Source organism: Balaenoptera acutorostrata, chromosome 2 (assembly GCF_949987535.1).
Source record: "Balaenoptera acutorostrata chromosome 2, mBalAcu1.1, whole genome shotgun sequence".
NCBI lineage: Eukaryota > Metazoa > Chordata > Mammalia > Artiodactyla > Balaenopteridae > Balaenoptera > Balaenoptera acutorostrata.
Genome location: NC_080065.1, coordinates 73,810,683 through 73,882,771, shown reverse-complemented (window position 1 = coordinate 73,882,771; position 72,089 = coordinate 73,810,683). Strand labels below are relative to the sequence as shown.

The window sequence follows — 72,089 nt, the reverse complement described above, 5'->3', positions numbered from 1 at the left end:
TTATTAATATATGCATTTTACTTTCATAATCTTTAACTCCATATTTCATAAACTAAATTTCTTGTAATTCTTAATTGCGTATGCTCTGCTTTACCTTCTCTTTGTTTCTTTTACAACGGATTTTAGTGCTGGCCCAGATTTCTCCACGCCTGAGGTAACCCATGATTGTAGGCCATGCCCCTCTGGCAACCACATTAGTTCTTTCAGGGCTCTGGATTCTCTTCAAGGCCAACTAAACCCGAGGCTTGCTGGAATCTTTGGGTATTCTCTACTCTAGGCTCAGACAGCTCCAAAGGCAGCACACATAAGTTTACCATGTTAGAAGTATATTCTTTTTCTTAGCAGGTTTTAAAATATAATGCCACTACTGCTATTACTTCTACTAGTATAGTACTATTACTGTTATCAAGTGAGGCCAAACAGACCAAAATGTTGGATGGAGTTTGGGGCAGAGGAAGGTTTATTGCAGGGCCATGCAAGGAGAATGGGTGGCTCATGCCCCCCTAAAACCCTGAACTCCGTTAAGCATTTCAGCAAAGCATTTTTAAAGGCAAGGTGAGAGAGGGGTGTCCCAGGGTTATGTGATCAGCTCATGCACAATTCTCTGGTTGATGTTGAGGTAACAGGGCGGTTAACATTATTAATCCTTATGCGCTAGCAGGTCTGGGGGCTACAGGCTCAAGATCATCAAGTCGTTAATTTCTTCCATTTGGTGGTGGTTCTTAGCAACTGAAAAACTCAGGAAATATGCATGCGATACTATTATCTAGGTACTTCAGAGAGGAGCCAAAGCAGAGGATATGCGGGAGAGGTCTGTCCCAGGAAGGCCCCAAAGGGTCCTGCTGGATTAAATTACTAGCCAGTAATAGTTTACTCAGTTATCCCTCTGTGCTGGCGTTCTGCTAGGTGCTTTATGTGAATCCTTTAATCTTTACAAACAACTCTTATGGAGCAGGTGTTATTACTAATCCCACTGCATCAGTTAGAAATGCTTACAGCTGCAAGTAACTGAGAGCTCAACTTATAAGTTAAATATTGGTGTTTATTTTTCTTACATTACAAAAAAGTTCGGTGGGCGGCAGTTATGGATGATTATTCTGTGGCTCGTTGATGTCAAGGCCAGTGTCTCTAGGATTCTCCAGGCCTTTCCCTCTAGTTCCAAGACGGTTGCCACAATTTAAGACATCTGTGTTCAAAGCAAGACAATAGAGGAAAGGGTGGAGCCAGCTATCACCATCCCTTTTACAGGAAAGTAAATGCTTCCCTAGTAACACCCATCAGACTCATTATCTCTCTCTAGCCAAAATGACATCATATATATGATCAGCTCTGGCTGTTCAGGAGTCCGGTAACCAAGTCATTAGCTATTTGACCTACCATAGATGAGGGAGAAAGGTGTCAGGAATGGAATTGGGTTAGGCAGACTAAGTGCTGCTCCCACTTAGAGATCAGGAAAGCTAGGGCACAGAGGGGCTTAGTGGATTTTAAAGGAGCTCATAAGTGGCAGAGCCAGGGAGGGTATGAACTCAGTCTGTTCCAGGGCCCATATTCTTAATCATGAGGCTGCATTGTTTCCATTTCTTTTTCATTCAGTTTTTTTCGCCTATGGGGTCTGGATGACCAGCTGAGATGCTTAAATAAAATAGTTCCCATCAAATTTGAATCTAAGACAGCAAGACTGTTCCAATATTTTAATTTATACAGTCCTTACTTGCCACCATATTGCTAAAGATGGAAATCTCTGAAGCATATTATCTAACTATTTAAACAGGCTATCATCTTGTCCCTTTCATGTGTTGTTGAAGAATCTTACCACTTATGGACAAATACTGTTATTTTAAGAGCTTTAGTTCCTTTTACTTTTTTCCTGAAAACTGAGCATGCCCAAGTATGCATTGTAACATATAATTAAGATAGAGGCTGTCTTATTGCCAAGCAATTTTTTCTTTGCACCACAAACCCAGTAATAGTTTTCTATTACAACTAATTGTCAGAGACATTAATATATTTTCTACTAATAAAAAATAGCATCAGAGCTTCCTCTCACTTTTAAGGTCCTATGGTTATAAATTTAATGGTTAGCTTTGTTATCTGACCAGAAGTTAGTTGTAATCAGACATTTTGGGGATATATCTGCATATCTTGCCAGAATATAAGGAAGATAGAAGATACACAAGGGTTAATTAATTAAAAATTAAAGCAACAGGGAATGGCTTTTTTCAGTTCTCACTGCCACTCTCTCCCCTTGCAGTTGCTTGTGAATAATGCAAGTATAATACCTAGCAATACCACATATATTATACACTGGTTTTATTTGGTTCATAATAAAGGTGATGCATTCCAATTCCAAAATGGATGAGACTTACATAAAGTTTAAAAAAAAATCCAACGACTTTACACCGTGAAGGTCCTAGAATATGTAAACATAAAATATGTAATCTATCTTTGATTTGCGCCATAATGCTCCTTTGCTTTGAAATCATGGCTGTATTACCAAACTGACAGTTTTAATGGAAAAAGTGGCTTTCAAAAGCTGCTGTTGAAAACACACTGCATAATTCTCTAAGTCGTGAATATTTTACTACCAACATATGCAGGGAAGCAGTGAAAACACACTGGCATTTTATTCACTGCAAACTGGGATGGAGGAAATTCACTGGTGGTAAAACTGCATATTTGTAGTATGATGCAGATTCATAAATACCTGTGAATGTCCACTGTTACGGAGGGCAACCACACTTTGTAGGGTCATTTGGAAGATGATAAACAGCTATGCTTCCCTTTGTAATTTGCTCATTCAGCAAACATCTATCAAAGGCCCACTATATTTCGGGCACTGTGCTAGGCTCAATACAAAGATGAACAGGGAAAAAACTTCAACCGTTTAAAAATGTCTCACAGGGGTGTTTTCATGCAGAAGGCTCTGGGTGACTACCGCATACTCACTTGGTCAGACTACAACTCCTGGGCACCAGGTCATCAAGTGCATATTTCCTTGAGTCTCTTGAATTCTTTTTTTTTTTTTTAAATTAATTAATTAATTTATTTTTGGCTGTGTTGGGTCTTTGTTTCTGTACGAGGGCTTTCTCTAGTTGTGGCGAGCGGGGGCCACTCTTCATCGCGGTGCGCAGGCCTCTCACTATCGCGGCCTCTCTTGTTGCGGAGCACAGGCTCCAGACGCGCAGGCTCAGTAGTTGTGGCTCACGGGCCTAGTTGCTCCGCGGCATGTGGGATTTTCCCAGACCAGGGCTCAAACCCGTGTCCCCTGCATTGGCAGGCAGACTCCCAACCACTGCGCCACCAGGGAAGCCCGAGTCTCTTACATTCTGTGGAGGGTGTATTTGGGCCAGGGCACAGTTGATATCACCCTGTTTGATTGTGCACCAGGAGATGGACCGTGTTGTTCTGAGGCTATTCCTTTTTGTGAGGTGAACGTGAGAGTGGCCTGTGGGGTGATGGTTGGGGGACTGGGAGGGAAGTATTTTCGGCTCAAGTACTGAGGAGTCTGAGCATTGGCGCTAGCTGTTTGGGGGAGTGATGAGAAATGCCAGCTTCCTACAGCTGGGGATTTGGGCCTCCTGGTTCTTTGGGAAGTGAAGTTGGGGTATGACTCTTCTTTCTGAAGGGAGGGATTGTTCCTGCTTCTTGCTAGGTCACTGCTAGGCCACTTAGGATGAACCTTGGTTGGATCCTGGTTAAAAGAGAAAAAAATATATGTGATAATTTAAACATAATTCAGGATATTTGAATATGGGCTGTATATTAGTTGACACTGATTTAATTTTAAATTTCTCAGGCGTGATAAATTTCATAGGAGAGCGTTAAAATACTTAGGGGTAAGACATCATGATACAGGTAACTGATTTTCCCATTTTGGAGTATGTGTGTGTGCACATGGACTTATGTGGAGAGACAGAGAGAATCATCCTGCAAAAGTGGCAAACATAACAATTAGTGAACTTAAGTGAAATAAATAGGAATGCTTATTGTACTTTTCTTAAAACTTTATAGCTTTGAACATTTTCAAATTAAAAAGAAGTTGGAAATAAAAGAAATGTAGAAACAGCACCAGGTTGTGACCTTTATCCCATTTCCCTTGCCTGGCTGAACATTGCTTAGGAATCCTTCCCTGACCTCTCAAATCCAGGGGAGGCACCCCTGCATGCCCCCATGAGTTCTTATCATCCAGTGTGGTAATTGCTTGTCAATTTGTCTGCACATCTCTCCAGATTATAAGCTTTCTGAGAGCAAGGACTGTCAGGGGCTGTGAAGGTCTCATTTACATGTTGTAGCTACAGTTTCTGGTACATAAACATCATTCAATAAATATTTGTTAAGTAAAGGAATCCATGAAATCCATTAATGATGACAGTATATATGCCCTAATTAGGGAAATTTGCACAGAAATTGGCTAAGCTTGGCTCACTCTTGCAAAGGACAGAGTTGTGAAATTCAAATGAGAGTTTAATTTCATAAACACACGTACCATTATGTTATAATTACAATCGCTTAGCTAAATGAAAATTTAGTTATTTTGACAAAGTATGTGATGAAGGTAATTAATACATTTTCTAAATATTCTCTCAGGCTAGGCACATTGGTCAGATTTCTGATATTTGATATTTAGAAATAGATGTAGAAATAGATATACTTAAGAGAAAAAGATGGTACAGTTGGGTTTGGCGAAAATCTGCCTTTCACTATTTCCCCAACCCCTCTCACTACTTTTTGGGACTGCCTCTTGTTTTGTTATACAAACTACATCAATACTTTGGATTTTTCCATCCTACTTATTTCCTGCTGTCTATTTCAGTGTCCATCCACTTTTTGACAACAGAGCAGGTGTGAAAAGAATGAAGAGTGTTATGAACTGAATTTACCCCCTGCCCTGCAATTTGTATGTTGAAGTCCTAACCTCTAGTGCCTTAGACTATGACTGTATTTGGAGATAGGACCTTTTAAAGAATTTAAATGAGGTCATAAGGGTGGGGCCCTAATCCAATATGACTGGTGTCCTTATAAGAAGAGGAAGTGACACCAGGGATGTGCATGCACAGAGCAAAGACCAGGTGAGGATACAGTAGGAAGGCAAGAACCTGAAAGCCAAGAGGGGCCTCAAGAGAAACCAAACCTGCTGGCACTTTGATCTTGAACATCCAGCCTCCAGAACCATAAGAAAATAAATTTCCGTTGTTTAAGCCACCTTGTCTAATTTGTTATGGCAGTCCTAACAAATTAATACAAGGGGAAAAGACTGAAATGAGTTAACATGCTTGTTAATATGTAAATTTTTATAAAATCTAGGCTGGGGAATGGATATAAATCCAATGGTTTATTCAGTGGTTTATAGTTCTGTCTTACCTGTAGTTTAATGTCTTCTGGTTTACTAGAATCTTGGAAGTGACCTAGCCCAAACCTTTAAAGATGCTTAGATTCCATTTTGGCATTTTTGGCAAGTGACCATTTAGCTTTTGCTGAGAATAGCTCTAGTGTTGGGTAAGATTTAACTTCCCAAGAAACTATCATTCTAGAGCTATTCATCAGAAAACATTTTCTATATTGATTTGACACCCATGTGGCAGAGACCACTGGTTGTCTGACAATATCTGTTCTTTTCCTTCTTAAGTGGTAGAATTCTGATTATTAGCCAGATGCCTGGACTAAATATATATTTCCTAGCCTCTCTTGCAGTTGAGTATAGACATTACTCTGGTTAGTGGAATATAAATGGGAGTCGTACATACATTTCAGGAAATATTCTTAAATAGAGAGGAGCTGTAACCCTTTCTCACCCCCTTTTTTTTTCTTTCCTGCTGGCTGGACATCATGCAGACTTGATGGCTAGAACTTGAATGACCATCTTAGACTTTGAGTTAGAGCCACATGTTGAAGATGTCAAGAGCCTGGGTTTCTAATTGTGGAGTCTTCCAAAGACCTGAATGGTTTATTTCCTGATTTTTGTTTACTTGAGAGGAACAAAATTCTCTCTTCTCTAAGATAGGTTATATTTTTGGTTTTATGCCGTTTATAGCTAAACCTACGTCTAAGTATTTAGCTAACTGCTCCTGTGTAACTTTCAAATGTCCTTGATCTACTCTTCTGAATTACATAGTACATAACAAGTCTAATTCTATTTCCATGTGATGAATATAATACTTGAAGAATGTTATCCCATCCTCCCTAGGTCTGTAGATTCAACATAACTGATTCATCGACTGTTCCTCATAAGACAAGATTTCAAATTCTTTGATCATCTTGATTACTCTCCTGGGGCCCTGATTTACTCAGACTTCTTTATTTCCATGAATCAAGAGTTAGCTGCATTGTACATATTTCATAGAACTAGGAATGATACAAATCAGAAAATAATACCAGTGCTGAGTGCAATAAAGGAGATACTTGGTAGTGAATGACCTGAAACTGCCTTAGGAATAATTTCCATAACAGAACAGATGTTTCAATTTATTTTTAGTCTTTAAATCACAGATCTCAGTTGTACTAATAGATGAATCAGTTTGTATAGTTTCTTACCCAATAATGTTTATCAATATCTGACAATTAGAATCACCAAAGAGGAGAGGGAATCTTCCATTCTTGCTGGGTAGAAGTAGATGTGTTAACAGGTAATTTGTTTCTGACAGTTCTGCAGCTGGTCTTCTAGTTAACATGGTGAAAGGTAAGCTGCATGGCCAACTTGAGCAATTTGCTACAATCTGTAATGTGGAGAACATTTTTCAAAAGCTATCTTTTACCTTTGCATAAATGAGTTCTCATAGACTCGAACAAAAATGCCTTTGAAATGTGCACATCCTGAGTCTGGGTCAACTACCCAAGAGAATTTATAGAGGATTTAAGTTGTATACATAATACACTCCATTGGATTTAAAGGAAGGAGAAGATGGAATTCTTGTCCTTGAGACATTCATGTGCAATTACAGACTTTTTGATAATTGTCTTGGAAGATTTAACAGAAACCCAAAGAACTGAATAATCTCAGCGGTAAAATATAAACTATATTAGGACAGGGACGAGGTCTGTTTCGCCTGATACTACTTCATCCTGGTACCAAGCATAGTCTCTCTCACACTTTATATGCTCACAGTTTATTTTGTTACTTTTCTATTTTATTTTACTTTATTTTAGTTTAATTTCTTGTGCTTGAATGGTATAGGGATTTTAATGATATAGGGATCATATTCTCCTGATTCAATGCCAAGGACACTAGACACTGGTAAAACTAAGTATGTATTTTGATCAGTGTCTATATAATGTAATGAACAAATGGACATTTAGCATTATTTAGTTGACCCAACTAAACTGGCAAGCTAGAACAAATTTCTATTGATGTATTTGATAGTCTGAAAAGATATAAATAAATATATATTAAAACTCCACCTGTTTGAACTGGGTGTATATAAAGCCATAGACATGCTCTAAACTACTTTAGTGGGGTCTACTACAAAATGGAATTAATTAGGAGATGTGTTTTTTTTTAAATTTTTATTTATTAGTTATTTTTGGCTGTGTTGGGTCTTCGTTTCTGTGTGAGGGCTTTCTCCAGTTGTGGCGAGCGGAGGCCACTCTTCATCGCGGTGCGCGGGCCTCTCACTGTCGCGGCCTCTCCCGTTGCGGAGCACAGGCTCCAGACGCGCAGGCTCAGTAGTTGTGGCTCACGGGCTTAGTTGCTCCGCGGCACGTGGGATCTTCCCAGACCAGGGCTCGAACCCGTGTCCCCTGCATTGACAGGCAGATTCTTAACTACTGCGCCACCAGGGAAGCCCAGGAGATGTGTTTTTAAACCTCTTATTTTGAGCTAATTTTAGACTTATGGAAGAGTTGCAAAAATAATATAAAGTTTCCATATACCCATCACCCACCTTTCCCCTGGTGTTGAAATACCAGAGCACAGTTGGAGAAATGAAGAAATTAACATTTATACAATACTCTTCACTAAATAAGAGAGTTGGTTTGGATTTCATTGGTTTTCCTACTAATGTTCTTTTTCTTCTGCAATCTAATCCAGAATCCCACATTGAATTTAGTTGTCTTATCACATTAGTCTTCTCCAGTCTGTGATAGTTCCTCAGTTTTTCCTGGACGCTCATGACCTTGAGACTTTTGAAAAGTACTGGCCAGGTATTTTGGAGAATGTCCCTTAACTTCGGTTTGTGTGATTTTTTTTTTTTCATGATTATACTGAGGTTACACATTATTACCAGAAAGGTGATATATATCCTTTTCAGTGCATTATATGAGGGTACATTATGTAGATATGTTTTGTTACTGGTAATATTAATCTTGGTCACTTGGTTAAGGAGGTGTCTACCATGTTTCTCCACTGTAAAGTTATAATTTTTCTCTTTGTAATGAACAAATATTTAGTTTTTTGGAGGGGTGGAACTTTGAAATTTTGCAAATATTCTGTTTTTCCTGAACTTTTACCCACTAATTTTAGCATTCATCAGTGGATCTTGCCGGCGGCAATTATCACTGTTGTGTTCTAATGGTTATTATCCAGTCCCCTCATTCCTTGTACACTTATTAATTGTAAGTAAAGAGGAATTGTTCCTCCAGCTCCATTTATTTATAAATAAATATTTTTAGGTAAATAAATATCTTAAATCAAGGGTACTTATTTTATTCTTTGGATTTGTAAGCCAATATTTATTTTGTTCAATGTGTGGATTTGGCCATTTGGGATGCTTTAATTTCGGTGCTTGTATCCTTTCCATATCCTCCCATCCTTTCGTTTAGTTATTTTTCAGTACCCCGAGATGCCTCAGGCTCATCTTGTATTTTATGTGCCTTTAGCCTTGGAATCAACTACTTTTCCAAGGAACCCTGGTTCTTTTTATTAGAAATGGTCCTTAGAAACCAAGATCTGGATACTAAGTGTGTTAATTCCTACTGGGATGTCACTGTTTCTTAGTGACTTCTTTCTGCTGAGGCTTTCTCAAAAGACAGAGCTAGGAAATGTATGTATAGTTACTCATGCATACACACATCTATGTTTTTGTATCTCTTTATCTGTATACATTTTAAAAAAAAGACAAATTAATATTGATATGATAGTCATACTGATGAGTTCATACTGAACAAAACAGTTCATTTTAATCTTTCCCCTTTATTTATACCTTATTTCTCTGACAGTGAGAAACTTAGCTCTTAACACTACAAATACATTTACTTACTTGCTCAACCTTATTATTTATATAAAGTAGTTTTAGGATTACTAATCCATATCCCTGTGAGAAAAAACGTATCATCTAGAGTACAGAAGTACAATATTTGTGGCAGTTCTTTTAAAAATTTCACCGTATCAGTCAAAACGCTGTTTTCCAGAGTTACTCAGGTCAGCCCCTTTATTCTCTCCACCTCCTTCAGTGTGATTATGGGATTGATTTGTTATACTACTAGACTGGTTCTCTCATATCTTAGTTGATTTAAAAAAAAATTATACACAAAAATTCACTGTGGTATACAGTGTTAAGAGCTTTGACAAATAGTTATGTGTGTAACACTGCGGTTCTTAGTTTTATCACTCCTAAAATTCCTTTGTGCTACTCCTTTTGTAGTCACTCCCCAAATGTCTGTTTTTACTTACCAGAAAACTAAATTTTTGAGAGTATCCCTTTCTGCCCTAATTTTTTCATTCTAAGTACTTACAGTGATAAGTTGATGTTCAGTGAATGCTTGTTGAATAGTCTGTGCCCTAACAGCTAGTATAGAATTGGCACTGAAAAAAATTCTAAGTGAATGGCTCGATGGGCATTTATATAACAAAGGTGACATGAAATGACACTTTTGTTTGGAGACTGAACCACTTAACTATTGTTAACACACCACATCAAAACTCAGTGGCTTAAAACAGTAAACATTTATTTGGCTTCAGACTCTGTGTGGATTGACTGGATAGTTCTTCTGTTCTGAGCCAAGCCTGACTGATCTTGGTTGGGCTCATACATGTACTGTAGTTAGTTAGTTGGTCAGCTGGAGTCTGGCTGGTTTAGGTTGGCCATACTCACCTATCTGGCTAGACGTGGCTGGGCTTGTTTCATATGTAGTGGCAGGGTTCCAAAAGAGTGAGTGAGCATGTGCAAGACTTCTTGAGCCATAGGCTCAGAACTCTACAGCCTCACTGCTCCTGGACTCTAGTGGCTAAGGCAAGGCACAAGGCAAACGCAGATTCAAGAGGTGGGACATAACGTCTGCTTCTAGATTGGAGGAGCTTAAGTGTCAGATTGTCAAAGGCATGGATATAGGGAGGAGTGTTGAATTGCAGCCACTTTTGCAATCTGTCACAGAATCTATGCAAATACATTTGTACACCTCTAAAATATTCTTGATGTAAATATTAAAGCCATCCTGCCCCCTACTGGTCACAATCTTGCATGTTAACTTTTTTTTTTTTGATACTTCCTACCACAGCATGCCTTTTAAAAAAAATCTGATGCAGAAAAGCTGATGTGAGACTCAGAGCCCAGAAATTGGCTTTTTTGAGGGATTCCTCAAGATAAGGAAAAGAATTCCCATTTGTTAGTCACTTTCTCTTTGCTTACTCCATTATTTCTACCCCTTTTTTTGGTCCACAGTTCTTTAAATTCATTAAACTCATTGAAGAGAGCCAATGAAATGATCACTGCACATTCATTTGTGATAAAAGGAAACTTTCAGAAAATTAGGATCCTAGACTTGAACTATATGCTGAGAATTTAAAGATTTGATCTTATATCCTCCTTGGTCGGATGTTTTCTTCTTTATTAATAGGCTTAGCTACTTGTACACAATCAGTTTATAAAGATTATATTATGTTATGCATGATAGTTATTTCTGGTGTTCCTTGTAGTCTGTTTTCCTCCGTCACTCCATTCCAATCAAAGTTTTCCACAATATTTCCTGCGTTGTTTTCTCTTCATGGCCTTTACACCACTCCCGATGACAGTTTTCATTAGAGTGCAGTCAGTTTTGCTTTAATAGTTATTCTAAGCATTGAACAATGATGGTGGATGTATCAGGGCTGACATGTTCCATCAATCTAGGATACTTGAAAAGGAATGGTTAAATTGATACCCTAAAGTTTGATTTTTCTTCAATACTTTTTGTTGATTTAAGCAAACTGCTGGGTACAGATGTCTCAAAGTCCCCAGACAGCCTCTGGGAAAACTCAGCACATCTTGAATAAAAATGTGTTGGAGAAAAGAAAATGATACCCAGGGTCCAAACAGGTGCATCAGGCAATGCATTTAATGAAGTTGCTAAATTTTGATTGTGCAAAACGGGGCTTCAGTAGGAGAAAAGAAAAAAACCCCAAACCAGGAAAGATAACTACATATGTGATTACAACAATTGCAATATATGCGTATTGCTGTCTTTAGGGAACAATGAATTATTCTAATAAATCCTACATCTATTGTGGAGAAAGAAATTCTCTCTAACTATATTTAATAGTGTCAGTTTAGAGGCAAGTGATATTAAAATGGCTGAACATTTGGGAATAAAAACAAAAATACCCTACACTTAAAATCCTGAGACTTCCTTGGGGGCTCAGTGCTTAAGAATCTGCCTGCCAATGCAGGGGACACGGGTTCAATCCCTGGTCCGGGAAGATTCCACATGCCACGGAGCAACTAAGCCCATGCGCCACAACTACTGAAGCCCGCGCACCTAGAGCCCACACTCTGCAACAAGAGACGTCACTGCAGGGAGAAGCCTGCGCACTGCAAGGAAGAGTAGCCCCCGCTCACCGCAGCTAGAGAAAGCCCACAGGCAGCAATGAAGACCCAACGCAGCCAAAAATAAATAAATAAATAAATTTATTAAAAAAAAAATCTTTTAGTCATTTGCTGAAAAGATAATTCTTTCTTGTGATAAAACCACCCAGAAATTGTACCTTTAGGAAATGAAGGGGAAGAAGCAACTGAGGCAGTATGGTAGTTAGCCAGACCAGAGCAGGGAGTTTTCAGACTGGGCTCTAGGATCCCTAGGGTGTCAAGTCACAGGGGCTGGCAAGTGGGGCTCACCCTGGTGAGGCCCCATCCCCCATGACTCTCCCCATTCCTATCTACCATCACCATCCTCAACCTAGGAGGGTAATTATAATTAAATCTGTTTTGCATATTAGGTTTGTTTGAAAAAGTTCTTTAAAAAAGAGAGAAAGAAAACTGCTATTTTGGAATATCTAAAAAAAAAGGAGCCGAAGTTATAATAGGCCCTTAACCTACTGTGCCTAATTATTCTATATGATAAAGGTGGATAAGGCCAGAAACATGGGACAATGTCAGGCAAATGTAAATCAGAACGACAGAAATGTGCATGGGTTTATAACACCTTTCATTCACATGTTTGAGTTGCCCCATCATTCAAAATAAGGGTGCATATATAAATGTGCACCATAAATCAATGTGCATATCTTTCATTTCTACGTGATTCATTTGGTTCTTTAGAAAATATACTGGATCTTAGTTCAATGCTATCCTGTTCCCTGTCATATTTTTGATTCCATGATGTGTTTATTATTTTATATCCTGTGTAAGTTATGTATCCAATCATAATAATTATCTGGGAATTCCCTGGAGGTCCAGTGGTTAGGACTCCGTACTTTCATTGCTAAGGGCACAGGTTCGATCCCTGATTGGGAAAGTAAGATCCCTCATGCTGCGCATTGTGGCCAAAAAAAAAAAAAAAAAAAAAAAAAAAATTAACATTCATAGGAGTCTAATTGTATTCTTTGGTGTTTCTGCTGATTCTTTCTTGTGGTAAATTATTTCATCATGTGCAGTTTTGGATTGTGAGATTATGTTTGTCTAGGCTTTCTCTGGGAATCCAGTAAGGCCTGGTTAATGTTGCACTTGCTTTAAGTGTCCCAGTGCGCCAAGTCCACTGTAGACTAATTTTCAGTCTGGAGTTTCTGGACCACACAGTAAGTATAAATTTGAACCTCAAATCTATGTGAAGGAAGGTATGTAGCTACAAATCCTCAGAGATTTTTTTTTTTTTCTCATTCACAGCCTAGGCTGAAATAGACAATTTCCTTCACTTTCTTTGTGGAAAGACTTTTCTCTGTGGGTCCCCATTTTCACTAAGGGTGTAACCCTGCCAATGTCCAAATCTTATGCTAAGGTTCGCAATTCTCTCAACTTTGTAGGTCAAGGTCACACCTCCTATCCCTGGTGTATCTCTTATAGTACAAGAGCAGCAAACACTCTCAGAACTGTTGTAAATTCTGGTTTCCAACTTCTATGTTTTGAGCCCCTGAGGACTTCTTTTTTTGTGTGTGTGTGAATTCGGCTAAGCATTTAGAAGGATATTTGTTATCATGTGTTTTGTACTGGAAAGCTTTTAGGATGTCTTGTGCCTAATATTTCCTTCAAGTGGAAGTCAATCAAAATCCAGTAGCACTATTTTAAAGATATTTAGAGAAGGCAGACATAGTATTGCACATTTAAAACTATATATCTTAGAATCATAAAAAAATTGGACAACCATAAAGAAATCTTCAATTATTACTTCTTCTACACAGGAGCAATTTGAGTTGTCTATCTTTATACAGTCAATAGTTCATAGCTCCCAGGGCGTTGAAATTAATACTGAAATTTAAAAAAATTATGAGGAACAACATAACAAAATATAACTAACTTTACATTTTTGAGGACATTCAACAACAAAAACAACTATATCTACTGACATCATCATTTCATAAAAGGAAGAATATTTTAATAGCAAAACTCAAGGAAGGAGGAAATCTCACACAGAGGCAAGAATATACAATGGAGAAAATACAGCCTCTTCAATAAGTGGTGCTGGGAAAACTGGACGGCTACATGTAAAAGAATGAAATTAGAGCACTCCCTAACACCATACACAAAAATAAACTCAAAATGGATTAGAGACCTAAATGTAAAGCCAGACACTATAAAACTCTTAGAGGAAAACATAGGCAGAACACTCTATGACATAATAAATCACAGCAAGATCCTTTTTGACCCACCTCCTAGAATAATGGAAATAAAAACAAAAATAAACAAATGGGACCTAATGAAATGTAAAAGCTTTTGCATAGCAAAGGAAACCATAAACAAGATGAAAAGACAACCCTCAGAATGGGAGAAAATATTTGCAAATGAAACAACTGACAAAGGATTAATCTCCAAAATATACAAGCAGCTCATGCTGAGCTCAATATCGAAAAAACAACCTGATGCAAAAATGGGCAGAAGATCTAAATAGACATTTCTCCAGAGACATACAGATTGCCAACAGACACATTAAAAGATGCTCAACATCACTAATCATTAGAGAAATGCAAATCAAAACCACAATGTGGTACGATCTCACACTGATCAGAATGGCCATTATCTACAAACAATAAATGCTGGGTAGGGTGTGGAGAAAAGGGAACCTTCTTGCACTGTTGGTGGGAATGTAAATTGATACAGCCACGATGGAGAACAGTATGGAGGTTCCTTAAAAAACTAAAAATAGAACTACCATACGACCCAGCAATCCCACTACTGGGCATATACCCTGAGAAAACCATAACTCAAAAAGAGTCATGTACTGCAATGTTCATTGCAGCACTATTTACAATAGCCAGGCCATGGAAGCAGCCTAAATGCCCATCGACAAATGAATGGATAAAGAAGATGTGGCACATATATACAATGGAATATTACTCAGCCATAAAAAGGAACGAAATTGAATTATTTGTAGTGAGGTGGATGGACCTAGAGTCTGTCATACAGAGTGAAGTAAGAAAGAGAAGAACAAATACCCTATGGTAACACATGTATATGGAATCTAGAGAGATGGTACTGATCAGCCTAGTGGCAAGGCAGGAATAAAGACTCAGATGTAGAGAACAGACTTGAGGACACAGGGGGTAAGGAGATGTTGGGACGTAGTGAGAGAGTAGCATTGACATATATACACTACCCAGTGTAAAATAGCTAGTGGGAAGCAGCCGCATAGCGCAAGGAGATCAGCTTGGTGCTTTGTGACCACCTAGAGTGGTGGGATAGGGAGGGTGGGAGGGAGACGCAAGAGGGAGCAGATATGGGGATATATGTATACATATAGCTGATTCACTTTGTTGTACAGCAGAAACTAACGCACCATTGTAAAGCAATTATACTCCAATAAAGATGTATTAAAAAAATCTCATGTATATAGTAGCATGCCATCTGTCTCTGTCTTTCTGTCTCTCTTTCTCAAACGGATTAGTCCAAACAGTTTTCTCTATTTTCCAATGGTGCAGTGGTGATGGGGATCCAAGTTGTTCATAGTCTTTTCTGCTGATGATATAGTAGAACCTGTTCCAAACATTCTGACAAGGTAGTTCACTCAGGCACAAAATGTATTGTGGCTGCCTGGAAATGCAGATCATGCTGATCAGTTTCATTTGGCATCAGAGAAGGCGATAGCTAGAAAGGAGCCCTAGAATTTATTGTCGGCTCCCAAGATTTATCTAGGTTTCTATGACTTGACCCAGATATTTATGCTTAGGTGATTTTGTCAAAAACACAAAGTGACCTTGTCACACATCAGATAGCAGATCTTTTAACATTCTATTAGAGGCTCTGTGAAGTAGGGAAATTTGAGTTAACCTTTATTGAATATTTCATATGTTTCAAATAGGATAGTAAGATTTCTACATGTATATGCCATTTAATCCTCAAATAACCTTTTTGGTGCATGAGTCTACTGAGTGGTAACACGGCAGGGTTTAAAACTTACTGTGCTAAGGAGTAGATGAAAGTGGGTGCTGGCTCTTGGCCACTCTCAAACGTTCACTCAGTCCTTCCCCAGTGGACGTTGTCAGGCAGAGGAAGTGCTATACCCAGGGGTGTGTGAGCTCACAAGTGAAAGTAACTGGATGCCTGCAGAGTACAACTCCCAAAAAGAAAGACAATAGTGGTGTCCACTGTTAGCTTTCTACAGAATTAATTTGCCCTTCTTGCTAAAGTTAGACAACATTTCCAAGCCTCCCACTTAGTTAGGTATGGCCGTGTGATTAGGTTTTCATCACTGGGACATAAACAGAAACGATGTGTGTTATTTCTGTTCTTGAGTCTTAAGGTGCTAGGCATGCCTCCTGCAGGCTTTCTTGCCCCTTCCATTGCCTGAGACCCTGACTTGGTGGCAACCCATCTTCAGCTATGCAGATGGTTCCAGTGATCTGGGGATGGCTGGGTAGCACAGTGGGAGGAATCCAGTGTTCCGAATGATCATGTGGGGCAGAGCTGCCCCACTGACCATTGCTTTCCCAGATCTGTTAAATGACAAAAATGTGTCCGTATTCCTTAAGCCTTTTTGTGTCTTTCTGTAGTGGTAATGTAGACTCATCCTAAACTAATGTAAAAACAAACTGTACAATAGGTATCTTATATGATCTAAAGCAGATTATTGAAGCAGAATTATCATGAATTTAAAAGAAGCATGATACCTGAGGAGATTAGTGAAGAGAGTAACAAAATGAAATAATAAGAAGAAATGGTAACAAAGTGGAGATGTAGGTATCAAAGTGACTTGCTTTTTCACCTTTCTGCTTTCTCCAGAAGTCACATGTACCTTTTGAGTCATGAGTATCTCTCGTCCATCCTCTTTCCTCCTTTCCCAACTTTTTGCCATCTCATCTGCTGTCATTTTCCTCTCCTGTTTGTCCTTGTGAGTTCTTTTCTTTTATATTCCTCTGATGTCATTTTAGGAGGAAATATGGATAAGGCAAATGTGCTTACATTCCATGTTTGATTGGAAGGCTCAGGTTCCTCTTATAGATCTTGTTTTTTGGATCATAAATGCATTTTACATGTTTGCATTTTCCATAGTGTAAACTGCTTTTATGAAACAGAAAATTTATAAATATCTGTTGGAAATTAGAGAAGGGTTAAGTAAACTATGGTATCCACATGTTGGAATATTACATGGTCATTAGAAATTGTTTATTAAGGGTTTTTAATGACAAGAAAATATTCATGTTAATTTTAAAAACTTGTACAAAATTGTATATACATTATGTATCTCTAGTATGTATAACATAAAACATGCACAGGATAAAGATCAGTAGAAGGTCTGGCAAACTACTTTGTTAAATCTAGGAGCTGGGGTTACCTTTCTTTAGTATTTTCTGATTTTTTTTCCCTTAAATGTTTACTGCTCTGCTAAACAAGCAAATATGAAGCAATTGTTCATTGAATTTACTCCCAACTTTTAAAAGGCCTTCTTAGATGATTTGCCTCTATTAAAAGTTTGTGGTTAAATCATATATTTCTGCTTGACCTGTACACTATCTGAAGCTCTATGATATAGAGCAGAGGTTGGTAGGTTACAGCCTGCAGGCCAAATGTGGCTTTTTCCTGTTTTTTGTAAATAAAGTTTCATTGGAACCCAGCCACACACGTTCACTTATGTGTTGTCCATGGCTGCTTTCATGCTATAATGGCAGAGTTGAGTAGTTGTGACAGAGATTATATGGCCTGCAAGACCTAAAATATTTATTCTCTGACTCTTTACAAAAAAACTTTGCTGATCCCTAGTGTAGTGGAAGAATTGCTTTGTCATGTCTTACACATAATGTATGCACCTGTTCCAAAGTAACTTGCTAGAGGTCTTCTAAGATGAGCTGATCTTTCTCTCACAATGCTGCAATGGATTATTCTTAATAACTTGAAAAGCATTCAAATTATTATTCAGTTCTTAATAATTGGAAAGCATGTCAATTTAAATCAATTCAGCAAATATTTAGAGAGGCCCCACTGTGAACTGAGATGTCATACTAACCATAATGGTGGGTGGGATAATAGTGAAATAAAACAAAAATGAAAATTTCCTGGCCATAAAGTTTTCACAGTCTCTAGTTCTGGGAGAAGTGAAGTTCTGACTTTGTCATTTAGGTTCCCAAAGAATTGACTCCTGGGTGATTTGTATTCTTTTAAAAATGGAAAGAATGGATTTAAATGCTGGACACAAACTTTTGTGCTGATAGAACTTTTACTTGTGCATGTAGGCAGTTGTGTGCATATTGTCATCGACTGAACACTTTCTGAACGCTCTGTCCCACTCTCTCCAAATAGTCCTCCTAATGACCTTTTAGGGGTATCTCCTTTCCGGCTGAAAGTTCCCACCAGTAGAAACCTAATGAGATATTACTGCTACAATGCTCCAGGAGGGCAGAGACCCACCTGCCTTGCTCACAATTTTATTCCTTGTATCTAGTAATGTGACTTCTAAGAATAGATGGTGATTCAGTAATACTTCACTAACAAATAAATACATAAATGAGTGAAAGGATCTGGCTAGTCTTTTTCTTTTAGCATGTTACCACAATTTAGATGTAATTAAGGAGCTGATACTGGGCTGGCATATAGGCCTTGCTTAAAAAAAAAAAAAGAGTCAATTTGGAGACAAATTTTCATATTTCATATTTTTTTCCAAAGTGAATCTCTGTATAAAAACTGCTATGGTGGGGCTTCCCTGGTGGCGCAGTGGTTGAGAATCTGCCTGCTAATGCAGGGGACACGGGTTCGAGCCCTGGTCTGGGAAGATCCCACATGCCACGGAGCAGCTGGGCCCGTGAGCCACAACTACTGAGCCTGCGCGTCTGGAGCCTGTGCCCCGCAACGGGAGGGGCCGCGATAGTGAGAGGCCCGCGCACCACGATGAAGAGCGGTCCCTGCACCGCGATGAAGAGTGGCCCCCACTTGCCGTAACTAGAGAAAGCCCTCGCACGAACTGAAGACCCAACACAGCCAAAAATAAAGAAATAAATAAATAAAGTAGCTATAAAAAAAAAAAAAAAAGATTAAAAAAAAAAAAAAACTGCTATGGTCAGCTTAATGTAATAATAATGATCGTTAATTCTACTAATACTGGTATTTATATGGTGCTTAATGTTTCCCAACATGACAACTTAATTTGCTTTTATATTTTAATAAAAGACAAATAAATTGAACTCAATTTATTTAACAGACATCTTAAAATATCTATCACATGAAATTCACCCTGATTTGCCATGCTCAGAAATGCAAATTTGGAAAAGATCTCAGAGACTTCTAATATCTTGGCTTATTTCCGCTAGGGAAAAGTCTGAGGCATCACTTTCCAGAATAAGCAAAAATTGTGGCTTTTTGAAGCAATCCCAACTTGTCTTTTAGCGGGACTGCAAACACAGTCACCACATTAGGAGATAGTTTGTTTTACCCTGATTTCAAAGGATATTGGTTTACTTTGTATTCCCAACTTGCAGTGTGGTCTAGAGCTACTACTGTTGAAACTCTGCTGAAATTCTTTTAACTAACCTCAGACTGTGGTTTAACCACTTTTCCACATTGCAGCTTGATTTGTACAACTGGCTGACTAGATATGATGCTTGTCTATTTCTGCAAGATCCCTGTGTCAACACATATCTTAAAAAATAAACAATTTCTTCTGCTAGATAATAAAGACTTTTAGAACTGGAAGAGATCTCAGAAATTAGCTCATTCAAGTCATTCCTAGTAATAGTGCCCTGATAGGGAATCACCTAGGTTGAGTATGATTTAAGTTTACAAATACTTGTGAACATACTGTCTGCCAGATTCTTTGATGTACCTTCATTCCATTTATAAATCTAGTGATAGAAAATTCCTAACATCATAAGAGAGAGTGTTTAATACTCTGGCGGATCTAATTGTTAAAAACTTATACTCTAGGTTGTATATTAATATATTCTTCTTGCAAATCTCAATCATTGACCTAGTTCCAGTAAGCTGAATTCTTCTGCTAAATGGCAGACATTCATATAAATGAAGACAGCTGTTATGTCACCTGTGAATCTTGAATAATCCCAAACTCTGGGACTCCCTAGAACAATTTGAAGACCAGTATGGAATGGGCATATTGAATTGCACATTTTCATTTTTTTCTTTGACACATTAAATGAATGTCTTTTTAGAAAAAGCCTTGATGATTTAAATGAAAAAAATTTGATATTCTGAAAGCAGTAATGCTCTTATCAAATATTCAGCCATTTTAAGCATCAATAAGCAGGTTTAGTAACATGTAAACTAGAGATTATATCATTTATGTCGAATTCTACTTTATGATACTGTTTTATGATTGTTCCTCTGTGAAATCTAAGATAGGCCTTGAATTGTCCCTGACCCAAATGCTGTTCTCCTTTTCTTTTTTCTTTTAATTAAAAAAATATGTTGGAAACCAGAGAAACCAAGTTTTCCATCATCATGCATACAGCGAATGATAAAATCTGATCACACTTAACTCCGGGGAAGACAGGTAGGGTATTTAAATAGGGCAGGCAATTCCTCTTGCTCTTGCACAGTGAGTTTGTGTCAGGTGTGAGTTAGCTGCCCTCCCAGGGGCCACAGTGATCCCGTAGCTCTCATAGTGGGAGCCTCTCACTGCCCTGATTGTAATTTTAGTATTTAGATAGACATATTTTCCCAACGACATGACTCCTAAACACAAACCAACTCCATCATCTGGTCCTTAACTGAGGAAAAAACATTGGAGTCAATGCAAGGAAAGGAAGCACCAACGTTGCATTTAGATGTCACCGGACTCTACTTTTTCGTTAATTTGTGGGATTTTTTTCTCCCTAATTCTGACTGTATTTCCTCTTTGTTTTGACTTTAAAACTTATCCACAATAAGATAAGCTTTAGACTAAAGGCTAATAATTTTTTCTTCTTAAATGAATAGTTAGGGAAGCATTTTCGTAGAACACTTTATTGGGGGAAGAAACACTTTTAATAGAGATCCCAGAAAAGGATGTGACAAGCACTGTATTAGCTGTTGAGTAATTGTCAGCTAGACTGAGAAGTGGAAATTCAAGTATTAAAAGCCCATTCAAATCAGAGGAAGAGTTTTGACTTTAAGCTTAACATACATATAAGGATAACTGGACGTTTGGGCTTTTTCTACAAAGATGCAGAAATATATGTATCAGTGGAAATCTCAGCATGTTTTTCAGGAAGTTACTCTCCACCGGACTGGTCCTGGCAGATAGAGACTTCAAGCAGCAATATGCCAAAGTGCTTGCTCCAGGGAAGTTAGAAGGAAAATAATAAAAAGCAGACCCCTTTAATCTTTTAATGTCATTGCCTTTTGGGATTTGTGTGTTTCCTAGAAACTCTGAGTGCTTCTCTGAGTGGGAAATGGAGAGATGCAGTAGACACTTTCCTTGTCATTTACAATTTTTTGCTTATAGGAATTTGAGACATGTGAGTGACAAGGTGAATATATAGGCTAGAGAAGAGAAGTGTTGTTGAGTGATGAGAACCAAATTGAGTGAATGTTAACTGTTCAACTTCAGGTATGTTAACCTAGTGAATTTAAGTAAAAACACTTGGTTCTTTTTAATCCTCTAGCTACACAATAAGCACCAGATTTTAAAGCAAAATGGAATTTCTTTGTCTTAAATATATACATTAATGCAATAGAAAACTGACATTTTCTTCTATGTTTTCATTTTTATGTAACAAATACTTAAACAGTGTTTACTAAATGCCAGACACTGTTCTAATCACTTGACAGATATTATTTCATTTAAGTCTTAAAGCAACATTATGAGGTAGGTACTGTTATGCCCATTTTACAGATGGGGAAACTGATATGTGGAGAAGTTAAGTATCTTGCCCAAGGTCATTTGTCTGGTAAGTGGCAAAGCCAGCCTTAGCCTCTTCCATTTAACCCCAGAGTACCAAATAAATAATATTTTAAAATGTGTACTCTGATAAATGGTTGAAGTACTGTTTTAGAGAAGAAAACAAAACACAAAAATCCTACCACTACAGACAACCAAAAAATAACTAACACATATTTAAGTGCGTGGCTGATTTCCCAGAATCACTAGGTTCTAGAAATGAGGCTTAGTGGTGAGCCCAATAGCTGATACTGTAGCTACAGGTATGGGGTGGGAGATAAATTGGGTGGTAGAGATTATTAGTTATGGTAATCTAAGGACTTCATTTCTGATGCTCAGATGAAGACAGCAGATTAGGATTTGGGCCTAAACAAAGAGGTGAGTTAATCTCCACATAATGTTAGTATTCTCAAAAGTTTACAACTTCAGTGAAAATGGAAATAGAAAAAAAATCTACCACTTTCTTTTGTCCTGGATTCTGGGTGGACTAAAAGAGCTCTTTTTAGAATGTGTAAACATGGCCTGTGCTTCATGCAAATGTGATGGTTAAACCCCCAAGATGAGAAATTAACAGGTCTAAATTATTCAAAATGCAGCAAAGAGAGTTACAGTTTAGAGGTTATAAAAGAAGAATGGATGGTAAAATTAGAAGATTCAACAGATGCCTAATAGGACTTCCTGAAGGAAAGAATGGAGACAATGGGGGAGAGCTTTCCAGTATTACAGTGAGTCCCAAGGGTGATAAATAAAACTTTTCTCATACCTAGATATATCACAGTAAAGCTGCAAAACACCAAAGACCAAGAGAGAAATCTTAAAAGCAACAATAGAGAAAAGAGGGATTATCTGTAAAATAATTTAAACTAATCTAAAATGTAGACTTCTCAATAGTAATAAGAAGCTAGAAGGTAATGGAAAGTGTTCAAAGGGTGAAAGAAATTAACCATCAACCTAGAAATACATATCCAGCCAAACTCCTAACTACTCAGGAGTTAGGGGAAAATATACTTTCAAACAAACAAAAAGAGCATCTAGTACAGCAAGAAGGAAAATTTAACCTAGGAGAGAGAACTAAGATGTAAGAAAGTTGAGAAAATAAATTTGTAAACTTGTCTATAAATCTAAACAGATATTTACTATAAGTTAATAAATACTGAATAATTTGAGGAAGTTAGTTCACATAAAGTAGAAACAGAATGCTTGCACAATTAATTTATAAAGGGAAGAAAGAGTAGAATTGAAGCATTTTACATTCTGTATTTATTTGCTTTTCATATATCCTCTTTGGCTAAGTGTCTGCTCAAGTCTTTAGCACATTTAAAAATGTGTTCGAGTTTTCACGGTTCTTTATACATTCTTAGTACAAGTCCCTTTTCAGATATGTGGTTTACAAATACATTCTCACAGTCAGTAGTTTATCTTATAACAGTATTTTTGCACAGCAAAATTTTAAATTTTGATGAAGTCCAATTTATCAATTTTTTCTTCTGTGGATTGAGCTTTTGGTGTCATATCTAATAACTCTTTTCCTAATGCCAGATCACTAGGATTTTCTCCTATTTTTTCTTCTAAAAATTTTATAATTTTGAATTTGACATTTAGATCTGTGATTAATTTTGAATTAATTTTTGTATAAGATGCGTCATTTAGGTTGAGATTCATATTTTGGCATATAGCTGTCCAATTATTACAACACCACTTGTTTAAAGACTATCGTTTCTCCCTTGAATTGCCCTTAAACTTTTTGTCAAAAATCAATGGGAAAAATTTTTGTGGGTCTATTTCCATATTCTCTGTTCTATTTCATTGACCTGTTCTATTTCTATTTCATTGATCACCAGTACCAAACTGTCTTAATTACTATAGTTTTATGGTAAGTCATAAAATTGGGTACTGTGAGTCCAATTTCGTTTTTTTCAAAAATTGTTTTGACTGTTCTAGTTCTCTTGCCTTTTCATATATCTTTTACTATGTACTTGTCTATATATACTCAAAAAATGGAGAGAATTGACGTATTTACTATGTTGAGTCTTCCAGTCAATGAATACTGTATGCCTTTATATTTATGTAGATTTCTTTCATCCATGCTTTGTAGTTTTCAGCATTGTTACAGATCCTCCTCCTAATTCATATGTTGAAGTTCTAGTCCCCAGTACCTCAGAATATGACCTTATTTGGAGATAGGCAATTTAGAGAGGTAATCAGGTTAAAATGAGGTCATTAGGATGGGCCTTAATCCAATATGACTGGTATCCTTATAAGAAGGAAAAATTTGGAGACAGCACACAGAGAGAATGCCATATAAGATGAAAGCAGAGATCAGGGTGATGCAGAAATCAAGGAATGCCAGTGCTTCCAGGAAACCACTGGAAGCTAGAAGAGAGGCATGGAACAGATTTCCCCCTCACAGTCCTCACAAGGACTCAATCCTGCCCACACCTTGATTCTGGACTTCTAGCTCCAGAATTGTGAAACAATAAATTTCTGTTAAGCCACTTGGTTTGTGGTACTTTGTTATGTTAGCCCTAGAAAACTAATGCAAACACAAAATGTACATATTTTATTAGATTTATACCTATGTATTTCATTTTTTGAACTTTAAATTTCTAAAGTTCTAATTATTTCCCTGGTAAACTCAGAATATTGCATTTGCATCATATTAAGACAGGAATTTCTCAAATATATTAGTGTTTGTGATATCTCAACTAAAGATGCTATTATTTAAAGAGAAACTACAAAATTCGAGTCAGTTCTCTGGGCCCTTATCACTACTTAATTTTTTCACTTTTGTTATCTCTTTAATTTGCCAGATTAAATATCATTGCATGCTATTTGGCAGCATCATTGCATATTTGTGAAGAAATACTTTGAATCAGATTGTATCCTGACATTCCATGATTTATACTCCATGTATTTCTTGAAAGTAGAATTAAAGCAAATACTCACTGAATTCTCCCACACAGGCCACCAGTCCTCAGAAAAATAATTTACATACTTTGTAAAATTAAGTCAGTTACATTTTCACTAAACCCATTTATTTTTCAAAAAGAAGGCATTTTAATGCCATGCCCATGAGGTCTCAGAGTTTTTCTTTAACTTCTCCTTTTCTCTCCAGTGTCCTCACAACTACCACAATATGAAGCTAAAACTGGCCTCATATTACATTTAAAAATCAAATGCATTTTCCAAATATTTCTCTAATCCATGCACATCTCTTCTTTTTTTTTTTTTTTAACTTTTTTTTTTTTTTTTTTTTTTATGGCTGTGTTGGTTCCTCGCCTCTGTGCGAGGGCCCTCTCCAGCTGCGGCAAGTGGGGGTCACTCTTCATCGCGGTGCGTGGACCCCTCACCACCGCGGTCCCTCCTGTTGCGGAGCACAGGCTCCAGACGCGCAGGCTCAGCAATTGTGGCTCACGGACCCAGCCGCTCCGCGGCATGTGGGATCTTCCCAGACCAGGGCTCGAACCCGTGCCCCCTGCACCGGCAGGCAGACCCCCAACCACTGTGCCACCAGGGAAGCCCACATCTCTTCTTTTTCACCAAGATGTCTTCCTTGTTTGTTGTCTGGCCCTCCCTGATGGATTAGGTTGCCTCCAGGGTATACCCCAGTGATAGCACCCTAGATTCCTGTGTATCATGGCCTGCTTGAATGTGCTTGGTGGTTCTCCTCTCCCAACCTGTAAGTTCCATGCTGGCAGGGATAAAGTCCATCTGTGGGTGTCCTCAGCCCTAGCACAGTGCCTACTCAGCGTACACTTAGCCCTAGTGTATAGCAGCAGGTGTGCCACATATATCTATGCACTTAATGAATGAATGAAGAAAAACACCAACTGAATTGAAGAATTTTCTTTAAAAATTCAAATTTTATAATCATCTAATATAGACAATCATCTTTTTTTGGCATTCTCCATTTTGCTGGAAGGTTAAGAAGTCCAATGTATTCAACTTTATAGACATAACCTAAATCAATAATACCTTACCAGCCAAATTTGCTTTTGAGACTTCATTCCAGTCACATAATACTGGCCTCATTATATTAACATCCAGTGTTCAAATAAAATGTAAGCAGCCTGAACTTCCTTAGTGAATTTAAACTTGAACATGCCAGGAGGTGCAAGGTCAAGGACTCTCCTTCCTTTACTGCAGGAAGCCTGCCTGACAGCCTGAACTACTAGTAAATAACCTGAGGCATGAGAAAGAGGTCTGTGCTTTTTTTAGTTGCAACTCTGCGAGATTGTCCCTGGGTGTTTTCACATATTGGTGGGAGCCTACCAAGCAGATAGTGTTCACCTAGATAAGTGGTCACAGTGATGATTCTAACATGTACAAGCAGAGTATTCCTGTAAGTAGTTTGGTACAAAAGACAGTTTCGCATAGTAGATGAAGTGCTGCCCTAAGGATCCAGCAAGTAGTTTTCGAATCTCAGCTTCTTCACTTGGGCAAATCATTCTAAGGTCTCTTCTTGCTTTCATTTTTCCTCTTTGCAATGGGTCGAATGAGTCGAATACAGTAGGAATTAACTGCAGAGAGTTCCAGGACTCCTTAGATAGGAATAATGTACTCTCCCAGAAAATGATGTTTGTACAGAAACAGTAGTCCAGGTCAACTTTACTTAATGCTTATCTCCTAGGACATTAGCAGCTGGAAGGTTTGGACTCAACTTGGTGAAGTATTGAGCATAGTGGGCTTGTGTCCACCCACCTGTGGCTTGACAACTAAGTTTTTCTGTCTTATCTGGATCTTTAGAATTGCCTATACATAATCTGAGAGTGCTCAGGAAATGCTGATTTAAAATATTTCATGAGTGAGTCATTCATCATCACATGTTCCTGCGGGGTAGGTAAGATACTGTTACCCTCACCTGCCTGTTCTTATTTGATAAATGCTAATTGATATTATATGACTTTCAAATGAATTATAAGAAGGTGGATTTGTTACATCCCTTCTTATTAATTTCGGTTGAATAGTTCTGACTTTCACTCAACCCTGATGAATTGCTTGTATCTGATTGCCTTGTGTTTGCTTCACACCTCAACACTGTTGGGAATAATAGAAAGAAAAGCTGCCTTCCCTAAACAGGAAGAGCAAAGAAAAACCTAAGGGAGTCAGTATAAAAAAAGATGAAAGAAGATTGAATATAATGGTAATACAGAGGCCCATAGGTCCTTTGATATCATAATAGCCCCCTAGAAATAAAAGTCTTCCTAAGGAGGAGTCTGAGTTATTATATATTTTCCATTAAAATATAGATTGATGAAAAATTTGGAGTTAGTATTTAATTTTAATTATCATCATTTAAAAATGAATGTGCACAAACATATACGGTGAAGCAATCTATCTTTGTACCTGTGTGGATTGCTTTAATGATTAATAGACAATGTTTTAGGAAAAAAAGTCTTCTCACCTTCCAAATTTTTCCAGTATGTCAATCATTTAACTCAAAACATTATTGGATTTAACAATTTAAAAATGTGATTTGTAGAGTAAATAACTTCATTCTCATTATGGTCATATGGCTTTAGTCTTTCAGGCTTTTTCCTGTTTTAGCAGTGACTCCATTGAAAATATGGTAAGAGTTGACAGTATAGAACAAATTCACCAGAATTTGTGATGAAGAAATTAATTGCAAGCTAGGCTACACTCTCTTTTGCTTGTGACTTGTGTTCAGGGACACCGATCGTAGAAGGAAATGGAATTAACTTTTGTCTAATATTTCATGGTTGTACTGTGGTGTTGGCCTTGTTAATGATTCTGCTCCCTAAACTGTTTTAAAAGAAAAGGAATAGTCATGTGACCAATGGGGACAGTTTTAGAGCACCTAGAGCTCTCTATATAGAATAACTTGGGAATTCAGATGGCCGGAAGTCTTGACATGAAATTTAGTTTGGAAGGCACTCTGAAAATCACTCTCAAAAAGCACTCTGTCAATCATTCCTTTCCACTGAGTCCACAACATTGTCTTACAGGAGCAGTGGAGGTACCTCTTAAATTTCTACTAAAAGACAGGTCAGTGACTTAAAAGTTCACACCAACAACATCACTAACAACAAATTGTCCTTTAGAGGATGGTAAAAAAGTGAAAGCTGTTAGGAATGGAAGCAACATAGAACAAGTCATCACACCACCATTTTCTACAGCATCCTAAATTGTGGTAAAGACTTGATCATAGCTGTGTCTCACTGTCTAGCCTCTGAGTCAAGTTAGTACCATCTGGTGGGATTTGAAATGACTCCAAAAGAGCTGGTGATGCCTCATGTTAAATTGTGAAAGACATCCTATTTAGCAGATATTATGTTTCTCTAAGTCAAGAAGGTTATTTTTTTTTTCCGTTCATTTTGTCCTCTTCATTTCTTTCTTTTTTTTTTTTTTATGTCCTCTTCATTTCTGACATTAACTCAGAACATCTTTGTTCATCAGAGGATCTGCTTTAGTCATTCCAGCTTGCACTTTTAGCTTGGGATATAACAATCAAGCTCTATTCTCACAAAGGAGATTAGGCCAATATTATTATGGATTATTCAGTCCATTGCTTTTTCAGGTGGAAGGGGTATTGCAGAAACACTGGAATTCTATTTCTAAGACTTTTATTTTATTCCTGCCCATAAGTTCCATTTCCAATCCTGTTCCTGGATTTTCAATGAACAAGCAAAGGGAAGTAAAGAGCAGAGAGGGCAGATTATTGGTATAAGTTTCTATCAGCACTTCTTCCTAAGTCCTATCCACCCAAGGGTAATGTATTAATAATTTCAAGAGACACTAAAAGACACAGAACACCATTTTGTTCTAAGGGCCGGTCTTGCTGATGATAATGTGCTGATTGGGTCTAGTCCAGAAAGGTGCCTTCATTAGCCCTGTCCAACTCCAGGCAAGTCCAAGGGTACAGGTTGCTACTAGAGAACTCCAATCCAAAACTTTAGGGAAGCATCAGGGGAATTGGTTTAAGTCTCTAGTGGCTTTGTCTCTGGGCTCAGCAGTCTGGCTTTAGGAGTGCACAATAGCATTAGAAAGGACAATATTTAAAAAGGCAGTGGTGATATGTCCAGGAGTCCAGTGGGGACACTGCATCTGAAGGGACCTAAAAAAAAGTTCCTAATTCAACTAAGACCTAAAGAACAAGAACCTAAGAAGATGAAATAATTTGGTTTCTCCAGGGCACCACTGAGATTGGGAAATGATACAGGGTTTTAGGGGGAGACCAAGAGTCTTTCCTGTTCACTTCAGTCTGGTTCCAAGTCTGTGGTGACTTTTTATGATGCCCCCTATACTTTATAGGAATTTTAGTTGAGGAAAAAGAAATGTGCGAACTCTTTTTCTACCTACATGTAGAGGGGTACATTGAGGCTCTGCCATTTCTTTTTCCTTTTTAGCTAAAGCTTCTATGTGTGTGTTGACTACGGGGGAAGTTGGGCACCACCTGGGATTGTCCAGGTCGCATTAGGAGAAAACGGATGAGAGAATGAAGAGAAATGAAGAGTAGCCAGAAATTAAGAAACGTTGACTTCTTATCCCGAATCTACCATTTCATAAAACAGTCTAAGCCATTTCCCAGGTCAATTTTCTCATCTCTCATAGGGATATGCCACTTCCTATTCATGATTCTTTATGAGAACAGTGTGATATTTAATCAGTTGCTTACGAGGAAACATAGTGAAGAATATGATGTAAAACAACACTGTTATTTTATTTATGTATCTTTAAGTGGAGAGTAGTATGTTACTTAAAAGGTGGTTGTATAGGGTCCAGACCAGCTGCCAGAGTAGGCTGAGACCAGGTAATTTATCTCAGAATGTCCTGTCGCTTTGTTATGGCATATTAACGGAAAAAAGTTCTGACATTCATTTTGATGAATAATTAGTTTAGGGGGAATCTCCTGGACAGATTGTAGTCTTGTATCGCAGAGTTGAAATTTAATAATTTCAACACATTTGTCTTCAATGACAACATAAATCAGAGATGAATTACATCTAATCAGTAAAATGGGTTTAATACATGGCCTATAGGTTGTGGGAACCAATTAATATGTGTAAGCGTATTATCTAGGTTCTAAAGTGGAGGGGCATTATAGAAGTTGTATTATAGTAGATTGGGTTCAAGTTAAAAAGCAGTTCTAACTTGTATAGTGCCTAGAGGAAGAGGAGAGTAGAAAGACAAAAGACATTTTCAGTTGGCTAATACTTTCATCTTAAAATGTAACTTGAATATTATAAAGAAGAATAAAACACTTAGAAAACAATTAATCGGGGCTTCCCTGGTGGCGCAGTGGTTGAGAGTCTGCCTGCCAATGCAGGGGACACGGGTTCAAGCCCTGGTCTGGGAAGATCCCACATGCCACGGAGCAACTGGGCCCGTGAGCCACAACTACTGAGCCTGCGCGTCTGGAGCCTGTGCTCCGCAACAAGAGAGGCCGCGATAGTGAGAGGCCTGCGGACCGCAATGAAGAGTGGCCCCCGCTCGCTGCAGCTAGAGAAAGCCCTCGCATGGAAACGAAGACCCAACACAGCTAAAAATAAAATAATAAATAAATAAATTTATTAAAAAAAAAAAAAAAGACAGCTGAGGTCATTAAAAAAAACAATTAATAAAACTAGCGTAGAAAAGACTTACAAAGATGTTTTTTGTTTTTTTTTGTTTTTATTCCCCCCTCCCTCTTCCAAAGGCTAACCTCCAAATAAAATTCTAGGCTGAAGTTTTACACTGTCTGCTGCAGACAATTGCCACTTTCCAAGTACGGACTGCCAAGAACACAAAGAGCAAAGTTTAGTCAAAGTTCATTTTCAGGTCATCTGCCCTGGACCCATCAATCTGGAAAACCTCTGGGTAACCTCTTCCAAGTTTGTGGACTGGAGCGGGATCCTTTGCAACCTCATTAGAGCATGCAATAATTAATTTGTCTTAAATAGGAAATTAAACAGTCATGTACAGTGTAGAGAGGAGGTCAGAAAGTGGATCTTGAGGTGCATTCACAACCTCTATTTGGGAGTCCTCCCAGGACTGCAGGGAGGTGGGGCAGACTCAGAAGAGAAATACTTGTATAGGACAAATGGTTACAAAACCTCCGTGACAAAAAGCATCCATAATAGGAGAGAAATTTGACCTGAGAACAAATCGCCAGTGTGTTTAATGTTGCTCAGGCATGCCTGTCTTTCAGAAGACTTAGGGTGAGAACTTAGGCGAAGTTGACTTCACAAATTCAGTGTGTATTAACCCAGAAAACTCACTGTTGTCCTTGAACTTACTATGAATTGCATCCTAGGCTTGTGTACATGAACTAGAGATTCTGTCATGAGAAAATGGGAAGAAAAGGTCTAATGTGGAGTTCTAATGAGTCAATGTTATTTGTGAATTCATAGTGAATCAAACTATTGTCTTCCAAGATAGCATTTTGACATAATTAGAGAAGTCGAATGGAGAACATTAGCAACACACACAGGCAATTTTGAAAAATAGATAAAATGCTATTTATTTCTTAGCAATAGAAGAATGCAAGGTTTTTCCAATTACTGTTTCATCGAAAACCTGTGATATCTGTCTATGTATCTATCTAGAATTTTACTATAATAAATTTCATTAGCTGAAAATTAATTTTTACATAATAAAATAGGAATTAAAAAACCATGACACTATATATTATAAGTGAGGATGTGATCAGATTTATAAAATCTTTTGGTCTCTTTATATTTTTTGATGAACTTAGTACAATTAAGTCTATAATGGCAAATTACAGAGTTATTAAGTAAAACAGTTTGTCGTGTGTGGTAAAGAATAAAATGTAAATTATGAAATAAAGGTAAATACAGATAGTTGAAAGAGGAATTGTTCAAGGTTACAAGAGCTGGAAAGCAAAAGATTCTGAAAAATTAAAGTGTATTAGTCAAGGAAATCTATGGTTACACAGCATCATGAGAAAAAAATCAAATTATCTCCAAGTCCATTGAACATGTTGCCACAGATGTAAAAAAACACATCTTTGAATATTAAAAATTCTGAGCGTTACATTACTGTTTGATTTTAGCTCTCTAGTTCTTCCACATCGTGCTCATTTTTAATGCTGGCACCTTAATCCCTTAAGTCTATCATTTAAATTTTTTCCCTGAAAATAAGCAATGGTCTTGTGATTTGGGGCTTTTTTTTTTTTTTTTTTGAAGTATAGCTGACCTACATCGCTATGTTATTTCCAAGTGCATAACATAATGATTCAGTATTTCTATGCATTACAAAATGATCATCATCATAAGTCTAGTTACCATCTGTCACCGTACAAATTTATTACAATATTATTGACTGTTGACTATATTCCCTCATGCTGTACATTTCATCCCCATGACTATTATTTTGTAACTCTGTTTTGTGTTTGTTCATTTGTTTTGTAGGTTTCACATGTTAATGAAATCATTTGGTATTTGTCTTTTGTCTGACTTATTTCACTTAGTATAATACTCTCTAGGTCCATCTATGTTCTTGCAAATGGCAAGATTTCATTATTTTTTTTTTTTTTTTAAATTATTATTTATTTATTTATTTATTTATTTATTGAGCTGTGGTGGGTCTTCGTTTCTGTGCGAGGGCTTTCTCTAGTTGCAGCGAGCGGGGGCCAGTCTTCATTGCGGTGCGCAGGCCTCTCACTATCGTGGCCTCTCTTGTTGCGGAGCACAGGCTCCAGACGCGCAGGCTCAGCAGTTGTGGCTCACGGGCCTAGTTGCTCCACGGCATGTGGGATCTTCCCAGACCAGGGCTCAAACCCGTGTCCCCTGCATTAGCAGGCAGATTCTCAACCACTGCGCCACCAGGGAAGCCCAGATTTCATTATTTTTATGGCTGAGTAATATTCCATTGTGTGTGTGTGTCTATACACACACACATACACCACAACTTCTTTATCCATTTGTCTATCGATGGGCACTTAGGTTGCTTTCATATCTTGATTATTGTGAATAACACTACAGTGAACATGGGGGTGCATATATCTTTTCAGATTAGTGTTTTGTTTTCTTTGGAAAAATAGATCTGGGTTTTTTTTTAAACATCAGGTTCACTGAAGAAAAATTTACATAGAGTAAAATTCACTCTTTTAGGTATACAGCCCCATGAATTTTGAGAAATATATATAAATATATAACTGGCTTCACAATCAGGATATTGAACATTTCCACCATCCTGTAAAATTCCCTTATGCCTCTTTGAGGGAATCCCTTTTCCCCATCTCATGGCTACCACTGATATGATTATAGTTCTTTTAGTTTTGCCTTTCCAGAATATCATATTTTTTTTTGTCTTCTTTCACTTAGCATAATAAAAGCTTTCATTTTGGGGGGTAAATACTATAAGTGGGATTCCTGAGTCATGTGGTAAATGTATGTTTAACTTTATAAGACTTTATATTAAACTGCTAATCTATTTCCCAAAGCGGCTTTCCAATTTAACATTCCCACCAGCAGTGTTTGAAAGTTCCAATTGATCTGTATCTTTGTCCACACTTGGTAGTCAGTTTTAGAATTTTAGCAATTCTAATATATGCTACTAGTAGCTCATCATGGTTTTAATTTGAATTTACCTAGTGACATGGGTAAATTCATATCATATATATGGGACATGATGTTAAACTTTTCATTTATTTGCCATTTGTATTTCTTCTTTGGTGAAGCCAAAATCTTACCAATTGCTGAACAAGTGCCAGTAGCTGCTCACCTCCAAACTTCTTGTTTAATGAGGAAAATAAAACCTTATTTGTGTTGAGCCACTGGTAGACATATTCTTTGTTGCATGAAGCTGAATAAGCATTCCCAAAGTATACAATCTTCTTTCCAAATTAAGATTTTTATGTTCATATTCCTATATTCTCCCTTTTCGTTAATGGCATCACAATTACCCCATCATCTAAGCCAGAAAATTAATCCAGTTTTAATTTTTACTGCTTTCTCATCTCCCAAGGCAACAATTCACATCTCCTGAAGGGAACTACTGCAATAGCCCTTTCACTAGTCTCCATGCCACCAGTTTTCCCTCCATATTGATATTAGCTTTAGCACCTTAAAATACAAATAAGATACTGAACTTCTGATTAAAACCTTTGGTGGTTTATCATTGACTGTAAGAGAAGATCTGAAGGCCTTAGCATAGCATGCACAGGCTTTCACAACCATTCCCCCACCTATCTTCTCAGCTTGATCATATGCCTCTACCCTTCCCTCCCCTCCCTCCCTCCCTCCCTCCCTCATTCACGTGCTGTGCTCCTATGGAACAGAACGGTTCACCCCTCTCTCACAACTCATGATCCTTGATGTGTTTGTTCTGTTGGGAAAGGCCTCTCCCCTTTTTCTCATCTGGACAACCCCTATTCATGTTTCAAGGTCAATGTCATATGTTACTTCTAGAACACACTTCTCAATTCTTCTAATAAGAGTTACACACTTTCTTCCATCTGCTTCCATGAAACTTAATTCCTTCCTTTATTCTTGTACTTCTCATATTATATTTTTATGTGCTGGTTTCTCCTACAGTATGTTTGAAGTAGGTGATGAGTATGAATGCTACTCTGAAACAAGTTCAATGTCATATTAAAAAAATCTGTGATTTAAAAAAAATGTTTACAGAGTGATAGTGACTGTAATATTACCATAGTTTGTTTTATGCTTTCATAATTGAAGAGAATACTGAGTTTGAGGGGTTAGTGGAAATGTTCAAATTCACACCTGCTTTGTTAAGAATCCCTATTATAGAGTGTAAAGAAGGGAATAAGGCAAGGATAGAATCCTTAGGCATTCTAATGTTTAAGAGCTAAGCAGAGGTGATGTAAAGGAGGCTGAGAAGAAGTAGAGAGGTAGAAAGGGAATCAGGAGAGTGATTAATTAGGCCAAGGAGTGGAAGCACACAACTTTAAGGAAAGAAGCCAAGAGAAATTAGTATTAAAAAGTCTATAGGATTTGATCAACAGAAACCTTTGCTTGAATGACTCCTGACTTTTATGGCAGCCATTAGCTTTATATAGGTTTGGGAGGAGTAAGTTATTTTTTTCCCTCCGGCTCATCACACCATCAAGTTTGGATTTGTAGAGCTTAGAGACCAAATTCTATAACACAAAAGATAACCTTGAGGCCTTTTCTGGCCATAAAAATACCAGTCTCATAAAATGATTAAAAGTGATAATGTTCAGTCTATAAATTAATCAGGGGAAATGGGGACATAAATTTTAGCAACTTTGTGTCATTATGAGTTTGTGTAAAGGATTTTGTTGGAAGAAATAAAGACTTAAGACCACATGACACATGAACTATGTTTCCAGATAAGGAGATGGCTGGGCGAATGACTCCTTGTTTAATCACCTGTTCTATTTTTTATGATTTAATATATGAATCTCTTTTACATGATTGCATTTTAGATTTGATTGATTTTGGTTTTTAATTGTTAAATATGGAATTGATTAGACTTAGTTTTATGAGAATATAATTGGATGTAAATTAGGCTTTGGTAAAATTTAAATTGAAAATATATTAGGCAAATTCCTTAATCTTTTTTTTTTTTTTTTTTTGCCTCAGTTTCTTCATTTGTAAAATTAAAGCCTTGGACTCGATGACCTTGAAGGTCCTTATGAGGTCTAATAGTTGAAGACTACAGTTTTATGTAGAGGAAATAACTATGTAGTTAATCAAATCATTCATTTTTCAAGTGATTATTTTGGCTTCTGAGAGCTTATGAGAAATCCCTTCATTTATGACTATTTGTATTCATTATCTAGACATTGTCCTCATATAGATGGGGGGCTAGTAATCACATCAGTCCCAATATGGAAAATGTCTTTCTTTCCAGTACCCAAATTTTAAACATGAAGGATGGCAGCAGGCTTTAAGCAACCAGTGCTGTCTGTCTGACTTACCTATATTGAATTACTGCAAAATCATATTAATTTTTAGAACTGCTTCAAATCTTGAAGAAATTTAATACCGTGGGGCCTACCAGGTTACACAGCCTGTGAAGCCAAGCTGCTTGCCTGCAGCTGATGCAGTGCTCCAGAGTTGTTTGCTGTCCTTGGTCACAGTCAAAACTGGCTACATTCCATGTCATTGAATCAATTGCTCAGAGTTTGGAATATGCTACCTCCAGAACCTGAAGAGGCGTACCTGGTGTCATTCTTCTTTCTTTGTGGTGGGGATGCCAAGATGTAATAATTTGTGTTTTACTTTGGAGGGAATGTTCTGGCATACCCTAGACCACCTGTCCCCTTCAAACTTCACTGCTGTGTGAAGTCCCTGAATCTTTAAGGTTTATCCTCCACTCTCTGGAACATATGTGTCTTACCAAGGCCTCCACTTGCCAATTCTTGCTCATCTGGTCTGATTAACATGATGTCATCAATATAGTGGGCCAATGTGATGTTTTGTGAAATGTCCAGATGATCCAGATGGTTCATTTGGACTATATTGTGACCTACCGTGCAGAGTTAACATAGCCTTGTGCAAGATTAAATGTGTATGATTGTACATCTGACATGAATATGAACTACTTCTGATCCTCTTTCCTGATGGGAATAGAAAAGACCACATTTGCTCGATCAATGGCTGCATAGTTTGTACCTGAGGCTATATTAATCTGCTGTAGTAAATATACCACATCTGGCACAGTAGCTGCAATTGGTTAGGTTTGTGGTAGTCAAATGTCATGTACAGGAGCCATCTGGCTTTGTGGAATTCATTATGGATACCATGAATTTAAGTGGAAAGTGTTGGTGACCACTACCTCTGCATTCTTTAGGTCTATAAGGGTGGTACTAATCTCTGCCACTACCACCAGGATGAAATATTTTTATCTGTGAAAGGGAAGTTTCATAGGTTTTCACTGGGCTTTTTCTACTATGATAGATTTTACCCTACATGCCAAGGACCAAATGTGGAGGTTCTACAGACCACCAAATATTTCCATTCCAATTATACCTCTGGAGACCCAGGGAATGACCACTATGGACCTAGTGGACCTACTGTAAGCCAAACTTGGACCAGGACTTTACTTAATATCTGGCTCCCATACATCTCCACTCCAACAGGGGCCATGATAACTCTTTGGGCCTCTGGTTAGCAATGTTAATTTGGACCTGTGCCTAACAGTCCTCAAAAAATATGAGTGTTCCTCTTTTCCAACTTTATGATAATCTGAGTAAATGGCTATAGGTCCTTTTAATCAGGGACTACCATATATGCTTGCTGTTCTGTTGCAAGGTTATTTCTCCTAGGGACCCAGCATCTCTTTTAGTCATTGGATTTTAGGTCTAAGACTGGCTCAGGTCTACAAACTGGGCTTTTTACTAGGGCAGCTGTCCTAAGCCTCTTGATTATCCATCCTGTTGTTATATATTGTTGTTATATATGTTGTTATCCATCCTTTGTTGTATATATTAAGAAATATATCAAGACTTGTTGGCTGCCCATGACTTTGCCTTAGGAATGCCATGTCCTTTGAACATCTCCATAGCTCCTTGTGAGTAATTACCCACTCATAATGATAATATCCCCCAACTTGCTTCTGATCGTTCAGCATCATCACCACTTGGCCTCTATTATCATCCCTATCATCTCTGCTGGCCTCTGTCATCTCTGTCACTTTCAGGGAGAGAAGTGCTATAGTAGCATCTCTTACCTTAGCCCTGGCCTGCAGACAACAGCCACCACTGATCTTCTCAATGATTCTAGTGCCCCTCTAACCAGCTCGTTTCTTACCATGTTCTCTAAGCTGTCCCTAGAAGGTGGTGGGTTCTCCAGCCTTGTGTTTTCTCTCCACTCCAGAATCCCCATTTCCCTGAATCTGTTGATCCTTTCTTTCACATCTGCCATGGCAATCGCGGCATTTCTACTTCACTTAGTGTGGATTACAGCCTTTTTAGAATCCAAGAGCCATCTAGGAGTATGTTTGCACTGTTACCTGGGTGCTTGCCAGGGTGTTAAATCCTGTATCATAGGAGGATGCTTCCAAATCAACAAACTCTCCTTTGTGAAAACTTACACTCTACACCCTTTTGATCCTGCACCGTCAGGATCTAATCCCACTCTCCTGGCTCCCACTGGCATATGTTTTTTGGCCCTGCAACTCCTTTAGCATATATATCCTTTTCTCTCTCAATAGGCCCAGAACATTCTTGGCCAGGTTATGTCATGACTTGACCCTGACAATTGGTTTGGTAGCCAGAGAAGAAAGTGGGGGTAGATCTTTTTTTTTTTTTTTTTTTTTTTTTAATGAGGATCTTGAATCAGATGCGTATGTTTGATTGATTGATTGATTGATTGATTTTGGCTGTGTTGGGTCTTCGTTTCTGTGCGAGGGCTTTCTCCAGTTGTGGCAAGCGGGGGCCACTCTTCATCGCGATGCGCGGGCCTCTCTCGTTGCGGAGCACAGGCTCCAGACGCGCAGGCTCAGCAGTTGTGGCTCACGGGCCCAGCCGCTCCGCGGCACGTGGGATCTTCCCAGGCCAGGGCTCGAACCCGCGTCCCCTGCATTAGCAGGCAGATTCTCAACCACTGCGCCACCAGGGAAGCCCGGGGGTAGATCTTGAGAAGAGCATGTGTTGTCTTTCAAAGCAGAGTCTCTGCATCATGTGTAAGGAAGGGTGGACACTAGCCTTTAACACAAACGAATGAGCCACTGTGCAGGTCTGGAGGGTTCAGCAAAACCTAAGGATTTAAAATTGAGTGCCTAAATCTTCCCATCCTGTGTTTCATGGTCCTATTCCTTTCTCATCAAGGTCCTGGCCTTGGAATGGCAGACTTGTTTGGGCTGAAAATTCAACATTTTCTGGAAATATACTACTTCATGATTACTGGGTCCAATAGTTAGCATTTCCTGCCCTTTGGCAGCAAAGATTAGAGCCCCTTTTATATGCTTCCAAGAAGGCCCTCTTGCCTTCACACTTTTCCTTAAATTAACAGTTAATTATCCTTACCTTTTCATTATAACCTCTACTACTAAAGCCTCCAGGCTTCTAAAGTACCTGAGATATTGCCCACACCAACGCATTCCCTTCTATGAGTTTGTCATTGGTGAAAGTTATAACATTGGAACAGTTACAGCATGCTAGGAGACATCAGGAATCTGCTTAGCCCCAGTGACAGGGTTCTTATTGCCAGTTGGCCAAAGGATGATCCAACTCAAACATTTTATCTTAGAGTCTGCTTCCTGGGATTATTCTTGGTACTAACTCTCTTAGATCAAATTCCCTGGAAAAAAGACTCAACAGAGATATGTGTTCAGAAAGTTGACTGGATCCAAGTGTTCTTGGATACAGGATATGTAAAGAGGTGTAAAGGAAGCAGGATTGGGCAAAAGGAGAGATTGATTTGTGATGAGTTGGGCTGGCCAAGAAGTGCGTTCGGGTTTTTCTATAAGATGTTATGGAACGAACTTCTTGGCCAACCCAATAGTTGCAAGAAAGGCCTCAGCTGATTATGTGGGGAGCTCTGGAGCTGGGTGGTCATTCAGAGCTGTCCTAATTTGAGGCAGCAAGGCCAAGATTTTAACCAGATGCTAAATTAAGAGTATCTTTTAAAAAAATTTATTTATTTATTTAGTTGCACTGGGTCTTAGTTGCAGCACATGGGCTCCTTAGTTGTGGCACGTGGGCTCCTTAGTTGCAGCTTGTGGGCTCCTTAGTTGTGGCATACATGTGGGATCTAGTTCCCTGAGGAGGGATCAAACCCGGGCCCCCTGCTTTGTGAGCGCAGAGTCTTATTCACTGCGCCACCAAGGAAGTATCTTTAAAGATGAAGTGATATTTGAGCAGGTGGCTTTCTTCTATCAAAGGCAATTTCCAGAAGAAAACTTAATTGCAAACAGTCAGTAGCCAACATCCTGGCTGATAGGGGTATAGATGTCACGGTCCTGGAGGGGGATCTTGGCAGCACACCACAGCATTCACTACAGATGTCATCAGAAGTGGTGCTTTAGCATTCTTGAAATTTTTCTCTGATCTGTGTCATTTTGTTTTAGTACTATTCTTAAAATTGAGTGTCCTCATTTGTGAAAATAAAGCTTCGTCAAAAAAACCAAAGCACATAAGCTTTCCAATTTCTAATTTCTAATCATTTCTGTTTCTCTAATTTTTAAATTAAGTTTTCTCAAGATTTGAGGTAATTAGAGAAATTTATTTGATTTTGGAGTACTTTAAAAGAAGTCAGCAGAAAAGTCAGTGTCAGAAAACACTGGTTGCTTAGAGCCTACTATACTTCTTGTTTAAAATTAAAAATGCTCTGGTAGGCTGCCCAGATTCCTCCCAAGGGAGACGCCTCCCACCCCAAACCAGGACCAAGGCATATGTTGTCCCAACTGTTGAGAGTTTTGGTTGCCATAGCTCAGAGATGAATTCTTTCTACAGGAATTGCCCTTGGCCAAAGGAAGCCACTTTGCCTATGGTTGTGCCCTATCCCCAATTCCATGGCACCCCTCATCCCATGATTGGGTCATGTGGGGGACAGAGGCTTAGTCCCCTTGCCTCAGTTCAGGACAACTTTGAAAGACCATTGCAGCTAGAGTTCACCATAGGAAAAGCTAAGGCCTCTGCTGCAGTTGCCTTTTACTTTAACACTTCCCTCTGTTCAATTCTTCTTTCCCCTTTCCCTTATTGTATTGTGCCTGAAAGCATTCCCCAGTACATTTTCTGCAGGCAAATATCCGTCTCAAATCTGTTTCCTGAAAACCCAACCTAAGAAAACATCCTTTTTGTAACTTGATTATGAGAGAAAGGGAAATAAATCCTCCAAATAATGATGATAAAACAGTAGATACATAATGTATTGTGTTCTAAGATTTAATCTTCTAAGATAGAAGGTATATTTCCTATTAAGCATGTCAACACGAAAATATATTTCAGTTGATTATTCTGACTAAATTTTTAGTGCCTGTTATCCAATTGTAATTAAATTTTTAGTGTCTGTTATCCAATTGTAATTTGTTACTGATAATCAGAAAATTTCAATTCTTTCTTCTTCTTTTCCTCTTTACACATGGCTACAGATCTTTCACTAAAATGAGTTTTGTCAGAAGGTTGGGAAAAGGCATTGCAAAGATTTTGAGGGAAATATACCACTGCCATCCCTAAGAAACAAGACAGAAATAAAAAATAAAAATAGTGTTCTCAGAAACAAAATTAGAGTCACGTTGGCAAAGAAATTTAATGTCTCTGAGCATCACTTGTCCTTTCGATGAAGATGACAAAGATGATTCTGTCTGGTTTTTAGACCACGATTATTTGGAAAACATGTATGGAATGTTTAAGAAGGTCAATGCCAGAGAAATAATAGTTGGGTGGTACCACACAGGTCCTAAACTACACAAGAATGACATCACCATCAATGAACTCATGAAAAGATACTGCCCTAACTCAGTATTGGTCATCATTGACGTGAAACCAAAGGACTTGGGACTGCCCACAGAAGCATATATTTCGGTGGAAGAAGTTCACAATGATGGAACTCCAACCTCAAAAACATTTGAGCACGTGACCAGTGAAATTGGAGCAGAGGAAGCTGAGGAAGTCGGAGTTGAACACTTGTTACGGGACATCAAAGACACTACAGTGGGCACTCTTTCCCAGCAGATCACAAACCAGGTCCATGGTTTGAAGGGACTCAACTCCAAGCTTCTGGATATCAGGAGCTACCTGGAGAAAGTGGCCACAGGCAAGCTGCCCATCAACCATCAGATCATCTACCAGATGCAGGACGTCTTCAACCTGCTGCCGGATGTCAGCCTGCAGGAGTTTGTCAAGGCCTTTTACCTAAAAACCAGTGACCAGATGGTGGTGGTGTATTTGGCCTCGCTGATCCGTTCCGTGGTCGCCTTGCACAACCTCATCAACAACAAGATCACCAACTGGGATGCAGAGAAGAAAGAAGGGAAGGAAAAAGAAGACGGCAAAAAGGATAGAAAAGATAACAAAGAGAAAGAGAAAGATAAGGAAAAGAGTGATGTAAAGAAAGAAGAGAAAAAGGAAAAAAAAGTAGCTTTTTGTAAATTAAAATCTTATAAATTAAAAAAAAAAACAGGGACTGTGTTTACACCTTTAGCATAAACTTTGGTTTAATGCTCATTCAGTCTAGACTCCACTTCAAAGCACTCTGAAACCACATTACAGACTTTTGTTGCAGGCAACTTGACTAAGTAGATAGATGTTCCTAGAACACTTCTTAGGGAAGGACATTTAAAGTACTGGATAAAACATAAAAAACATATTTTCAAATGCATGGCTAATTTATGAAGGAAAATATTTGGAGACCAAAATGAGAAAGCATGTATCTAGAGATGTAAGCAAGCACAGTATTGGGCATGTGCTGGGTGGGGTTGGGTATGTTATCTGCATTGCCCAGTGGCCTACATGGGTTTGTTCAGGCTGCACATGTGTAAAAAAGGCAACAAATCTGCAGGCCTGCATTGGTAGCAAGACTACATCAGAGACCCTGCACAGAGTCTGCTCTGCTGGCAGAAGCCACTAGGGCAAGCTCTTCTCAGCTTGCTCAGGCATGACTCTGACCCAGTCCACTGTGCCTGCTGCCCGCAGAGGATGTGTATTCAGATCGCTGAATGTCACTAAGTGAGGGGCAACTGCCTTCCACCCTTCCCCCTAAGATCTCCCCTCACCGTATGCAAAAATCAATTCCAGACAGCGGGAGCGTTTCATTATGAAAGGCAGGAGTTAAATACTTTTAGAAGTAAATAGGTCAACTCTGCATAGGATTGGATTCTTAATCAATACATCAAAATAATGAAACATGAAGAAACAGTGATAAATATCATATTAATTTATCACAAGATCCCCCCCCCCAAAACGGAGGAAATGTCACCTCACAAACTGGGAGAAAATATTTGCAACACATATAACCAATAAAGGATAATGTCCAGAACATGAAAACATCAAACCAATATGAAAAGACAATCTATTGGAGAAAAAGGTAAAAGACATTAACAGACATTTCACAGATGAGGAAAAATAAGCAGCCAATAAACTTATGAAAAGGTGTTCAACTTTATTAGTAATGAGGGATATGCCAACTTAAACCATAATGAAATACATTTTACACCCATTATATTGGTAAAATTTAAAGGTATTGTAATATCAAGTTTTGGTGAAGATGTGATAAACTGCACAGTCACTTTAGAAAACACTTTGGCATAATCTAATGAAGTTGAGCTACTTCATACACTTCTACAACCTATCAATTTTGAATATATAATTTATAATATTTTATAAGTCCTGGTGTGCTTGGATCAGTCTGATTTATATCACTTTTCCTGGGGTCATTTTTATTAACATCTCTTTGCTCTCCCCAAATTTTTTTAGTTTGATGATAAAATTTATGGTTATTCTATCATCATCCTTAAAAATATAGGTAATGATATAAAAAATATGTGATCTACTTAATGAATGCCTATTATTGGGGATTAGGTTTTGGCAATTTCTTTTGTTCTTGATACCATCTTTTTTTCCTTTTAAAAGTGTGCAGGCACTACAAGGCAATTAAATTCAACTTTAAGATTGGGTATACCATCGGTAGGGTACACATGGTCCTCCCGCAGGGTCTGCTTAAGTCAGGATGACAGTTAGGAACCCCTGACAACAGTACTACCTGATCACTAACACAGGGGAGCAGCTGACCCAACCATTCTATTTCTTATTCATCTCTTGGTGATCACATAAATCTTTTTCTGTTTTTCTCAACATCCTGAAACAATTTTTTTTCCTTGAGAGACAAATTTTTTCCAGATTTCCTTAGAAATATTTTCAAAGAGAATTACCCCTAGAGATCACTATCTCAACCTCTAAATCATTTAAAAACACACTTCAGAATCTCCTGAAATTTTTCTACCTACTTCCTTACAAAAGTAATCCCGTTTTTCATGAAATAAAGCATTCTTGAAACAAGTGAACAAAAAACTGTAGTAATATGGTTACTTCTTATTATGTCTTTACATATTTTTAGTTTTGCAATGTTGTTCCTATATTTTTCACTATGAATGCACGTTTTTCAACCATCACCTGTATAGATTCTGCTCAAATATAACCTAGAGTTATATGAAGAAATGCATTCTGAGTTAGTAAATTGTGGATTGACAATAATTCTAAATAGTGCCACCTTATAGTATTTTAGGGTGATGGCAACCAACCTGTCTTAATAATTCATAACGTGTTCAGCTCATCCAAGTAAACCTCATTTTAGCGTGATGATATTTTACCTTTAGTAAACTCCTTCCATGGCTTCTTCCATCTTTCCATCCCCAAATACTTATTAAGCCTGCAATTTGCTAATAATAGAAAGATACAACATGTGTTAATGATATAAATGCAGTGTTTCTCAAAGTGCTTGATATGCTCTATTATACGTTATCTGTCTTTTAGAAATCACATAATTTTCTCATGTCCTAAGACATTTTAGAAAATAGAAATGGTGGCTTTGGCTATATGACAGCAGTAGAATTGTACACCATACAAACTATGTCAGTATATATTATCCTAGCAGTTTTTTTTTAACATCTTTATTGGAGTATAATTGCTTTACAATGGTGTGTTAATTTCTGCTTTATAACAAAGTGAATCAGTTATACATATACATATGTCCCCATATCTCTTCCCTCTTGCATCTCCCTCCCTCCCACCCTCCCTATCCCACCCCTCTAGGTGGTCACAAAGCCACGAGCTGATCTCCCTGTGCTATGTAGCTGCTTCCCACTAGCTATCTATTTTACGTTTGGTAGTGTATATATGTCCATGCCACTCTCTCACTTTGTCCCAGCTTACCATTCCCCCTCCCGGTATCCTCAAGTCCATTCTCTAGTAGGTCTGCATCTTTATTCCTGTCTTGCCCCTGGGTTCTTCTGACCGTTTTTTTTTTTTTTTTAGATTCCATATATATATGTTAGCATATGGTATTTGTTTTTCTCTTTCTGACTTACTTCACTCTGTATGACAGTCTCTGGGTCCATCCACCTCACTACAAATAACTCAGTTTCGTTCATTTTATGGCTGAGTAATATTCCATTGTATATATGTGCTACATCTTCTTTATCCATTCATCTGTTGATGGACACTTAGGTTGCTTCCATGTCCTGGCTATTGTAAATAGAGCTGCAATGAACATTTCGGTACATAACTCTTTTTGAACTATGGTTTTCTCAGGGTATATGCCCAGTAGTGGGATTGCTGGGTCGTATGGTAGTTCTATTTTTAGTTTTTTAAGGAACCTCCATACTGTTCTCCATAGTGGCTGTATCAATTTACATTCCCACCAACAGTGCAAGAGGGTTCCCTTTTCTCCACACCCTCTCCAGCATTTATTGTTTGTAGATTTTTTGATGATGGCCATTCTGACTGGTGTGAGATGATATCTCATTGTAGTTTTGATTTGTATTTCTCTAATGATTAATTACGTTGAGCATTCTTTCATTTGTCTGTTGGCAATCTGTATGTCTTCTTTAGAGAAATGTCTATTTAGGTCTTCTGCCCATTTTTGGATTGGGCTGTTTGTTTTTTTAATGTTGAACTGCATGAGCTGCTTGTAAATTTTGGAGATTAATCCTTTGTCAGTTACTTCATTTGCAAATATTTTCTCCCATTCTGAGGGTTGTCTTTTCGTCTTGTTTATGGTTTCCTTTGCTGTGCAAAAGCTTTTAAGTTTCATTAGGTCCCATTTGTTTATTTTTGTTTTTATTTCCATTTCTTTAGGAGGTGGGTCAAAAAGGATCTTGCTGTGATTTATGTCATAGAGTGTTCTGCCTATGTCTTCCTCTAAGAGTTTGATGGTGTCTGGCCTTACATTTAGGTCTTTAACCCATTTTGAGTTTATTTTTGTGTATGGTGTTAGGAAGTGTTCTAATTTCATACTTTTACATGTAGCTGTCCAGTTTTCCCAGCACCACTTATTGAAGATGCTGTCTTTTCTCCACTGTATATGCTTGCCTCCTTTATCAAAGATAAGGTGACCATATGTGCGTGGGTTTATCTCTGGGCTTTCTATCCTGTTCCATTGATCTATATTTCTGTTTTTGTGCCAGTACCATACTGTCTTGATTACTGTAGCTCTGTAGTATAGTCTGAAGTCAGGGAGCCTGATTCCTCCAGCTCCGTTTTTCTTTCTCAAGATTGCTTTGGCTATTTGGGATCTTTCATGTTTCCATACAAATTGTGAAATTTTTGTTCTAGTTCTGTGAAAAATGCCAGTGGTAGTTTGATAGGGATTGCATTGAATATGTAGATTGCTTTGGGTGGTAGAGTCATTTTCACAATGTTGATTCTTCCAATCCAAGAACATGGTATATCTCTCCATCTATTTGTATCATCTTTAATTTCTTTCATCAGTGTCTTATAATTTTCTGCATACAGGTCTTTTGTCTCCTTAGGTAGGTTTATTCCTAGATATTTTATTCTTTTTGTTGCAGTGGTAAATGGGAGTGTTTTCTTAACTTCACTTTCAGATTTTTCATCATTAGTGTATAGGAATGCAAGAGATTTCTGTGCATTAATTTTGTATCCTGCTACTTTACCAAATTCATTGATTAGCTCTAGTAGTTTTCTGGTAGCATCTTTAGGATTCTCTATGTATAGTATCATGTCATCTGCAAACAGTGACAGCTTTACTTCTTCTTTTCTGATTTGGATTCCTTTTATTTCTTTTTCTTCTCTGATTGCTGTGGCTAAAACTTCCAAAACTATGTTGAATAATAGTGGTGAGAGTGGGCAACCTTGTCTTTTTCCTGATCTTAGTGGAAATGGTTTCAGATTTTCACCATTGAGGATGATGTTGGCTGTGGGTTTGTCATATATGGCCTTTATTATGTTGAGGAAAGTTCCTTCTATGCCTACCTTCTGCAGGGTTTTTATCATAAATGGGTGTTGAATTTTGTTGAAAGCTTTCTCTGCATCTATTGAGATGATCATATGGTTTTTCTCCTTCAATTTGTTAATACGGTGTATCACATTGATTGATTTGCACATATTGAAGAATCCTTGCATTCCTGGGATAAACCCCACTTGATCATAGTGTATGATCCTTTTAATGTGCTGTTGGATTCTGTTTGCTAGTATTTTGTTGAGGATTTTTGCATCTATGTTCATCAGTGATATTGGCCTGTAGTTTTCTTTCTTTGTGACATCTTTGTCTGGTTTTGGCATCAGAGTGATGGTGGCCTCGTAGAATGAGTTTGGGAGTGTTCCTCCCTCTGCTATATTTTGGAAGAGTTTGAGAAGGATAGGTGTTAGGTCTTCTCTAAATGTTTGATAGAATTCGCCTGTGAAGCCATCTGGTCCTGGGCTTTCTTTGTTGGAAGATTTTAAATCACAGTTTCAGTTTCAGTGCTTGTGATTGGTCTATTTGTATTTTCTATTTCTTCCTGGTTCAGTCTCGGAAGGTTGTGCTTTTCTAAGAATTTGTCCATTTCTTCCAGGTTGTCCATTTTATTGGCATATAATTGCTTGTAGTAATCTCTCATGATCCTTTGTATTTCTGCAGTGTCAGTTGTTACTTCTTTTTCATTTCTAATTCTATTGATTTGCATCTTCTCCTTTTTTTTCTTGATAAGTGTGGCTAATGGTTTATCAATTTTGTTTATCCTCTCAAAGAACCAGCTTTTAGTTTTATTGATCTTTGCTATCATTTCCTTCATTGCTTTTTCATTTATTTCTGATCTGATCTTTATGATTTCTTTCCTTCTGCTAACTTTGGGGTTTTTTGTTCTTCTTTCTCTAATTGCTTTAGATGTAAGGTTAGGTTGTTTATTTGAGATGTTTCTTGTTTCTTAAGGTAGGCTTGTATAGCTATAAACTTCCCTCTTAAAACTGCTTTTGCCACATCCCATAAGTTTTGGTTCGTTGTGTTTTCATTGTCATTTGTTTCTAGGTATTTTTTAATTTCCTCTTTTATTTCTTCAGTGATCTCTTGGTTATTAAGTAGTGTGTTGTTTAGCCTCCATGTGTTTGTATTTCTTACAGATGTTTTCCTGTAATTGATATCTAGTCTCATAGCGTTGTGGTCAGAAAAGATACTTGATATGATTTCAATTTTCTTAAATTTACCAAGGCTTAATTTGTGACCCAAGGTATGATTTATCCTAGAGAATGCTCCATGAGCACTTGAGAAGAACGTGTATTCTGTTGTTTTGGGATGGAATGTCCTATAAATATCAATTAAGTCCATTTGTTTAATGTATCATTTAAAGCTTGTGTTTCCTTATTTATTTTCATTTTGGATGATCTGTCCATTGGTGAAAGTGGGGTGTTAAAGTCCCCTACTATGATTGTGTTACTGTCGATTTCCCCTTTTATGGCTGTTAGTATTTGCCTTATGTATTGAGGTGTTCCTATTTTGGGTGCATAAATATTTACAATTGTTATACCTTCTACTTGGATTGATCATTATGTAGTGTCCTTCTTTGTCTCTTGTAATAGTCTTTGTTTTAAAGTCTATTTTGTCTGATATGAGAATTGCTACTCCAGCTTTCTTTTGATTTCCATTTGCATGGAATATCTTTTTCCATCTCCTCACTTTCAGTCTGTATGTGTCCCTAGGTCTGAAGTGGGTCTCTTGTAGACAGCATATATACAGGTCTTGTTTTTGTATCTATTCAGCCAGTCTATGTCTTTTGGTTGGAGCATTTAATCTATTTACATTTAAGGTAATTATTGATATGTATGTTCCTATTCCCATTTTCTTAATTGTTTTGGGTTTATTATTGTAGGTCTTTTCCTTCTCTTGTGTTTCCTGCCTAGAGAAGTTCCTTTAGCATTTGTTGTAAAGCTGGCTTGGTGGTGTTGAATTCTCTTAGCTTTTGCTTGTCTGTAAAGCTTTTAATTTCTCCATCAAATCTGAATGAGATCCTTGCTGGGTAGAGTAATCTTGGTTGTAGGTTTTTCTCTTTCATCACTTTAAATATGTCCTGCCACTCCCTTCTGCCTTGCAGAGTTTCTGCTGAAAGATCAGCTGTTAACCTTTTGGGGATTCCCTTATGTGTTACTTGTTGGTTTTCCCTTGCTGCTTTTAATATTTGTTTTTGGATTTAATTTTTGATAGTTTAATATGTGTCTTAGCGTGTTTCTCCTTGGATTTATCCTGTATGGACTCTCTGTGCTTCCTGGACTTGATTAACTCTTTCGTTTCCCATATTAGGGAAGTTTTCAACTATAATCTCTTGAAATATTTTCTCAGTCCCTTTCTTTTTCTCTTCTTCTTCTGGGACCCCTGTAATTTGAATGTTGGTGCCTTTAACGTTGTCCCAGAGGTCTCTGAGACTGTCCTCAATTCTTTTCATTCTTTTTTCTTTATTCTACTCTGCAGTAATTATTTCCACTATTTTATCTTCCAGGTCACTTATCCGTTCTTCTGCCGCAGTTATTCTGCTATTGATCCCTTCTAGATAATTTTTAATTTCATTTATTGTGTTGTTTATCATGGTTTGTTTGCTCTTTAGTTCTTCTAGGTCCTTGTTAAACGTTTCTTGTATTTTCTCCATTCTATTTCCAAGATTTTGGATCATCTTTACTATCATTATTCTGAATTCTTTTCAGGTAGACTGCCTATTCCCTCTTCATTTGTTAGGTCTGGTGTGTTTTTACCTTGCTCCTTCATCTGCTGTGTGTTTCTCTGTCTTCTCATTTTGCTTAACTTACTGTGTTTGGGGTGTCCCTTTCACAGGCTGCAGGTTTGTAGTTCCCGTAGTTTTTGGTGTCCATCCCCAGTGGCTAAGGTTGGTTCAGTGGGTTGTGTAGGCTTCCTGGTGGAGGGGACTAGTGCCTGTGTTCTGGTGGATGAGGCTGGATCTTGTCTTTCTGGTGGGCAGGTCCACGTCTGGTGGTGTGTTTTGGAGTGTCTGTGACCTTATTATGATTTTAGGCAGCCTCTGTGCTAATGGATGGGGTTGTGTTCCTGTCTTGCTAGTTGTTTGTCATAGGGTGTCCTGCACTGTAGCTTGCTGGTCATTGAGTGGAGCTGGGTTTTGGCGTTGAAATGGAGATCTCTGGGAGATTTTCACCATTTAATATTACATGGAGCTGGGAGGTCTCTTGTGGACCAGTGTCCTGGACTTGGCTCTCCCACCTCAGAGGCATAGCACTGACTCCTGGCTGGAGCACCAAGAGCCTGTCCTCCACATGGCTCAGAATTAAAGGGAGGAAAAAAAGAAAGAAAGAAAGAAGAAGATAAAATAAAATAAAGTGAAATAAAATAAAATAAAGTTATTAAAATAAAATATAATTATTAAGAAAAAAAAATTTTTTAAGTAATAAGAAAAAAAAATGGACAGACAGAACCCTAGGACAAATGGTAAAAGCGAAGCTATACAGACAAAATCACACACAGAAGTATACACATACACACTCACAAAAAGAGAAAAAGGGAAAAAATATATATATATCATTGCTCCCAAAGTCCACCTCCTCAATTTGGGATGAATTGATGTCTATTCAGATATTCCACAGATGCAGGCACATCAAGTTGACTGTGGAGATTTAATCCGCTGCTCCTGAGGCTGCTGGGAGAGATTTCCCTTTCTCTTCTTTGTTCGCACAGCTCCCGGGGTTCAGCTTTGGATTTGGACCCGCCTCTGTGTGTAGGTCGCCTGAGAGCATCTGTTCTTCGCTCAGACAGGACGGGGTTAAAGGAGCAGCTGCTTCGGGGGCTCTGGCTCACTCAGGCTGGGGAGAGGGAGGGGTACGGAGGAGGCGGGGCGAGGCTTCGGCGGCAGAGGCCGGCGTGACGTTGCAGCAGCCTGAGGCGCGCCGTGCGTTCTCCCGGGGAAGTTGTCCCTGGATCACGGGACCCTGGCAGTGACGGGCTGCACAGGCTCCCGGGAGGGGCGGTGTGGAGAGTGACCTGTGCTCGCACACAGGCTTCTTGGTGGCGGCAGCAGCAGCCTTAGCATCTCATGCCCGTCTCTGTGGTCTGCGCTGATCGCCGCGGCTCGTGCCCATCTCTGGAGCTTGTTTAGGTGGCGCTCTTAATCCCCTCTCCTCGCGCAGCAGGAAATAAAGAGGCAAGAAAAAGTCTCTTGTCTCTTCAGCAGCTCCAGACCTTTTCCCGGACTCCCTCCCGGCTAGCTGTGGCGCACTAGCCCCCTTCAGGCTGTGTTCACGCAGCCAACCCCAGTCCTCTCCCTGCGATCCAACCGAAGCCCGAGCCTCAGCTCCCAGCCCCGCCCGCCCCAGCGGGGGAGCAGACAAGCCTCTCGGGCTGGTGAGTGCTGCTCGGCGCCGAGCCTCTGTGCAGGAATCTCTCCGCTTTGCCCTCCGCACCCCTGTGGCTGCGCTCTCCTCTGAGGCTCTGAAGCTTCCCCCCTCTGCCACCTGCAGTCTCTGCCCGCGAAGGGCCTTCCTAGTATGTGGAAACCTTTCCTCCTTCAGGGCTCCCTCCCACTGGTGCAGGTCCCATCCCTATTCTTTTGTCTCTATTTTCTCTTTTTTCTTTTGCCCTACCCAGGTACGTGGGGAGTTTCTTGCCTTTTGGGAGGTCTGAGGTCTTCTGCCAGCGTTCAGTAGGTGTTCTGCAGGAGTTGTTCCACATGTAGATGTATTTCTGATGTATCTGTGGGGAGGAAGGTGATCTCCGCGTCTTACTCTTCTGCCATCTTGAAGCTCCTCCCCCATCCTATCGGTTTTTAAAGCTCTTTCTAAGAGTGTTAGAACTATTATATCTCTATACCCTTTAATATTATGGTATGAAGATCAACTGAACTAAATCCAACTGACCAAATTGCATAGTTACATACAATTCTACCTTGAAATACCATTTGTGTAAAAATATATTTAAATAAAATATATTTATTTTATATAAAACACTGCAGCTTAAAAAGATTCGTAACCCAATGGCAGAGCCATGCCCAGGGAGGGTCAGAATTGTTCAGTTCAGGAGGTCTTGGAGGCGTTTGTTTTTGTTTGTTGGTTTGTTTTTGTTTTCAATTACCATTTATTTTTAGCTTCTTGGAGAGTTACCTCAAAAACAGAGAGGGAAATGTTAACTGAACAGGTAGGAGGAGTGGGCACGAGAAGGAAATATAGGGTTACCCGGAATGGCAGAAATCTATGTTCCCCAGAGTGGAAAGAGCGAGGAGACAGTCAACAAACAACAAATATTTATTGAGCGCCTATCATATACCAGGCAGTGTTCTAGAACCAACCCCCCACAAAAAGAAAAAACAAGATAGAGGCAGAAAACACAAATTCTGAGGGAGAAGAAAGGGGCAGTTGGGGAGGAAGACTGAGGGGACTGAGAAGCCTGCGGTCATGGGGACTCGGCCTTAGGCCTCCTCTTCAGCCTCCTCACTGAAATCCTCTTCCTCCTCTGCAGTGGCATCCTGGTACTGCTGGTACTCGGAGATAAGGTCGTTCATGTTGCTGTCAGCCTCGGTGAACTCCATCTCGTCCATGCCCTCACCTGTGTACCAGTGGAGGAAGGCCTTCTGGCGGAATATGGCAGTGAACCCCTCTGAGATGCACTTAAACAGCTCCTGGATGGCCGTGCTGTCGCCAGTGAAGGTGACTGCCATTATGAGGCCATGGAGTGGGATGTCGCAGACGGCCGTCTTGACGTTGTTGGGGATCCATTCCATGAAGTAGCTGCTGTTCTTGCTCTGCACGTTGAGTATCTGCGCATGCACCTCCTTCCTGGACATCCATCCACGGAAGACAGCAGCCACAGTGAGTAACTGGCCATGGCGGGGGTCACAGACAGCCATCATGTTCTTGGCATCTAAGACCTGCTGGGTGAGCTCGGGCACAGGGAGGGCCCGATACTGCTGGCTTCTACGGCTGGTTAGAGGGGCAAAGCCAGGCAGGAAGATGTGGAGACGTGGGAAGGGCACCGTGTTGACTGCTAGCTTGTGGAGGTCAGCACTGAGCTGGCCAGGGAAGCAGAGGCAGGTGGTGACACCACTCATGGTGGCCGAGACGAGGTGGTTCAGGTGTCTGTAGGTTGGCGTGGTCAGCTTGAGGGTGCGGAAGCAGATGTCGTAAAGGGCCTTGTTGTCAATGCAGTAAGTGTCATCAGCATTCTCCACCAGCTCATGGACAGAGAGGGTGGCGTTGTAGCGCTCAACCACAGTGTCGGACACTTTGGGTGAGGGCACCACACTGAAGGTGTTCAGGATGTGGTCAGGATATTCTTTACAGGTCTTGCTGATGAGCAAGGTGCCCATTCCAGAGCCCATGCCCCCTCCCAGCGAGTGGGTCAGCTGGAAGTCCTGCAGGCAGTCACAGCTCTTGGCCTCCTTCTGAACCACATCCAGGACCGAGTCAACCAGCTTGGCCCCCTCTGTAGAGTGGCCCTTGGCCCAGTTGTTGCTTGCCCCAGACTGACTAAAAACAAAGTTGTCTGGTTTGAAGATCTGACCTAAAGGACCTGAGCGAACAGAGTCCGTGGTCCCTGGTTCTAGATCCACCAAGATAGCACGAGGAACAAATTTGCCACCTGTGGCTTCACTGTAGTACACGGAGATGCGGTCCAGCTGCAGGTTGCTAGCCCCGTGATAGGTGCTGGTGGGGTCGATGCCATGTTCATCACTGGTCACCTCCCAGAACTTGGCACCGATTTGATTGCCACACTGACCGGCCTGGATGTGCACAATTTCCCTCACTGTTAAAGTTTACTCTAATGTTTTTGCTCCCTTCAAAGTGTGTACGGGGCAAGAAAATGGTATGTAATTAGTTTTTCTCTGCTGCTGGTCGCAGGCTGGAAGGATGGGATGGGCCCTGGAGGCTGGAACAGTGAGGTTCTAATGTGGCGGCAGGAAGGTTCTGAGAGAGCTTGGAGGCTTTTGCATAAAGGCTATGATTTTATTGATAATTTTGCCCATGTCATAACCTAAGAGGGTTAATATAGGGCTTTAAAAATTTTTAGGAAACACAAAGATATACTTTATGTCTCACTGGAAAGATAATTTGTTTGGCAGCAATATTGATTACCACTTAACTGAGAAACTAGGTTTGTTCCAAAAGGATTTCATAGCACAAGCTTGGGAATGTTCCCCCCTCCCCCCTCCTTTTTTGTATGAAGAAAGAAAAAAAAAATCATTCTCAAAGTCACTTCAAATGTAAGTTGCCAGTTTAAAAATGATCAGGAAAGAAGAAAACATGTTGAAGAGCACTGTGACTGTCTTGAATCACATTTCTAAGGGCGTGATACCAGTGACATGATGGCTTACCTTTCGTGTTATTAGACTACGATGGGAAATAATCACTGAATTCTGACTGAGATAAACCATCAAAAAGTTAAGTGTTTCCCATATCAAACTGTCCACTAAAGCATCTTATTTACCTCCTGCTTCTTCCTTTGGGAGGCCAAATGTGGGTGAATGCGAGTGTGACATTGGAAGAGACTTGACCTGGTCTTACCTTTCAAGGCTGAGCAGTTTCACTTTTTCTGCTAATTACAAGACACCTTCAAATAAGTTTTGCATCTTTTTTCCAGATTTATTGAGATACAATTGACATATAATACTGCGTAAGTTTAGGGTGTACAACATAATGATTTGATATATGTATACGTTGTGAAATGTTTACCACTATAAGATTAGTTAACCCATCCATCAACTCACATAATTACAATTTTTTGTGTGTGTAGTGAGAGTGTTCAAGATTTACTCTGTTAGCAACTTTCAAGTGTATAATACAGTATCGTTAACTACAGTCATCATGCTGTATCTTACATCCCCAGGACGTATTTGTCTTATAAGTAGAAGTTTGTGCACTTTGACTGTCTTCACTCATTCTCAGCCCGCACCCCCAGCCCCAGAAACCACCATCTATTCTGTTTCTATAATTTTTTTTTTTAGATTCCACATGTAAGTTAGATCATATGATATTTGTCTTTCTCTGTCACTTATTTCACTTAGCATAATATCCCAAATTTGCTTCTATCATTCATTTTTTTTTCTAATGAATACATGGATGTTGTGAGAATAGCATTCTAGGTGTTAATATATTTATATTTTTCTCTGATTCCTTTCCTATTCCGTCAGCCTGTTTTGTTGGACACTGGGAGATGACTAAAAGGGAACATTAGAAAAAAAAAAAAAACCTGACAAGGAGATGTTTACAATAAAGCCAAGGAAAGTAGGGACAATCGCAGTAGCAACATTTAATTCTTAACACAATCAAGGAAAAATAATTCTGAAAATGGCAAATTTCTCCTTGCTATAGATATGGCTCTCAGGAAGGATATACTGGGCACTTACGGCACGTAGAAGGACTGAGTTTGGTCTTGAAGTTTACTTGACTAGGTCATCTTTCTTTCTACCCAGGTGTCTTTCAGTGAAAGGAGAGAATGGCTTTCAGGCCTGATGCTATTTCTTCCCATTCTATAATTTTTAGATTTAATCAGCATTTTAAACCTTCACCAAAAAGGAAACTCCATATTTAAATGGTCTTATTGGCAAATCCTACCAAATATAAAAAGAAAAAATAATGCTAATTTGATACAAAGTCTTCCAGAGAATAAAAAGACTAACTGCACCTCAATATGTTTATGAGGCCAGTATAACCTTAACGCCAAAACCTGAGAAGGTTGGTATAAGGCAAATATCAGGCCAATCTCATCCATGAACATTGCTAACATTGTTTTAGAATTTCGTTATCTAACTAAATCTGGCAGTATATGAAAAGAATATTATATAATGATCGAATAGATTTTAACCCAGAAATCAGTTTGGTTTAACATTTGCAAGTCAATTAGTGTGATTTACCACATTAACAGAATAAAAGAGAAAAATAGATACAGAAAAATAATTTGATAAAATTCAACATCTCTTTATGATAAAAAACTTCAGCAAACTAGGAATAGAGGGAAACTTCCTTAATCTGGTTATGGACATCTGCAAAAAGCATACAGCAAGCATCATACTTAAAGGAGAACTGTTGAAGGCTTTCCTCTGGACTAGGAGTGAGACAGGAAAACCTTACAGAAGTAAGGTTCTGTAGGCAAAGAAAAATTAAAAGCTACAAGGATTCAAAAGAAAGAAATGGAAATGTTGTTATTCTTATACAATGTAATTGCATACATTGAAAATCTAAAACAGTCTACAGATAAGTTATGTAGTTAATAAGTTTAGCAAGTTTCCTGGGTACAAGTTCAACATATAAATTTTTATATATTTCTATATAACAGAATAAAGTGATTATTTGTGGTGGCATTAAAAATATAAAACTCTTGGATATATATTTAATGAAAGATACGTAAGGCATCTACACACAAATCTGTAAAGCGTTATTGATAGAAATTAAAGACATAAATCAATGGATGTGTATACCATGTTCACTGATTGGAGGACGCAGTATTGTACAGATGTCAGTTCTCCCCTAATTCATTTATAGATTTAAATCACAACCAAAACCTGAATGAGTTTTTTCATTGTTATTGTTGTTAAAGTTAACAAGCTGATTCTAAAAGTTATGTGGAAATGCAAAGGGCTAAGAATATCCAAAATACTCTTAAAGCAGAAGAAAAACATGGTCAACTTGTACTACTGAATATCTGGGCTGAAAGCCAAAATAATTGGCAATAGATCAGTGGAACAGAACAGAGAATTTAGAACTAGACACACACAAACATGAACTCTTGACTTGTGATAAAAGTTGCAATATAGAAGAGAAGTGGAAAGATGGTCTTTTCAATAGAGGGTGCCAGGTCAGCTGGCTATTCACATGGGAAAAAAAGGAAACTTGATCCCTATTTTGCACCATAATTAAGTCCAGTTGGATAATAGAGCTAAATATAAGTAGTAAACTAATAAAATGTCTAGAAGGTAACATAAAACAAGATCTTCATGATCTTTCCATGTGGAAAGATTTCTCAATAAGAGACAAAAAGCATTAACCATAAATGAAAATATTAATAAATCAGACTACATTAAAGTTAAGAAATTGTAATCATCAGAAGACACTATTGAAGAAAGTGAAAGGTAAACCACATAGTATGAGAAGACATTTACAAAACATGCAGTTGACAAAAGTCTCATTCCCAAAATATAGAAAGAATTTCTAGAAATCAGTGAGAAAAAAAGACAGACAATTCAATAGAAGAATGCTTTCTTCAAGAGATACTTCACAAAGACCATGTCCAAACGGTCAATAAACATATGAAAAGGTGTTCAACTTTAAGTCATCAGAAAAATGTAAATTAAATCCCCTCTGAGATATCACTACATATTCAATAAAATGGCTAAAATTTACAAAGACTGATGCAGAGCAATTGGAATAATTTATACTCAACTGGTAAGAGTTAAAGTTGATAAAATGCACTTTAGGAAATTGCTTAACATTATCTACTAAAATTGTATGTATCCATAACTAATTACCTAATATCTAATTCTATTTCTAGCAATAAGACCAATAGATATTGACAAAAATACATGTTTAAGAATGTTCATGGTACCATTATTCAAAATAGCCACAAGCTGGGAACAACCAATACTTGACAACAGTAAGAAGGATAAATAAATTATGCATATTTATACACTCAAACACTATCCTGCAATAAACTTTCATGAACTTCAATTACATGTAGCGACATGAATCGATTTCAAGAGAAGAGGACAGACACACAAAAATATATATATTGTTGATTCCATTTATGTAAAGATTGAAAATAGGTAAACTAATGGTGTTAGAAGTCAGGATAGTAGTTACCCTTAGGGAGGAGGAGACGTGAGTGGACTTCTCTTCCTCGACCTTAGTGATGTTTACATAGTTGTGTTTGCTTTGTGATAATACATGGATTGATATGTGTGTATACATGTTATTCAGACTCTGAACCAATTCTCTCCAATGCCGCTGCTAATGCCTGGGTCCAAGCCACCATCATTACCATCATTTCTCACCTGACTTGCTGCAGTAGTTTCTTGATTTTTTTTTTCTCTGCTTCTACTCTTGATCCCCTTTAATGTGTTCTCAACACAGTAATCAGAATGTTCCCTTTAAAAATAAGTCAAGTTATATCACTCTGCTGTTCAAAATCCTGCAATGACTCCATGTTTCACACAGTGAAAAAGCCAAAGTCCTTACACCCGCCTGAGAGAACCTGCATTATATGGTCTGGTCCTCAGTTCCCTCTGTGTAGTCATCTCCAACTCCTAACCCCCAGCTTGCCCACCTCCTCTGTCTCCCCACTATTCCACGTTGCCCACTCTGGCCTTTTTGCAGTTCCTGGAACACCAGCGTGCTCCTTCCTCAGGACCTTTGCAGTGTTGTTTCTCTAGTCTGGCATGTTCTTTCTCGAGAGATCTGTGGGCTCTCTACCTCCAAGTCTCTTGCAGATGTGACATGTTACCCTTACTGCCCTATTTAAAATATTACCTTGTTCCAGCCCCATTAGAGCTCCCAGTTCCCCTAACCCTGCCTTCATTCTTATTTTTTACAACACGTATATCTCTCTAACGTACTATATTATCCTTTTATTTTTCATCCTTATCATTAATTTTCTTTCCTTGCTAGAGATAGAACAACACACTTATTGTCTGTCACTTCCTTCAGGGACCCTTGTTTCATTCACTGATACATCTCAAGCAGTTAGACTACTGTAGGTGCTCAACAGATATTTGTGGAATGAATGAATGAACGTATTGAATGTCTAACATGTGACAGGAAGTCTACTAGGCGCTGGGGGTGTAACGCTAAGCAAAACCAGAAACAGTTGCTGCTCTCATAGAGCGTTTGCCAATCCGAGAGACAGTTATCATATACCATAAACAAATGCTTAGTTACAAAGTGTAATTAGAGCTAAGCATGCCTTGAGAATGATCACTGAGGAATCAATCTTGGTCTGAAGGTGGGTCAGGGAAGACTTCCAAGAGAAAGTGATGTTTGAGCTGAGATATGACGAAGATGGGTAAAGTGATTCTTGAGGTAAGGCCCAGGTCTGGACATTTTTAATAAAACCCCCCAGATCTTTCTAATGTACAGGCAGCATGGAGAACCATTCTATACCGGGGCTTCCAAACCAACTATAATGTATGTACAGATCACTTGGGAATCTTGGTGAAGTTCAGAAGCTGCCTCAGAAGGTCAGGTGTGGGCCCTGAGATGCTGTAGTCCTGTCGCGCTCCTGGGCATGCAGATACCGCTGCTCTGCAGATGACGTATTGACAAGCAAGCCTCTAGCCTCTGGCCCTACAGCACCTTCTCATGACGACAGTGTTTTCTAAATTATCAGCTGATTGAGTCCTCCCTCTTTGCTTCCTCCATATGGACTCCACATCCTGAGAATCTAAATATTTCAGCTCAGCAACGTGCATGTTGTTCAGCCACGTCCAGACGGGCTGGGTCCTCACAAAGGGCAGGGATTGTGTCCAGGTCATCCTTGTGTCCTCTTCCTAATCCACTGTGGCCGTGATAAATGCTCAGTTAATTTCTATTAAACAGTACTACTGTCTCTGTCCAGGCAGTTCCTTTTCTTGACATGTTATATGTATAAAGGATGATTTAAATTATCCTTTGAAATGCACCATTCATTTTCACCTTGCCATGAATATAAATGACAACATTTATATTTACAATATGCCTGGTCAAACACATGTTCATGAGAAAAATTAAACACAATAAATGTAAAAACACATCATAAATTATGGAATGTTATAGAATTTTGGATATTACCATTATTATTATTGTAATAATAGAAAATGTATATTTTAACATTATTTATAAACAACATTTATATTTTTAACTGAGCTTCACGGTATTTTTAAGAACTATGGGGAGAAGTTGAGTTTTTAAAAATAGGATACTATGGCAAGTTTATTAGATAAGAATATATAATTTTACCGTGGAATGTATGGTTAATTTTTTTCTTTTTTTTTTTTTGAGATGTGTGCTAATTTTACAGGTTTGTTGCAAGCTTTTTAAAATTTATTTATTTATTTGTTTTTGGCTGTGTTGAGTCTTCGTTGCCGCGCACCGGCTTTCTCTAATTGCGGCGAGCAGGGGCTACTCTTCGTTGCGGTGCGCGGGCTTCTCATTGCGGTGGCTTCTCTTGTTGCGGAGCACGGGCTCTAGGCGCGTGGGCTTCAGTAGTTGTGGCTTGTAGGCTCTAGAGTGCAGGCTAAGTAGTTGTGGTGCATGGGCTTAGTTGCTCGGTGGCATGTGGGATCTTCCCGGACCAGGGCTCGAACCCATGTCCTCTGCATTGGCACGCGGATTCTTAACCACTGTGCCACCAGGGAAATCCCAGTTGCAAGCTTTTAATAGCAGGGATTTTAATAACTAATTTTGAATTAGTAATTATTTAGCACCTATTATTGGGTTTTGAGTTCACAGGAATGTTAAGGACCTATGGTAATGATTAGGAAAATGGTCAAGGGTATATCAGAACACTGATGTTTACCTCATGTGGAAGGGATAATGCTCCCATGAGAGATCTGACCTATTTTGGCCAAAGCCTCATACACTGATTTTCTATTTAAATCAGAAATCCAATGAACTGATACTGTAAAATTAAAACAACAACAGAGGTAACACTTATCAAGTGCTATTCTAGGCACTTCACAAGTATTAACTCATTTAAAAGGCAATTATTATTATTAGCCCAATTTTACAAGCTAGACCCTGAGGCTCAGAGAGGCTAATATTGAAAGTTATCTCCCCCTAGGAAGAGAGCATGTTTGAGACACCACAATAAAATTAGAATATTTCAGAGAGCCATGGAATGGAGGGGAAAAAAAGCAGCTCTGGAATCTGACAGATTCACATAAGAATCCTGGTTCTGCCATGAATTCCGTGTAAATTCTTGGGCAAATCACTTAACCTTTCAGGACCACAGTTCTCTCATCTACAAAATGGGATAAAATCATGTAGCCTACTTATTTTCCTTATGCCTCTTCTACCCAACTAAGCTGGAAAGTGGGTATCAAGACCAACAGACTGAGACCTGTCATCATAATAGGTATCCTTCTAATGCCAACATTATCAAATTAGGCAACAATCTTGCCTCTCTCCCTTTCTTCCTTCCTACCTGAGTAACTTATCATTAGTTATGTACCTGTTTCATGCCAAATGCTTTACATACATAGACTAAGCTTTTCTTTTTTTAAATTTCTTCTTTTTTTCCCCCCGTTATTTTCCCCCAACAGTCGTGAAAGGTGTATTGGCAACCCTAAATTACAGAGGAGGTAGGCAGGGGTCTGGTCTAGGTTGTCATTGCAAGTCATGCAGGAATGCTTGGACTACATACTTTAAGTGATAAAAAACTAGGACAATGTTAATTTCAGCATGGGAGGGACATGTTTGTTTATATGTTTTAGATATATCACTTGGGGGTAGTAAGGAGAAGGGATTTGGAGATGGTGTTAATATTAAAGTTGGAATGGCTCATCGGAAGGCAACAACCACAACCAAAACCACGGCTGCTGTTTATAAGATGTGTCAGCAACTGTGCTAAGCACTTTCCGTGTAGAGCCTCACAGCAACTGTATGAGGAAAACAGTATTTAACTTCATTTAACATATAATAAAATTGAAGCCCACGGACATCAAATAACTACACCTCCATACTTTTTGAGTTGACATCCAAATTTTTCTTCACATGATTAATAGATTCAAATATGTAGTTTCTTGCATATTGTAAAATTGTTAGTTTAAAATAAATATTTAATACCCATTATGATGCATTTAAACAATATATGAATATGGATGAACTTCACAAACATGCTGAATAAAAGGCAACAGAAAAAAAAGCACATACTGTGTAAGATTTCATTTATATAAAGTTCAAAACCAAGCACATCTTAGCTAGGATTTTGGAAGCAAGGATAGTGGTTAACTTTGGGGTGTCAGGATGGGGGAGTACCAGGTGTTTGGGGGGTGCTGGTAATGTTCTTATCTTAATCTGGGTGCTGTTTTACATAATCACTTTGTGAAAATTTACTGAACTACCCTTAAGATTTTTATACTTTTCTGAATATATGCTGAATAGATGCTATACCTAGATTAAAATTAAAGAAAAATCTCATGAATAATCTGCTCTTTACTTCTATTTTCTATTATTTCTTTACCTCTTTTTAAAAAATATATTTATTTATTTATTTTTGGCTGCTTTGGGTCTTTGTTGCTGTGCGTGGGCTTTCTCTAGTTGCGGTGAGCGGGGACTACTCTTCGCTGCAGTGCATGGGCTTCTCATTGCCATGGCTTCTCTTGTTGTGGAGCACGGGCTCTGGGTGGGCGGGCTTCAGTAGTTGTGGCACGTGGGCTCAGTAGTTGTGGCTCGCGGGCTCTAGAGCACAGGCTCAGTAGTTTTGGCGCATGGGCTTAGTTGCTCAGCAGCATGTGGGATCTTCCCGGAGCAGGGCTTGAACATGTGTTCCCTGCACTGGCAGACAGATTCTTAACCACTGCACCACCAGGGAAGCCCTTCTTTACCTCTTTGAACCTGTATTTCTTTTGCTCTATATTTTTATTTTATATTGGAGTGTAGTTGATTAACAGTGTTGTGTTAGTTTCAGGTGTACACAAAAGTGATTACGTTATACATACACATGTATCTATTCTTTTTCAAATTCTTCTCCCATTTAGGTTATTACAGAGTATTGAACAGAGTTACCTGTGCTATACAGTTGGTCCTTGTTGGTTATCTATTTTAAATATAGCAGTGTGTACGTGTCAATCCCGAACTCCCAATCTCTCCCCGCCAGCCCTCCCGCCCCCGGTAACCATAAGTTCGTTCTCTAAGTCTGTGAGTCTGTTTCTGTTTTGTAAATAAGTTCATTTGTATCATGTTTTTAGATTCCTCATATGTGATATCATATGATATTTGTCTTTCTCTGCCTGACTTACTTAGTATGATAATCCATAGGTCCATCCATGTTGCTGCAAATGGCATTATTTCATTCTTTTTAACGGCTGAGTAATATTCCATTGTATGTATGTACCACTTGTATTTCTATTCAATTTTCCTCATAGAATTTTTTTTTAAACTTTAAAAAAAAATTTTTATTAATTAATTAATTTATTATTTTTGGCTGTGTTGGGTCTTCGTTTCTGTGCGAGGGCTTTCTCTAGTTGTGGCAAGCGGGGGCCACTCTTCATCACGGTGCGCGGGCCTCGCACTATCGCGGCCTCTCTTGTTGCGGAGCACAGGCTCCAGATACGCAGGCTCAGTAGCTGTGGCTCATGGGCCTAGTTGCTCCGCGGCATGTGGGATCTTCCCAGACCAGGACTCGACCCCATGTCCCCTGCATTAGCAGGCAGATTCTCAACCACTGCGCCACCAGGGAAGCCCCTCTTCATAGAACTTCATCCTAACTGAAATAAAAAATTTGATTATTTTGTAACCACAATGCTCTAAGTCTTATTTTTTTCTTCAGGATTGAGTTATCCTTAAGATTATTTTTTTTTATTACTACACAATTGGTAATAAATATATTTTACATTTTGATATAAAATTATTAAACATTAGAAGTAAATGTTATTAGAAATGCATTTTAAAATCAGGTGGATAGCTTTTTCTTGGGAGTGAGTACTTGGAATAAAAGACGGTTCAATATCAATTCTATTCCCACTGTGGTTGTGAGCATATGGAATGGATCAGAAGGCCTGAAAAGGAATGAACGGAATTTGTTTATTTTTCATAACAATTGCTCACAATTATTTGAATTCACTCTGAGTTGGATACCAAAAACCAAAGTAATATGTCACCAAAAATTATTTTTAATAATCTGTCATCATGAAAAGTTCTTCTTCAATTTTGTTGAGAGCAAAGAATTGTGAAAGAATTTATAAAATAACCTTTATATTTATTCAGCTTCTGAATTTCTGGTCAGCATAACAGAAAGTTTCCCTGAGACTCATCAAGTAACTATTAATTGTACCTGTTTCTCCTTCATTTAAAGGCACTTTTGAAAAACTACTGATGTATTCAAAAATTGTTGGCAACATTGAAACACTGTTAATTTCAGTATACCTTTGCCAATACAGTAATTTTTTGGTAAACTGCATTTATTGTATCACATGCTTTAAATATTTTTTCATCAAAACTTTGGAACTACAGATTTAACTCATTCAAATTATAGAACACATCTGTCACATAACCAAATAGGCAAGGCCAGTTTTCATTATCAAACCAATTGACTCAATTAGGCTTACTTTCTCTCAGACAAATCTGACCTCATTTATCAATTCAAATAAATGTGTTAGTACACATTCCCTGACATCTCACTTCTTCATGCCCATTTTCAGATAGACAAGTCATAGAGCCTTACTAAGAGTTTGTTGCCTAAATGAAGAAACTTTCTACTACTTTTAGTATTTCTTACCCGTACACTCTATGCTTTATTCTCTTAGGCTCTTCTTTAATAGCGATGCATTTTTTGGTAAATAAGTGAGTGATGGAAGAGATGAAGTCCTTAAACTCATTATCACTCTCTCTGCTGCACTGTGTAAAACATCAAAATCCATTACTTCCCTACAGAAGCCAAAGCCACCTATTTCTATACCACACTTGGCTTTTAACAGAAATAAGTATAAGATAAAGAAAAACATGAGGCCTAGTAAAGATGTATGAAGTCTTGATTAAAGGCTTTAGAACCCATATTTTTGAATTTTGTCTTTGTGGCCCTGGGGTTTTTTAATATCTCAAGGCATTGCAATACAGTAAAATTAGGAGCGAGAGAGATTTTATTTACCTATCTACCTATGTTTATATGTATGTATTTGTGTATGTATCTGTTTATGTGGGAAAGGACAAATGAGAAACTGAGAAAAGTAATGTGGGAAAGGAGAACTGTCATGATGCCTTCCATCTAAAACCATTCTCAGATCAGTTTTGTAAAAGAACATATATGGAAGTTGAGGGTCTGGAAACCATACTTAAAACCATACTTGGTTGTGTATCCTTTGGAAAATCATTATAAACTCTCAAGGATTCTTGTTCTCTTTGTGAAGAATGCTGATGTAGAATTGCAGATTAGGAGGTCAACAGAGTCCAGAGTGGAGCAAGGAAGGTGACTGAAGTAGCTCATGGAGCCGGCAGTTATGAATGTGAGTGTATTAGGAAGGGGACAGAGGCCTGGTTTGGGTCAGCAGTGGGTGGGGCTGATAGTATTCGGTAACTTGAAATTGACCCTATGATGGTAGAAAGCAGTAGATTGTGTGTGCGGAAAGTAGTAGGAGGTCTAACTTTTGCTAGAAGGAGCCTCATATGAGTCAGGGTGTGGTAATTTGATATAATGTTCGATTTGTGGGGGAATAGGGTACGAAATTTGAGGATCAGGAAGGGGATGGCAGGGATATTTCTGTCACTGGAGATTGTACTAGGACTAAGGGGATGGGAAAGGAAAACATTTTTGTTATATTCCTATTTATGTCCAGCAGTATTACATACACAGTAAATACTCTGTTAATTGATTTACTTAACTAATTGTTATTTAAAATGCTTAAATTGTTTTTCTTAATTGTTATTGATAAATACTTGTTAATTGATTTGCTGTATCACTTCATAAGCAACATAATTAAATTCTCTGTTAAAATCACTGATAACTCAGGAGTCGGAAATAGGGAAAGTGACTCTATTCATCACAAATCAAATTATTTGATTTATTAAAGAAATTAGAATTTGGAGAATATTTCATCCTGGGAAATTATAAGGTAGTCAAATAACCTCTATGTAGACTAAGTTACTTCAATTTCCACAATCAAGTTACCCAATAGTTGACTTTTGATAGTAGTTTTGATAATAGACTCTTTGTGTTAAACAGTGCCTGAGAAACATCTTTTCTATTACTCTGCATCTCTCTAAGGAGACCAATATTATGGAAAATAAACATGGAAGGAGGTTCTAAGAAAGAATGAAATTGTGTATATGCCTTAATTAAAGCGAGGTTTTCTCCTTCAGAATTCGTGATAACATCTAAAAGAGAGAAAATACACAAGAAAATATGAATGCAGTTACACACACCTTGGGAGTTTCCCAAAGGAGAAAAAACTACTCTCATTAGTTAGCAAAGATAAGAATAGAAATAATGGTTTTAAATTTGAACAAGAGGAAATTTGAAAGAATGGAGAAAAATTTAGCAGTAAGATCAGCTTGGAACAAAACCAATTTTTGGAAAAGATGATGGGATCAAAATCATGTGAAACCTTAAGGTTGCAGCTTGTCAAACATCTATAGAAGAAGGATGCACCAGTGTCCTTAATACTGTCTAAAGGCACAAGTGAAGAAAACAGGTGAGAGCAGTGAGCAGAGGGACAGAGGGTTTACATCCCTGGTCCCAAGTGGCCTTCTTTCCTCCCCAGCGTGAGAAGAGGAGTTGGAGGCTGTGTGTGTGCCTCATAGAAGGTGGGGACAGTCACTCCAGGTGTGTGGTAGCAGTCTGTGGTTGAGTCTGGGAGCTGAGCACAGGAATCCTATGTATCTTTTTCTCTCCCATTGGTGAGGGAACTCAGGGAACATGGAGGCAGATTTTCTTTTTAGCACAAAAAGTTTTAAGGGGATAAAAGATACTCAGTCTTTCCTGGAAGAATAGGGTCAATAAATGGTCCAGTGAGAACCACCACATTTCAGGGCACAAAAAAAGTCTAGGAGATAGATAATATCTCAATGGGACTTTTCTGTCCTTGATTTCGTTTAGATAGGGACATTTTAAAAGCATAAAACCCTATGGTTCTCTGTCAGGCAGATACAGTCATCAACACTCTACATCCTTCTTCCAAAGAAAGCTCTGGTCACTCTTCAGGCTGCGTGGAACTTGGACCAGGCTAGGCTCTTTGGGGTCTTTTGGCCTCTGCTCCACCCTTACTCCTGAGTGACTTGGGATCACTAACAACCCTCCTGCCTACAAAGGGTGGCAATTCTCCTCATTTCTGCAAAAACAAAAAACAAACCAAAACAATCCCATTAGAACAAACCATTTCCATTTAAAAAAGTAGAAAAAATGACTGGGGACAGAGTCAAAGGAGTTGTGTTACATTTTATCTCTCTGAACCTCTGGGTTCTTCTTTAAAAAACCCAGACCTGGACAAGGTGATCTCAAAGATCCCTTCTAGCTTTCAGCTCTCGGCTATACATGAAAATATCTGGAAAATGGTAGCGTGCTTTTATTTTTGTAGAAGGAATAACCAGCATGGAAATCTTTCCACGGAAGTTAGGTTTTGAATTGTATTATGAATATTTGCAAGCTCTAGGTTGGCAAACTGAGGATTAGAGATGGAATAAAAAAGGCACTGTTTGAAAATGGGAAGAACAAAAGATTTGGGATGGAAGGTTCTAGAAGCCAAGAACAGCAGGGGAGAGGGGAGGTAATTGATTCCTCCTCCTTCATCTCTGGCCCCCAACTCAATCAGACATCAAGTCCCTTTCATTCTTTTTCTTTTCCTTAACTTTCCTGAACCGAAACTAGAGGGAGAAGGTTGTATTACAACTTGAAGTTGTACTAACCCATGCTCCAACATTACAATCCTCAGGCATTGCTTCAAATTAAGATAGCGTTAACTGAGCATGAGAAGGTTTAGCTTTCACCCTCAGATGACTCCTTCAGGAGAGTCTCCTGTGTAGCCCCACCTGTGAAAGGAGATTAATGGTACCTGTCCATTTTCACCTCAGCAAAGATGAATGATATCTGCCCATTTTTTACCTCACCAAATTTGGACAGAAATTCCAGATAAATATCAAAGGAAAATAGTGATCAGTATGTTGATACATTTTCAATATTATAGATATTTCTCTTCATAAAATTATTTTTAAGTATTAAAATAGGTTATTTTATGCATTTGCAGCAACAGGAATAAAACATGCTTTTGAAGTAAGGATGTCAACTCAGATGTGAGGAACACAGATGTTGACACCAAAGTTAAAGGGACCCCACAGAAATGACAAATGATGGAGAGAAAGCACTATTACAGCAGATCCTGACTTTTGAGAATGTGATCAGCCTGTCAGCACTAATGGTTTTCTGTGTTAGTAGCAAAAAGCTATGAGTGCCTCTATTTGGGATGGAGAGCAGATGACATCTCAATATAAAAATAATGAAATGGTATCCTGTCGGACATAAAAAAATAATTCTGCAACTCTCTCTTTTTCCTTTCTTTTCTCATTTCGCAACATAGATGTACACATTTGCATGATATGTGTATACACGGGGATCCTGGTTCTTTTTCCTTCCAACCAATCCAATCCCAAAGAGGAGTCTTAGCATCCCTAAAGGTTATTATGGCACCTAGAATGGTTATTAGAACTGAAGGTCTTTTTTTTTAAGCATTCTGAGAATGGGGTAAGGGATCAGGATATGGAACATTAACGAGACCCCTGAATCAATTTGATGTTTTCCATACGCTCATTGTGCACTTGAAGCTTTGCTCCGAGGAATCTCTTATGGCTGTAATACCCCTTCTGGACATTTATTCGTTCGCTTAAAAATTCTGCCTCCTCACTTAGGTTTCTTGAATTTATCAAAGAGGGCACAGTTTTCTGGAAAGGTCCAGCAAGACTATGTTTTCCTGACTCTCTGGATTTTTATTAATGGGTCTCATAAGCTGACAGACAGGAACTCAGAAGAATAATATCTTGATTTGCACAAGAAGTGTGCAACATGAGAGGAACCCCTTGCAAAGTTCCTTTTATTCCTTGGCAAAGATTGACCATGGTTACGGTTTCAAGGACACTAAAAGAAAGTTAGAGGTGGTGTGAATTCCTCCTGAGAGTGAGAAAGAAATAAGACTTCAACGATTCCACTGGTACACAAGAGTGTGTAATAATAGTAGTAATAAAATACTAATAAGAAATATGGGAAGTAAGAGTTACAACTGAGACCACTTATTGTTCTGGATAGCCTGTTAATCAACAGGAACCTTGGGCAAATCAAGTGCTATGAACTGATGTCTGGATGCGAGGAGGAAATTCTAGTTGAATAAGATCAGCTACTTTAACTGAGAGGGAATCAACTGGTCCATGCAAAAAAAGCACTCTTACAAGCAAGAAATAGAAATCTAACATCAGTTTAGCCTGCATTATGAGATTTTTCTGTAGGCTTCTTGCCTGTATGTTAGGTGTTGCAATAGCCAGAACCTATATCCAAAACCATGTGAGTTTAAGGCTAAAGTTTCAACTTGTAGTTTTCTGTTTTGTTTTGTTTTTCTGCACTCCATCAATTCTACACTTACACACCTGTAATGTCACAGACCTGACTGAGGAATCATTTCTATTTCCCCCCAATTCTCCTGTATGAATCAAGTTAAGACTGATTCTTTTCATTTCTCCACATGTGACACAGCCTCCCAAAGCAGGAGAAGCATTGTGTGAGGAGAAAGAGGGTGAGAGAAAGTTCAGGCAGGTCTCTGAATGCTAGAAAGGCACTATTTCAGGTCTTAAAAGTATCTCCAGGGTTTCTTCATCTTCAGGTTGCATTAAGTCAAAGATTTTCATTAAAATTTTATATCTCAATGGATAAACTCCATATTAATCGCCTCTCTGGGTCATGTTCTTCCTGGCATTTCCCTTATTCCCAGTCATTTGACATTTCATCCTCAGGGTAGCATGACATACATGAGCTATCTCAGAATTTCTTGAATAAATATTCAGTATAATCACTTCAAGGGCGGCTATGGTAAGTCATTGGCACAAAGGGTTCATCTGAATTTTCTTGAGTTTCAAGAACTTTTTTCTTCGTGGCCCACATAACTGCAAGTTAGGCATTCATTTCCTTTCTGTTCTATTTAGCCACTGCGGAAATATGTATTGTTTTACCTCAGTGCTTTCATATGCAAAATGGGAATAATTATGCTTTTTCCTTGGCTCACTGGAAGGTTAAGAAGATTATTATTTTTTAATTTAGGAAATACACATACTTCATGAGTGAAATATGCTTTGAGTAGGAATTATTGTTAGGATTATTGTCAATAAGGATTTAAATATACTCTGTCAAAAGGGATCCTAAAAGTTGGAATTCAAGCTAATAAATTAAAACAGGCTTGAGGGGATATGAACTTGAATGTCTGTCAATGACAATTGGATGCAGTGAGTAATCCAATTTCCTTCAGGAAATAGGTAACTGTGGCAGGGGTGAGAAGGAGGTATGAGGATGGAAGACTAATAAAGGGAGTATATAGATATTCATTAATTCCTTCAGGAAACAGTGGGAGGAAAAAGAGCGGTTTGAAGACATATTTACCAAGAGAGAAGAGAAAGGAACTGTAAAAGGATAAGATAAGAAGAAAGCCCTGAGAAGTCAGAATCACTCTGAGAAATTGGCAAAACTCACAAAGTACAGACTTGGATGTTCAGGAAATGTCAACTGACTGACAGACACAAAGGAGATTCAAGGAGAAATCAAGGGGTTGGGGAGAAATAAAAAAGAGCCACCCCAATTACTCCATAATTAGAACTAAAGTTTTACTTAGGAGGGAAAAGATTGGTGGAAGAAGGAGAAAACTGGGAGAAACCACATAATTGTCCCTGATTCTATATCCCCAACTAAATCTAGAGAAGGGAGCTAAGGTGCTCCAGGGGGCTGGGGTGCTATCCAGAATGATAGACTGGAAAGCCTGGACTCTGCTGTCTGGAAAGGGAGAGGGGGCAGGTTCATGATGGAAGTCACTAATGTCACACATGGCTTCTACTGAGGAAATATTGGGCTGGCCAGAAAGTTCGTTTGGGTTTTTCCGTAAGATGTTATGGAAAAACCCAAACAAATGTTTTGGCCAACCCATACAAACTTAGCCTCTCAGTCCCACAGTGCTAACTGAAGGGAGTTCCCCTTGAGGCCTGGAAGCCGAGGGAAGGACACATTTAGCGAGCATAATAATCTGACAGGTGGTAACAGCTAATCTGTTCACGGAGTTAAAGAGATAAGTTGAATTCAGATGTAAACGTTTTTGTGCTTCATACACTTATATTTTATTTCTTACAGTGAGATGAATTATTTTAAATTAAAATTGGTATAAAGTATTGGTTGACTGTTAATTAATGTCTTTTAATCTAAACTTTTTATTATCCAATAAAACACAGATCCAGAAAAACCACACCAAACAAATGTGTAGCTTAATGACTAGCTTCTGGTGAAAACCTTGTTAACTGCATCTAGGTCAAGAACGAGAATTTTTTTCAGCCACCCTCCCTGTATGTGCCTTATTCTAATCTTACCTCTTCCTTCCCCTAGAAGTAATGACTAGCCTGGCTTTTACATCAATCACTTCAGATATGGATTTTTTGATTTTGATATTAAGGTGGGCAGACACTGCCCTTCATCAACATCTCCCTACCAGACCCAGACCCATACTGTAGATATCCATGTCTTTATAACCTACGTAGGAAATTTGCAATTTTATGTCTCACCACCTTTTGACATAAAATAATGAAAAGGTCAGTATTTCTCGTGCTAATACAAGTTTCTTTCATGCACAACTCAATGTTCGTGTACCTGAAAAGATAGGGCAGGTATGGAAGAGCGCACCGGTTCTCCCTCCCCTCTAGTGCGTGCCTTCTCCTGCCTATGCACCCTGGGGGCAGAGGGTGGGTGATGGTTCGAGGGTGCTGGCTAGCATTCTGCAGCTGAGGCCATTGCACGGTAGGAATTTAAGCTTATAGAGAAAGGTCTGAACTAATGTTATAATTTCAACTTATGCTTCATCACAAATAACACTCAGAGGCCAGTTGTCCAAGGTTAGTTTCAAATATAGGAGGTTCTTGAAATTCCTGCCTAGGCTTTGTTGACAAAGAAGTGTGCTGTACATGACGACAGTGTGATATTCGTTTATTTATTCACCGTGAAGTTTTGAGTTCTCTTATTTTCCAGGCAACAAGATACAGAAATAGTCCTGTTCCTCATGGAGCTAACAATCTGGGGCAGTGGTTTTTGTCTCTTGCTGCACATTAGAATCACCTTGGAAGTAACAACAACAACAAAAAAACCCCAATGAGTCTTCCCTGCTCCCCACGCCCAATACATGCACAAACACATAGAGATTCAGTTTTCTCTGGCTTGGAAATCAGTATTTTTTTAAAAGCTTCCAGAATTTTTTAGTGTGCACACGAAATTGAGAACCATTGATTAAGAGGACAGATAAATACTGAATACACGTAGTCACAAGATGTTGACTGTCACAGTAAAGAAGCACACATGGAACAATGCTAAGTTTGGAATATCATAGACAAACAGCTATCTAGAGTAGATACAAATATTTTCAGATTTATAGAGTAAAGGCAGTAGTTTTGAAGGTTATTATTACTTTTTAATTGAAGTTTCTAACATTAGGGTTACATCTAGTTATACAATTCATCTCATAATTACATTGCCTGAAAAGATCAGTAGTAAAACAATTAGTGGGTGATAATGTACAAGTTTTCTCTCAAAACTCTCTGGATCAGGATATTCTGTGAAGCACTTGCTTCACTCAGATATATTAGAACAGAAAAATGTAATGAAGCTCTCTCCTACCAAGGGAAGGGAAGAAAGTTTCTCTCCCTATGCTGTAATTTCAAAACAAAACCACTGGATTGGAGTATAGAAAACTAAGCCAATTTGAATCTATTGGAATGA

At 38.5% G+C, this 72,089-nt stretch overlaps 2 protein-coding genes across 2 annotated transcripts; one reads left to right on the top strand and one right to left on the bottom strand.

The window, feature by feature from the left end:
* Positions 1-40,810: 40,810 nt before the first annotated feature.
* On the top strand, positions 40,811-41,602 carry LOC103012664 (26S proteasome non-ATPase regulatory subunit 7-like; the record flags this gene model as incomplete). Its single annotated transcript, XM_057541070.1, has 1 exon — positions 40,811-41,602. A coding segment is annotated over exon 1 (735 nt), but the record flags the coding sequence as incomplete, so codon positions are not given.
* A 10,280-nt stretch (positions 41,603-51,882) lies between these two features.
* On the bottom strand, positions 51,883-53,211 carry LOC102997662 (tubulin beta chain-like). Its single transcript, XM_057541742.1, has 2 exons — positions 53,074-53,211; positions 51,883-52,815 (listed from the first exon to the last, which is right to left on the bottom strand). Exon 2 carries the CDS (start codon positions 52,789-52,791, stop codon positions 51,883-51,885), a length of 909 nt encoding a protein of 302 aa, XP_057397725.1. The 5' UTR covers positions 52,792-52,815; positions 53,074-53,211.
* Positions 53,212-72,089: the final 18,878 nt, after the last annotated feature.

Coding starts and splice junctions, on each gene's coding strand:
- LOC102997662 (XM_057541742.1), bottom strand. CDS start 52,791: ATGGGCTCTGGAATGGGCACCTTGCTCATCAGCAAGACCTGTAAAGAA.